General features: G+C 32.7%; 3 protein-coding genes across 4 annotated transcripts; 1 reads left to right on the top strand and 2 right to left on the bottom strand.

The window, feature by feature from the left end:
* Positions 1–19,246: 19,246 nt before the first annotated feature.
* LOC105249287 (solute carrier family 22 member 5) lies at positions 19,247–35,849 on the bottom strand. Its single transcript, XM_025414854.1, has 12 exons — positions 35,184–35,849; positions 33,055–33,142; positions 30,811–30,955; positions 30,476–30,695; positions 30,303–30,409; positions 28,516–28,670; positions 27,527–27,716; positions 27,054–27,186; positions 26,565–26,877; positions 23,936–24,120; positions 21,562–21,741; positions 19,247–21,285 (listed from the first exon to the last, which is right to left on the bottom strand). The coding sequence occupies exons 2-12, from the start codon at positions 33,113–33,115 to the stop codon at positions 21,262–21,264; spliced, it is 1,713 nt and encodes a 570-aa protein (XP_025270639.1). The 5' UTR covers positions 33,116–33,142; positions 35,184–35,849; the 3' UTR covers positions 19,247–21,261.
* An 8,820-nt stretch (positions 35,850–44,669) lies between these two features.
* On the top strand, positions 44,670–50,185 carry LOC105249290 (hypothetical protein). 2 transcript variants are annotated; one of them, XM_025414845.1, is made up of 8 exons: positions 44,670–45,236; positions 46,287–46,370; positions 46,446–46,494; positions 46,576–46,657; positions 46,733–46,870; positions 46,981–47,172; positions 47,267–47,433; positions 47,517–50,185. In XM_025414845.1, exons 1-8 carry the CDS (start codon positions 45,138–45,140, stop codon positions 49,706–49,708), a joined length of 3,003 nt encoding a protein of 1,000 aa, XP_025270630.1. In that variant the 5' UTR covers positions 44,670–45,137; the 3' UTR covers positions 49,709–50,185. The 2 variants fall into 2 exon arrangements, with proteins under 2 accessions (XP_025270630.1, XP_011252930.1); XM_011254628.3 differs by lacking the exon at positions 46,981–47,172.
* Positions 50,186–50,251: 66 nt separating this feature from the next.
* Positions 50,252–62,377, bottom strand: LOC105249289. Its single transcript, XM_020026934.2, has 3 exons — positions 57,728–62,377; positions 53,798–53,958; positions 50,252–51,733 (listed from the first exon to the last, which is right to left on the bottom strand). Exons 1-3 carry the CDS (start codon positions 58,704–58,706, stop codon positions 51,674–51,676), a joined length of 1,200 nt encoding a protein of 399 aa, XP_019882493.2. The 5' UTR covers positions 58,707–62,377; the 3' UTR covers positions 50,252–51,673.
* Between the last annotated feature and the right edge of the window lie 9,712 nt (positions 62,378–72,089).

The following is a 72,089-nucleotide window of genomic DNA, read 5'->3' as shown; positions in this document are numbered from 1 at the left end:
AACGCGATGTTACACTTGGCGATCGTTAAAACTTAACGAAATCTCGCCGCTCCCCTTCCGGAGGGGGAAGGGGGAAGGGAGGGGGGGCGGTGTGTTACACGGCGGGTGAGTTTCCCCGCATTTATACGCCTCCGGATCGACACGAGGGAGAGAACGCGGCGGTAATTGCGTTCTCACTTAACGCAACTGCCGCGCAGCTGGACGAGAGAATCGAAGCCCTCCTTCCCTCCCTGTTTTCCAATTTTTGCGCGAGCTATATAACGGGTAGCGAGCTTGACTGGCCACGTCAATCATTGGAAAGGTTGCGGGGAGGCTGCCCGAAATTATCGACGCGCCCCAACGAATGCGTTTCGCATTCATACGAGAATTCTGGTGTTGCGATTCGAGTATCTGGGGGCGGTTCCAATAATTTCAACTGACGCGTGGATGCTTTTCGAAAAGGCACTTCTGAATTAAACGCAATAGTAAAATCGTTGCGGTTAATAGGCCGCATTATCGAGAATTCAACGAGCATAAATAAAATAAATTCGTTTTATACAATTACGCGATATTATTTTATTTTATTAATTTTCATTTGTTATTATACATATAATTAATCAAATCATTTATATACACGGAAAAAAAATAAGTATCTAATCAAAACTTATATACTTAAATTAACGCGTTCGTTGTTTCATATATACGCAACAATTTATAATCTTCTTAGAAGAATTTAATAATTTTAAATTTCAACAATATTATAGTCTTATTTCAATATTATAATTGTCATCTCAAAAATATATAATAAATATATATAATAAAATATATAATTATTTAATTCTACTTCAAGAAAATTATAATAATAAATTATAATAATAAATTATAATAAATTATAATAATAAATTATAATAATAAATTATCTTTGATTTAAAAATGTTATTTTCTATTTAACATTGTTTCTTTTCTATTCAAGAAAATTATATCTTATATCGTAAGAATATATTTTTCTTGATTAAAATGGCTTCATTCAAGTAAGCAATTATTCAAGCAATTATATTTTTCTTTAATTAATGCAATATAATCTCATTTCAAGATTTCCATGTTAAAACTTTTTTTCTGTGTATGTGCATATTATTTATACACTGAAAAAAATTATTTTATTGCATCAACAAGACGATATATAAGATATATAATTGAAGGCATTTTGGTTAAATTAAACAAGAATTTCTAGTTATCATAATAAGACTCGATTTTTTATAATTAGAACGTTTAATAGATTTTACTATAAGGATTTGGTTAGTATTTTCTGGTTTTCTGGATCTATACAATTTCTTGTTACATTAATTTCTTTGCTTGCCGTTAGGTGAGCCACTCTTAACTTAACTCGTATTCAATATTTGTCATGAAATGTATATAAAAAACTAGTATTAACATTAAATCTAAAGTATATTTTTTTCCCTTACGAGCAGTAGTGCCAGAAAGAGGATGCTAGCTCTCTGATTGTGTGTGTTTGAGCTGCATCCTCTTTTTGCATCACTGTTTAGCAATTTAATTTCTAACAAAGTAAATTTAAAATAATTTATTCAATAATCTGGATTGAATTTATCCAATAATCTTGTTGGAATTCAAAATATTAAACAGACTTTTGAGATTAGGTGGAAAAATTTTAGACGACTTGGCGCTGGCGAGTTTAGTATTATTAACCAGAAAATTTGGTAAATTTAACAGAAAGAAATTAATCAGATTCTCTGGTAATTCCTACAAGAATTCTGGTTCGTCCATTTTCCAACAGACATACTGGTTGAATCTATCAGAATTTTAATTAATGCAACCAGATTTTTTTCTCAGTGTAATATTCAAAAAAGTTAGCATCATTGATGCTCATCATCTTTGACGCTTATGATAAGTTATTAAATGAAATTAAATTGTAACTCTCTTTCTCTCTCTCTTACTTTCATTAGCTCATATAGATTTAATAACAATTTTGATAAAGCTGTTTGTGATAAATTTGAAACTTGAAACTTAACTCAAACATTTGCTCGAGACAAACTATTATCATAATTAAATTCAAGTTGACCGAAATTTTGAAAAGACACACCTCAAGGTATACAATTTAAATTTCATCCAACTTTAGTCATAAAATTATTTCTGTAACTACCTCAATTATTTCTATGTTGAAAGTTCGTATTTTCTATCGTTTTCCAATTTTGTCGCTCTCCCGAAATGCACAAAGTCTTTCATTATTTTAATTGTAACATTCATGATTCGAAAGCCAGAAATTTTAAAATTTCGATTTGTCCGTCCATTATCTTTTCATTTCAAAAGATAGTTGAAAACAACCATTAAATTACGACGTTTCAAAGTTATTCGAATCGTGCCGAATTTTGCGGTGTGCAACGTAAATTTTACCAAGTGCACCCGCGCGTGCGAAGAGTATAATTTTTGTAATTTCGATGCAACACGTATGTGACATTCGCGTGACAAGCTACTACGCGAAAATCGCGACAGAATAGAAAAGTTCGGAGTTAAAGTCCCTGAAAAGTTTGTGGAAGAGACGAAGCTCCTTCGATGCGAAAAACGTCGAAGCAGAAATGCCGAAAATCCGGCGTAAAATTTGCTCGCTAGAAATGGACAGAATATTACATATACTGGAAGCGAACGAATCGATACCTATTGTCGAGGAAATTAACACACGTTCGTTGTATTGTGCAGTAACGATAGTAACAATCACGACCGGCCGGTCTACAATAGGCTCCCCTGGTGGTCCTCATAAATTAGTTCACGTAAAGTGCTGTGCATAATTAAGCGACGCGCATAAATGGCTAACGCGTTGCGATTGGACAAATTAGACGCATATAACAAAGTCATGCATGAATCATTACGAAATTCGTATCTTGATAGTCTGCGATTGAATTTCATTAAACTTCACGCTTCGACCGTCCGCAATTTTCGAACTGAAATGCTACTTTGTTCTACGTACATGTATTGTTACACGTATCGAAAAAAAATTGCGTTTATTTAGCACACTTAAATTACGTAATTTTAATTTTTCCGACATTTCATTGTATTTTTTTTTTGCGTTCTACCAACATAAGAATTAAGCTCGAAATTGAAAAATTCTGAACTTATTGTGAAAAGCTCGTGAATTAACTTTTACGTTGATAATCTACTTTTCTTGTACGTTCTCTTGTACCCCCCAGGGAAGTGCGCCCTACAGTTTGGGGGCCAATGACCTAAACCAGAGGCGGGTCTAGGGTCAATCAGGGTAATTGTGACTGGAGGGGAAAAGTGTCACAGGAATATTTTCATATGTGAAGTGTGACAAGATTAATAACAGTTATCAAATCATTAAAAGCGGTATCTTATTTAATAAATACATGACACTGTTATATATATAAGTTGTAATAATTCATCGATCGTGACTAATATAAACTACATCTGATTTATATAAAAAACATCTGATCTAATTCTCGAATTAGGAAAAAAGACTTTCTTACATTTTATAAAAATGTATATTTAACAAGAAAAGAAATAATCTTTTTTTGAAAATTATATATAATTATTTGCTTATAATTGTACACATCAAATTTTATATTCAAAAATCATTTTTTGAAATATAATATTAATCATGAGAATAATTAATTTATATTTTATATTTTTGTTATAGATCAACAGCTCCGACATAGCCTACTTCGCTATTGCCTATTATTCTGGTGAGTGACAAACTTTTATTTTATAGTAGAAGACGTCAAGTACATATAAATAATGTATATTTTTTTCTTTTTATTTTTTAAATTTTTTATTTGTTGCATACAAGTTTTGATATATTTTTATATACTTGATACGTATTTTTGATTTTTTAAAATTCTTTATATTACTTTGAGAAAAATAATCTGTTATCTCAAAATTAAAATTATTTGTGATGGATTTTTTTATCGAAAGAAATAAGATTTCACGACACAATTGAAAGGAATTTTAGATAAAATTTTGTTCAGAAATATATATATTAATTTTTCGAAATTATTTAAAAAGAAAAGAAACAATTTTTTTGAAATGTTTCTTATCTTATTATAAATAAAGCTTTTCTTTTTTTGACTGGAGCTTTTAAAAATTATCTCTTTCTCTCTTTCTTTCTCTCTCTCTCTCCTCTCTCTCTCTCTCTCTTTCTCTCTTTGACTCCGCAAAATAAATAGTTCTTTCTTACTTTTTTCCTCATCTTCTATTATGTTATTCATAATCCAATAATTTAATTGCGTTAATCTATATTCACACATATCGCATATATAATAGATCTTTCATCAATTATACAAATCCAATTAGTATATAAATTATAATTAATATATAACCATGCAATGATTATGATTATTTGAATATAAGATGATTATGCAACATTATTTACGCAACACGATTCAATAATAAGTAAGATTATACTATAAACCTGCGACGCATCAAAAAGTGACGCTAGAAGCTAAAAGTGGATCATTCCCGTTTAACGAGCAGAGTCAGAATGAGTAAGCGACAAGGCTAGATATTTTCCCTCTCGAAATAAAAAACGCAAGCGCGGAAATTCACGATGCAGCAACGATCCTTGTTTTTTTCACCGCGTCGGATATTCCGACGACAAAATTAATAACAGCCGAGCAAAGCGTAAAAACGTAAAAAGCGCGACGTTAAGACTACCATTTAATTATCCCTGACAGCGAGCGGGTACACGCGTCAGCATCCGCAAACGAAACGGAGACTCGTATAGTAAAAAGCCGCTATACGCACTGCATATTTACGCTCTATTCGCCAGGAGAGGAGCCCTGCGGAGGCTTGCGCCGACGGAGATTCATTCCATTTGAAGGTCCGTTACCGAGAGCGGGATGATACACAGGAAGCCGCGATAAATCCCATAATCCACCGTGTCGCATTAGGAATACGAATCTCTCATAGCGGCGTCACGAGAGAGCGAGGAAGCGGGACGAGCGCGCCGGGCGTGACGTAATGTCCGGGGAACAGAAAGATTGCATTTTTTTTATTAGTCGGAGGGGTCACGAGGGATGGCTAAGGACCCGGAGGAGAGAGAGAGTGAGAAGGAGACAGCTCCATCTCCATCTTCCACGCAACGTAACGCGGACAAATTACACATCCCGCGAGCTCCCCGAGCGTATATTCGTGTGCCTCAAACACACACTCGAGCCGTTTTCCTTTCCCGTGCGAGGGGGAGAGGGAAAGAAAGGGGGTTCTTTCCCGCCACGTGTAATACGCTCTTGTGTCGCGAGGGGATCGCGACCCCCATCCCCCCCTCCCCACGTCGGGGGTTGAGGGAGGGAAGGAAGCTCGTCGTTCCATCCCGCCGGACGATTCTGCCGATTTGATGCGCCTCGACCTTCGAAATCGTCGAATCGCTCCTTTGAAAACCAGCGGGATATCCTCTCTCCCTCTGCCCTCCCCCTCGACTCGCACGATCGACGGCTTCCTCGCGAGGATTCCTTTTCACGGTTAGGTTTGCAAAACCCGACGCGACGAGGAATTTACGACTGATTCAGGAGCGCTTTACCCCTGCGACCCTCGACGTACGATTCGACCAGGCGAATAAATCGCCAAAGCTCTTTTAAATACAAATCGATCCTTTTTTTCAGTCTCTTTACGTAACCTTTGGCGAAATATAATTTCGTTATAGCAACGCAAGACGCTCGAGAAAGGATTCTGAAATGATCCATCGTGTGTGTGTGTTGAAAGATTAAAATAAACAAATTTTTTTCATCAAAATTTCACTCAAATTTTAATTTTATATCCTTCTTTTTAAATTGTAATCTTATACAATAAACATAAAATTTAGTGGTTAATTAATCACAAATAATAAATGGTTAATAAATAATTAATAAATAAATTGGAACAAAATCTACTTTATTGAAGAAGAAAAAAAAATTCAATTACCTGATCCGCTATGTACACATTTTATTCATAACAATTTATTTTTCTTTATTTATAACGTTGTATAAACGAAAAATGTTTTAAAATGCTTTAAATCGATATCACAATAATTAAGTGCAAATTTTCTCCGGGAATTATACCCGTAACTTTTAAACGTAAACGCAATCATGTATTAATGTTTTCAATTTACAGCACTTTACAAAATATGTTTCGCTCTCGCGATGAATATACACGCAAATTTGTATTTGTATCGGATCTCGCACGATCAAATGAGCTCCGCCATGCAGATTATTTGACGGTAGAAAATCAGAGATACCGCTGTTCATTTATGCAAACTGCTCATTACTCGATTAGTGAAATTATCATATAGCCGATGCGACAGATAATGATACAATAGGGGGAAAAACGCAATAACACATGCGTAGACGACAATTTATATCAATATTTATTTAATATACCACCAAATATGTATGAGAAGTGGATGAAAAAATTCCTCCCCTCTTTCTCTTTTCATAGAGTCACATCTCGCTATTTATTCTTCTTTACAAAAGTTCAAATCAAGTATATTTATAAAATATAATATTAGGTATTATAAAATATTTCGATTAATCGTTCGGGCCAATTTTGAAAGATTGCTATGATTAAATATATATCTAAGAGCACAGGAGATATGAAAGAAAAATTACTATAATTTTATTCCGCGCTTATATTAAAAAAAATCATAAATTTATCAGATTGTTTATATTTATACGAGATGTCAGATAAAAATATTTTTGTATTTTGTATACTCTTAAAATTCTAATTTTATTACGGATTGATTAGAATCACATTCAGACTAGAAAAACTACAAAACACATCGGTACGCGAGGGAAATCCGGATCAATGTCTACTTAATAGGAGACTTGCGATTTTAACATAAAATGCAAGGATGATCCGACGATATCGTCCCGTCGACGATGACCCAATTACCGTAAAGTGTAACAGTGAAGGACGTGAACCACGTGAAAGCTCCGAGCGGAAACTCGAAAACTTTGTTCCCGTCGTCTTTCAACGTGTTAAGGAGGACATGCGCGATAGAAAGAGATAGAGAGAGAGAGAGAGCGAGCCAGTCTCTCTACTCCGGTATAGGATAATTACTTGAGCTCTTCTAATGCTTTGATACCTGAAATATCTATTAACGAAATAATCAAATTAAAACAGGTACACATAGTGTATGTCGTTGTAGTGTATGTCGAGGCGGAGGACGTAACGAGAGCGCTCGACTTCCGACAGTACATACTCGACGAGGGAAGGCGACGTGTTCTTCGCTAATTATTAGTCAGGCCGTCGATGACACAATTTCTATCGTTATCAAAGTACCAAAGTACCGTGATACCACGGTAAATGCATCTATCAGGATCGCCTATTTAGGCGTAAAAGAAGAAATATTCGAGAGTCTTTATGGCAGTTTAAAGAAACACATTGAAATCTCTAAAAATAACTATTGTAAAGTTTTTATTACGACGAATCGATAAAACTGGGTGCAATTTTTTGCAAAGAATCTCTAAAGATTTTTATATGCAGAACAAAAAACAATAAACTTTATATACAAATATTATCTTCAGCTTATTGTATAATTATATATTATTTAAAAGATCAGAAAATTATTTTATAAACATCCAGAGATCTTTAAATGAAATGAAAAAATAGTACTTTTTTATGAATATCAAATTTACTTTAAAATATTTTCTTTCTTTACTCTCTTTTATTTATATAAAATAAGGATTAAAATTATTATTTTCAAGTTTATGCAATAATAAAAAAACTAATTAATCTATAATTATTAATTTTATGTTCGAACACATCGAAGTATTGGAGCATGTTCTGAATTTTATTATTTATAATACGGCTCTTATATAAGAAGTTGATTATTTTTTAGCTAACTAGTCTTGTATATAACGCGATTATCTGCATTATTAAATCCATATTTTTTTCTACCGTATATAATTAATATTAAAAAAATCAAAATTCTACAATAACAAAATATCGCGAGCAATTCAGATCATTGCACCGTTCATAAAATAAGGATTAAAATTATTTTTTTCAAATTTATGAAACATTAAAAAAACTAATTAATCCATAATTATTAATTTTATGTTCGAGCACATCGAAGTATTGGAGCATGTTCTGAATTTTATTATTTATAATACGGCTCCTACATAAGAAGTTGATTATTTTTTAGCTAACTAGTCTTGTATATAACTCGATTATCTGCATTATTAAATCCATACTTTTTTATCGCACATAATTAACATTTAAGAAAAAATCAAAATTCTCTAACAAAATCTCGCGAATAGTTCACATCATTATATCGTTCGGCGGTCGTGCATTTTAAATAACGACATCTCGATACTGACACACTAACTCGGGCGTTTCAGCCGGCATCATTTTCAACGTCGCCATATTAATTAGGCAGCAAGTATCGCCGGGAATTCCGCGCGTCCGCGAAGGTGGAATTGCAATTGAATTAGTAATATCGATATCACGTTGAATAATGCATGAGGTGATATTTCCCCCGCCATAATGGCGACGCACGTTCGCTATACCGCTCTATATATATATATATGTACGACTTTAGTGGAGTTGCCGCGACCGATGTCGGTTTTAAATAAAACACCCCCCTTTATGCGTGCGTGTGCGTGCTCGCTATCCACCGACCGATCTCACCCTTTTTGACTCTCTCTTTCTCCCTCCCTCTTTGTGGCTTCTATAATCAAATTCGAATCGACGTATCGCCCCGCGATACGAAAGCGAGCCTCCACGCGAGCATCGGCCTGGATTACTTTCGGGAGAATTTATGTGTTACGTCTAATGTGGGCGGTCGGCGGTGACGATAAATGTTCTCCGGACGCACCAACTGCACCACCGCAGCCGGACTTGCTTTGTAAACAGGCTTACGCACCCGGGCTTTTTTTTTATTGCCTTGGTTCGAACGCCCCTTGAACGCTCAGCTAACCGCTAAGCTTGATAAACGACACCCCGAGACTACCCGCGTTATTAGGTTTCGTGCACCGCCGTCGGGTAGTTTTCTTAATATTAACATAGTTTCAGCGGTACTACTGCAAACTATCAGCATCGTACTGTGTTATCGTTCCGCAATTAAAACAAATTACTGCGGTAAGGGAAATATAACGTCGCGTTATGCGACGTGCCGCGCTATCTCAGCGTTTATTTCTTTATTTTTAGGTATTATAACTTTTTCAATATTTGAGGTAGCCTCCGCATAATGATTTCATCACTTAAATACGCATTACGTCACGGAGAGCATGAGATATTACATGAAAACGTTTCTCCCTCATGTTATGATAGCAAATATTGCTTCTCTACCTCACTTAATAAAGTTAATAGCGTAACCGTGTAAAAAAAGAGGATTTTCCATCGAAATCAATTTTCCGCGCGTTTTGGCAGAATAAGCAGTCGCGAAAAAAAAATTCAGTTGAACGATTTTTTTCACTAATATGTGTGTGTGTATAAATATTTTTTTCTCTTAAAAAGTGTACTATTAACCGTCTAGATTCTGAAACATGTCATATATCTTGTTAACTCGATTATCGTGTTGGGATCCTGCCTTGTTTGCCCATGAATACATAATACGGCGTAATATTCGTGCGAGAATCTCACGGAAAAGTGGAAGAGAGGAAAAATGAAGCGACGCCTGAATTAGACGACCTTAGACATGATTCTGAAATATAATACGGAGCATGTAAACGAACACTTATTATAACGTAATAGACGGATAATCATGTTATTAACAGAATCATCCAATTTTGCTGTCGCACTATATATCTTTTGCATAATTATGGAGAATTCGGTTACATCATCGAGTTTTAGTTTAAGAAAGACTGAAGTTACTAAATATATCGATTCCTAGATTTGTTTCATAAATCTTTTTTATCTATCATTTCGTACGATTATTATTTTTATTTGAAAAAAAGAAAAGAATTAGAATTTTTAAGTAACAAATCTTTAGAGACTTAAGGATGTTTTGTACCTATTTTCAAAATATTGAGAATTTAATGAAAATTGTACAGAATGTCCTTACATATCTTAAGTACAATTTTTAACACGTTATTGAGGGTATTTTTGGAAAAAATGTCCCTCAGGCCACACCACTTTTTTATTAATTTTCCTAAGAATGATGCATTTAGGACTATTATACAGTAAAATTACATTTTTTGTAAATTATTTATTTTTAAGTTATTCCCATTTCTTAATCTTGTCTTTCTAAAAGACAAAACTAGCGTGTATACTTTATCATGCACATGGCATTTAACGTGTTAAATCGTTCACAAGTTAAGGATTTTAATTTGCCCCGAATTAACATGTCTTCTTATGGGAAACGTATAATCACATCGATTCAAATGACAAAAACACATGGAAATAATATTCAGAATTTGTTTAAAATTTGCAAAAGTTTAGATACAGAGGAAATATTTGGTCAAATAATATTATACAAGTACTAACTGATTAAAAAGATATTTAATATAATTCAATGAAGTTAGCCATGTATCTGTCACAAGGCGAAATTCTCTGCCAAAAGTGAATCATTTCGATTAACAAAATTCGGAATATTTCAGTAAAAACGCAATAAATATTAAGAAATACATTTCTGCACTGTAGCTAAGATCAAATTGTATTCCACACAATTTCTTACTCAAGATACACCAAAAGTGGATATATTCGTCAATATTGATTTTCAGCTACTTTTTGCTGGGATTGTACATACAAAACATCCTTAAATAAAACACCCACTCTTGAGTAACAAAACTTTAGAGACTGTGCAAACAAAAAGACCTGCAGTGTCGATGGAATGTAATAAATCTTTATAAGGCTTTAGTTATATTTCAATCAAGATTAAACTTTCAGCCAGATGTGATATATGTGCATAAATAATTGAATATACTATTGACATAATTCGCGATGAGAGAACAAAATTCCTTGCTTGAAAATAAAGAGAAGTCTGAAAAAGATCACTCTTAATATTTAATCGGAATGTAAATTTGCTTAAAATAATTTAACATGATATTTCGCGTTAAAGTCCTGATTAGTTTTTGAATCGTGATTTCGCTAAAATTTCCATCGCGGCGCATATTTAATTGTTAATTCAATTAAAGCGAATTTGAAAGACGTCAAAGCGCACAAAATCGAAATCCCGAAATTCATTTTCGTCACAATTCCGATGCTTTATCATTTATTACAAATGAAATAGAGTACGATAAGCTGCTAAAAGCAATGCACATCGCGTAATGAAAAATTACAACGTGTTTTTCTATCGCCGCGGCAGCGGAAGTTACGTAATTAAGCGTCGCCGCACCGTTGCCTTATCCAATTTATCGATCCGTTGAGTATAGCCCGTGCCAATGTCTACTAATTGCAGCAGAACAGGCCACTAAATTATTTAGCTCGCACGTGCTGCAACGGAGAGAACACTGGGCGCGCGCGCGCGTGTGCATCTAATAGCGTCCGAGAAAAGAGAGTACATGAAACGGAAATAGATACTGATTGCACGCGAAAAGTCCAACGCAATCGCACACGACCTTGTCGACTACTAGTACGATTAACTATTTACAAATCGAATGAAAAAATAATTTATTGAATATAATGGAAAAATAATTTATTAAATATAAATTGAAAAAATAATTTATTAAATATAATGGCAGACATTCACTTATATAATATGCAGTTTTTTTTCTAATATTCTTATTATTATTATTTACGAGCCGATACTAGAAAATTGACGCAATTTTCTTGCTTCTTATCGAGATAATATTCGTTAATTATAGCTTTATTATGTGTAATTATATAAATTTTTATCACCTATAATTATGCTATAAATTACCTTACTGTAGAAAAATTTTGATATATTCCATCGGCTAAAATAATAGAGAATAAAACCATAATATAATTATAATGTGTTAATGAAGTAATATATATACACATATGTATTGAATAAGATAATCATGATTTTACGCAGATATATAATAGATATGTCCTTTTCCTTTTTCTTTCCATGCATTTTTCTAGCGAATATTACGCCAGATTCGCCCGAAGGCAAAATATCGATTAACAAAGGGGATAACAATGTACTCTAATACGCGAGAAATAAAAAGATGGTTCATTTATGAATTATTAACACGTTTGCACGTTACATTTATAATCATACGTTGACTATCGAGCTCATTTTATGTTAGATATAGTATGCTATTATTTCCAGATCAACTGCACTCTTGCATAGATTTATAGTTTTATCATTATTTAAAATTATCAATTGTTTGACAAACGTAAATATAACATTTATATAAAAATATTTCGATTCCTTCAACTGATTTGATTGATCAATACATATTTTTCTGCACGTTATTATTAGCGCCAACGCTATAAATAAATATTTTCTACATATTTGTACTTATTGCATTCTCGTGGAGAAAATAATTGTTTAAATAATATTTAAACGAAATTATTTAAACAATATTATTTGAATAAAATTTTTCATAATTTTTAGAACGTAAAAAATTTTTGAAATATTCTGCCACTGACTGAAAGATAACATTTACAAATAAAAATATTGCCCAACGTGATGGATATTTGACAAGACAAGTAGCGCGGGAAGATCCATGTTTTCCGCGAAACTCACAAAGTTCGGAATTAGCTTCTTTCGGCTGGCTTCCCTCCCAGACAAATGGCCGCGCCGCAAAAGTCGGACAGGCGTCCTAATATGGGCTCTCCGCTTCCAAGGGGAAGCGACACGACGGGGCGAGACTTGTCTAATGGAAACCGAGGATGCCTTAAATCCCAGCTCTGCCTAATTTATTTGTTGGCCCGTTCGTTGATTCGCGCTCGCTCGATCAAAGACGCCAAGTCGCTCTCGCGCTCTCTCCCGCCTGGAAAGCCGTAATTTCAGACACGATTCGCACCAGCGGCGAGCCACCCCCGTCGAGACCGTTTACCCCGGAGGTCACGGAAAAATCGATGATCCATTACCGCGGTTACGATTGGTCCCCCGCGGCCCGGTACGCCAATCATTTCGCTCCGTGCGCCCGGCGCCGTCATATCCATCCACATCCCGTTCTGACAGTACCTGATTTACTCGGGGCATACCCCAGAGAGCAACGTCGAGCACACCGCGTTGTCCCTTAGTACACGCGCTCCAACGGAATTCTTCCTCTCTAGAGGTAGGCGTGAGGTCTAACATTATCGCTGCGAAGCTGAATAATTATCTGGACACGTGCTAGAGAAGTTGTTCGTGGCGTGTCTTATGTCGAGTAATGCCACTTTACAAAGGCGAATTGTCTGAAGAGCGTCAATGCACAGTAAAAAATTTTGTGTAAATTTAACACATTTCACATGTCCCAATTTATCCGCTCTAATTTTAATGTTAATTTAACAGAAGGCAAGTATGTAAATAAATAACACAAGTAATATGTTTAAAAATTGACACTTAAACTTTATTTGGAAATAAAGTTTATGTTAAATTAACATATTTATAATGTTAAGTTTAATTAAAAGAAAATGTTATTCTTACATTTTTATGATAAATAACGGAAGAGATATGTCGATTTAACATATGGAAACTGTTATAGAGAGAAAAATAACACAACTTATCTGTTCATTTTAACATATAACATATTTCATCAAAAATTCGTGCATTTACATATTAATTGTGTTGTTTTAACTCTTAGAAACGGTGAATATTAACTCAACGCAGAAATGTCAAAATAACGCAACGATATGTTACATTAACATAAGAGTATGTTAAAAATTTAACACAAAAGTTTTTACACGAGAAAATTTTAACAGAAACACAAAATGTTTTTTACCGTGTACCTTTCATTATTTACAGTGGCACAGATTTTGTTGAAATCCTCGATCTGAGGAAGCATTTCGATTGATCTCCTTTTCGGTACCTCCTGCAAGTCCGCATCTTAGTCCGGAAAACCGATTAATCTCTCTTTCTTTTTCATTTGGAAATATTTATTCACGACTTGTAGCTCCAGTCGAGCGTGTTAACGATGTTATATAACGGCAAATGCGAGATTACTGATGTATTAGACTTTTTTTCTATATCTTTGATTGCGCCATTTCCGAGGAACGATAATCATGCGGACATTAATGCGAATTATCGTCGATTTTCAATAAAAATGCATCGATAGCTTTATACGATACGCGTGCAATGACAGCTTCAATTTCGACTCGACAGTTTTAATTCACTCCCGTGATTCGAGCGATAAATAGAGGTAAATGCATTCGCTCGAAATTCTTCTACGGCCCAATTTGCATTTCGCAATCTATTCTAAATGAGGCATCGGCTCATTTTTATCAGGTATCCTTCGGACAATGTGCGCTGTCATCTACATTGTTAGTCAAGTGCAAAAGACAAATTGCAGTATTGTTTGCGCAGCACTTCTTTCGCGATAGGCGACTATCGCTCGTGATTAAATATTCTTTTCTTTATTCGTTACTTTTATTTATCACTTATTAGTCACTTTCTGTAAACTTTTCGAGAAAGTTCCGCAAATATTTTCAAATAAGAATCGAAAATTATAATTTTGCACAATTGTATATCGACCTTTAATTAGAGTCAAATTGTCATGCTTAATAAATTGAATGCTAATTTAATTATGCGTACATATCGAATTGAATAGTTATTAATTATTATTAGTATTAATAGTTATCAAAATTAATTATGCCATATTCTAATTCACAAATTTAAATAAAAATGACAGAGGAAGCGGACGAATTTTTAACGCATTCGTGCTTTGTATTCCACGTAGTCCGAAACTTTAATGGGGCAATTGCGGTAATTTCTTTTCGTTAATACCGTCATATATCGTCTTTTACGTAATATCGATTCAATTGTTCGCACTCGCAGTGCGTGGCGTGTGTTTGACAGGTGACGGTGCAATTGTTTGTCGTTAAAGGTTCGGCGGAAAAAAATTCGGCGCCGTTTTCATTAAACGGCGGCTACCCGCCGAACAAAAATTGCGCTTTTCCGCCAGCTGGTCGCCTGATATTAACAACGTAACAATGCGCTCTCGTGAATCCCCTTTCCCCTTCTCGCTCGTTTCTCGGAAAAAAAAAAAAAAAAAAAAAAAAAAAAAAACCGGACTGGTAGCGCAAGCGATGCGAGCTGCAAAATTGTTTTCATTTCGTGTTGCGCGTGTTAACGCGCTCGCTTACGCTTTTGCTCTTTACGAGTTACGCGCGAATTATCCACGTAATCTAACCGAGCGAGAGAAGTGCGAGAGATAACGAGAACCGATTTACCGCAGCGGTGTCGCAAAATCTCTCTCGCGTAGGTTTTCGAGGGCCGTTAGATTACCCTTTTGCCGCCCCTAAAACAAAGGCATTGATTACACTTACACGCGTTTCATTCATAAATTAAGAGCGACCTGATTATCTCGGTCGCAATGCAAATGCTAACGATGAAAATGCATGAGGATGCAAAGTGACGGAGTTTGCTAATAACGTCATCAACTGACGGGAATTTGCCATGTTTAAGCGTGAGATATAATCGCTGACTGCGACGTGAGGATTTCAATTAGATATCGACATTGTTTTTTTCTTTCTCAAGAACGACACATTGAGAAGAATCGTTTGATTCTATCAACAAGACGTATCTAATAGAAGGCATTTTGGTTAAATCAAGCAGAATTTTTAGTTATCACGATAAGATTTCTTCTAACTAGAACGTTTAATAGACTTTACCACAAGGATTTGGTTAGTATTTTCTGATTAAATCTATAAAACTTCTTGTTGTATTAACTAAACATGAACACAGATGCCATTTTTGTTGTAAGTTTAATATTATTACCAAGAAATTCTGATAAATTTAACAGGAAAAAATTAATCATACTCATCTGGTAATTCGTAAGGAAATTCTGATTCGACCATTTTCCAACAGACACTGGTTGAATCTATCAGATTTCTAATTAATGCAACCAGATTTTTTTCTCAGTGCATTTTTTTACTTTCTCAAGAACGATACTCTGAGAAAAATCGTTTAATTGTATGAACAAGACATATCTGATAGAAGGCATTTTGATTAAACCAGCAGAATTTTTAGTTGTCACGATGAGACTCGATTTCTTCTAAGTAGAACGTTTAATAGACTTTATCACAAAGATTTAGTTAGTATTTTCTGGTTGAATCTATAAAATTTCTTATTGTATTAATTAAACATGGACACAGTGATGCCATTTTTGTTGTAAGTTTAGTATCATTGCTAAGAAAATTTGGTAAATTTAACAGAAAGAAATTAATCATACTCATCTGATAATTCTTAAAGGAATTTTGATTCGTCCATTTTCCAACAGAAACTGGTTGAACCTATCAGATTTCTAATTAATGCAACCAGATTTTTTTCTCAGTGCATTTTTTTCCTTTCTCAAGAACGATACACTGAGAAAAATCGTTTAATTGTATGAACAAGACATATCTGATAGAAGGCATTTTGATTAAACCAGCAGAATTTCTAGTTATCACGATAAGACTCGATTTCTTCTAACGTTTAATAGACTTTATACAAGATTTAATTAAATTTTGATAAAATTTTTGAGATTAGATGAAAAAATTTTAGACGACTTGGTGCTGGCGAGTTTAATATTATTAACCAGAAAATTTAGTAAATTTAACAGGAAAAAATTAATCATACTCATCTGATAATTCCTAAAGGAATTTTGATTCGCCCATTTTCCAACAGATATACTGATTCAATCTATCAGATTTCTAATTAATGCAACCAGATTTTTTTCTCAGTGCATTTTTTTCCTTTCTCAAGAACGACACACTGAAAAAAATCGTTTGATTGTATCTGATAGAAGGTTAAACCAAGCAGAATTTTTAGTTATCACGATAAGATTTCTTCTAACTAGAACGTTTAATAGACTTTACCACAAGGATTTGATTAGTATTTTCTTGTTGAATCTATAAAACTTCTTGTTGTATTAACTAAATATGAACACAATGATGCCATTTTTGTTGTAAGTTTAGTATCATTACCAAGAAAATTTGGTAAATTTAACAGAAAGAAATTAATCATACTCATCTGATAATTCCTAAAGGAATTTTGATTCGTCCATTTTCCAACAGATATACTGATTCAATCTATCAGATTTCTAATTAATGCAACCATATTTTTTCTCAGTGTAATATTCGAAAAAGTTAGCATCATTGATGCTCATCATCTTCGAGGCTTATGATAAGTTATTAAATGAAATTAAATTGTAATTCTCTTTCTCTCTCTTTCATTAGCTCATATAGATTTAATAAAAATTTTGATAAAATATTTTGAGATTAGATGGAAAAAATTTTAGACGACTTGGTGCTGGCGAGTTTAATATTATTAACCAGAAAATTTAGTAAATTTAACAGGAAAAAATTAATCATTCTCATCTGATAATTCCTAAAGGAATTTTGATTCGCCCATTTTCCAACAGATATACTGATTCAATCTATCAGATTTCTAATTAATGCAACCAGATTTTTTTCTCAGTGCATTTTTTTTTTTCTCAAAAACGACACACTGAAAAAAATCGTTTGATTGTATCTGATAGAAGGTTAAACCAAGCAGAATTTTTAGTTATCACGATAAGATTTCTTCTAACTAGAACGTTTAATAGACTTTACCACAAGGATTTGATTAGTATTTTCTTGTTGAATCTATAAAACTTCTTGTTGTATTAACTAAATATGAACACAATGATGCCATTTTTGTTGTAAGTTTAGTATCATTACCAAGAAAATTTGGTAAATTTAACAGAAAGAAATTAATCATACTCATCTGATAATTCCTAAAGGAATTTTGATTCGTCCATTTTCCAACAGATATACTGGTTCAATCTATCAGATTTCTAATTAATGCAACCATATTTTTTCTCAGTGTAATATTCGAAAAAGTTAGCATCATTGATGCTCATCAGCTTCGAGGCTTATGATAAGTTATTAAATAATGATAAGTAATTAAATTGTAACTCTCTTTTTCTCTCTTTCATTAGCTCATATAAATTTAATAAGAATTTTGATAAAATATTTTGAGATTAGATGGACAAAATTTTAGACGACTTGGTGCTGGCGAGTTTAATATTATTAACCAGAAAATTTGGAAAATTTAACAGGAAGAAATTAATCATACTCATCTGATAATTCCTAAAGGAATTTTGATTCGTCCATTTTCCAACAAATATACTGGTTCAATTTATCAGATTTCTAATTAACGCAACCATATTTTTTCTCAATGCATTATCGGTTTTACTACTTAGCCTCTAACGATGGTGCATGACGGACCTCTCTTTCATGGATAGGAAATACCGTAGCCTCGACAAGGTGCACATACCCGGAGGATCGTGACCGAGCCATGCAACGATGTAGTTAATCCAGGATAAAGCTTGTGCACATAAGCGCATATGCGTGATACGCGGCGCGCTAAAGATCCGTCTGATACACAGACGTATCCCTGGATTTATAGAGCACCGGGAGTTGAATCAAGTACTGGATCGAAGACCGAACAGCCGATTTCTCAAGCCGGCGGAATGCAAAGCGAACTGATCGGATCTCGGAGTAAGCGCGACGGCAAGCAAAGGTAAATCCGCTAATATCCCGTTGCTTTAATAGATCAGATCAATCGCGAAAAGTCATCTCTTAATATACGCCTTTAATGGAGAGGATGCGAGCGCTACTTGGCTCGTGTTCTCTCGTTGATATGGTAAAAATGCCCGGCAACGGGAACTCTAGGCGGACCGGAAGGCGAAACAGGAGTGTACTCCTCTAAGATTTGTGGCCCTCAGGACGAAATTTATTACGGTACGCGCGGATGTTATCCGTATACATAAAATAACAGCGCGTACATCGCGTGCGATGCCCTGTTGCATCGCGAGCCTCAATTTCGGTCCGACTGCGCGCGACGAAAATTCGTTCCGTCGAAATATTCCGCCCGTTCGTATTCCGTTTCGTTAAAAATTGAAGAGAAACGGCGCGCACAGTCTTCGCTCAGCGATAATATCTCTCCGGAAGAAAGTTATGCGCGCGTCGCACGCGGGTTTGCGACGTGAGCTACAAAAGTTGCCATTTTACGGGCAACGGTATAACGCAGACAAACGAAAAACATGCAAATTGTATTTTCATTTACTTGCTTTTGCACCAGGGAGGCTCGCCCGGGCGCGATAATCTGAAGCTGCGCATCCTTTTAGAGCAATACAGCCGAGATGCGCATCTTTATTTGACAATTAAAGTATGAAAATAAAAAAAAAACATGTTTTTTCGTGTAAAAAGAGGAATATTTCTGTATTTCTTTATGTGATGCTTGAGTACATTATTTGTTTGAATAATTTATTTCGTACAATTTATTGTTCTCCAACACTATTTTCAATATCATACAATAACGATCTATCATTTCGTACATGTTTGCGTTAAATAAAAAATACTGTATCGAGAAAAGAAATTGAAAACTCCAATTATCGTGCTACCTCTAATTAATAATACTTGAAATACTTTAGTTTCTTGAATGCATCGCGAATATATGCACAATCGAAATACGTACATAATATATATATATTAATGTCTTTCAGAATAATTAAGTTACAATAATAAAAATAAATTACGCTGTTAAATTATAAGATAAATAGAGAATTGAAGGTAATAAATAAACGCTTGTGTCGTATACTGAACAATCGCGTGACAACATTACATAATACCGGTACAACGCAAATATTCTCTTTCTTGACAGGTGCATGACTACTTGACAATTCATGGACGAGCAAATTATTGCTGCGTAGACAAATTTGAGGAAACAAATATGCAACATCTCTTTCTTCACATTTTCACTGCATTCATCTTAGGTGTCACGTCTCTGCGAAATAATAGGCTAGAGCAAAACGCAATGCGTATTTACTTTTAAAAATAGTGTATTAATACGGATGTACACTCTTCATTAATTCGTTCCTAGGCCTTCTTACACTGAGAAAAATTGTTTAATTGATATCAACAAGACATATCTGATAGAAGGCATTTTGATTAAATCAGCAGAATTTCTAGTTATCACGATAAGACTCGATTTCTTCTAACTAGAACGTTTAATAGACTTTACTACAAGGATTTGATTAGTATTTTCTGATTAAATCTATAAAACTTCTTGTTGTATTAACTAAACATGAACACAGATGCCATTTTTGTTGTAAGTTTAATATTATTACCAAGAAATTCTGATAAATTTAACAGGAAAAAATTAATCATACTCATCTGGTAATTCGTAAAGAAATTCTGATTCGACCATTTTCCAACAGACACTGGTTGAATCTATCAGATTTCTAATTAATGCAACCAGATTTTTTTCTCAGTGCATTTTTTTACTTTCTCAAGAACGATACTCTGAGAAAAATCGTTTAATTGTATGAACAAGACATATCTGATAGAAGGCATTTTGATTAAACCAGCAGAATTTCTAGTTATCACGATAAGACTCGATTTCTTCTAACGTTTAATAGACTTTATCACAAAGATTTAGTTAGTATTTCCTGGTTGAATCTATAAAACTCTTATTGTATTAACTAAACATGGACACAGATGCCATTTTTGTTGTAAGTTTAGTATTATTACCAAGAAAATCTGATAAATTTAACAGGAAAAAATTAATCATACTCATCTGTTAATTCCTAAAGAAATTCTGATTCGTCCATTTTCCAATAGACACTGATTAAATCTACCAGATTTCTAATTAATGCAATCAATTTTTTTTTTTCAATATAGGACAATCGATAATTAGGTCAATAAATCAACATCAATTGCCGCTGATATTGGCTACAATTCTATCGTTTCTCTTACAACGTGAAGAAGCCTAGGAACAAATTAATGAAGAGTAGTATGCAAATGCTCCAAGAATGCGCGTAACGAAGAGACGAGAAAACGTGATGTACGAATATTGTACAAATACGAGATCCGCGCGATTTATTTCCACCAGCACACGCCTTGTGAATTGCACGCACGTGAAGATTTTACGTCGGAAGATATTATAATCCTTCCTCCGTGCGCGGGAACTAAGACGAATGACGGGACGGTGGATGGTTTCGCGGAAGGTAAACAGTCACGTGGCCTAGAAAAATACATCGCGCTTATTCAAATCGCCGACAGATAAAATCTGCAGCGTGGCAGACTCTCTCGGTGCCAAATCTCGGTGCCTGTAATAAAAATTATATCCTTTTTTTACATATTTTTTTAGACATCGTAGATCTTGTAAAGATCCCTTATCGATATCTGGGGTGTCCGAAAGGAACGTGTTGCCGATAAAGTTTTAAAAATGATTGCTATCTCTCTCTCTCTCTCTCTTTCTCTCTCTCAGACTTGACGAGTCTTTGTGTCCTTCTTAAGATCCGAAAAATACATCGCGCTTATTCAAATCGCCGACAGATAAAATCTGCAGCGTGGCAGACTCTCTCGGTGCCAAATCTCGGTGCCTGTAATAAAAATTATATCCTTTATATATTTTTTTAGACATCGTAGATCTTGTAAAGATCCCTTATCGATATCTGGGGTGTCCGAAAGGAACGTGTTGCCGATAAAGTTTTAAAAATGATTGCTATCTCTCTCTCTCTCTCTCTCTCTTTCTGTCTCTCAGACTTGACGAGTCTTTGTGTCCTTCTTAAGATCCGGAATTTTGCGCGTCTCGTTTGACTTGAGTCTACCGATGTTTTCCGCTTCCCATATGGTGTCCGGAAGTTTCGTCCCCAAAGTTTCCGGGAAGATTAGAGACAGCATGCCCGCGATCATGCCCATGGACCCAAATAGGATGACCGGCAGCGAGGGCATTATTTGCGCCTGAATGTAAACGAGACATGACGCAATCAGAGAGAATTTTCGAACATCTCATAAAATAAACATGTTAGATAATTTTAGAAAGAACCCCATTTTTTAAGGATGTTTTGGGTGTACGATCCCGGCAAAAAGTAATTAAAAATATTGACGAATACTCCACGAATCCATTTTTAGTGTATTTTGAGAAATTTTAAGAAATTTTAAGAAATTGTGTGGAATATTACAATTTGAGCTTAGCTACAGTGCAGAGATGTATTTTTAATATTTATTGCGTTTTTACTGAAATATTCCGAATTTTGTTAATCGAAATGATTCACTTTTGGCAGAGAATTTCGCCTTGTGACAGATACATGGCTAACTTCATCGAATTATATTTAATATCTTATTAACCAGTTAGTACTTGTATAATATTATTTGATCAAATATTTCTTCTAAACTTTTGCAAATTCTAAACTTTTATATATAAATTTTTGCAAATTTTAAACAAATTCTGAATATGATTTCCATGTGTTTTTATGTGTTTTATATGTTTTTATTTGAATCAACATGGTTATACGTTTCCCATAAGAACACATGTTAATTCGGTGCAAATTAAAATCCTTATAACTTGTGAACGCTTTAGTGAATCGATTTAAAAATTGTACTCAAGATTCTAAACATATGTGAGGACATTCTGTACAATTTTCATTAAATTCTCAATATTTTGAAAATACATATACAAAACATCCTTAACAGACTCTTATACTAATCCTTCAAGAGTAATACTCATCGAAACTGTTAATTTTACTTCTATTTATTTCTACTTAATCAATCTCATCAATCTAATCTCAATCTAATCAATATAAATTAAAGACGTCCACTTAAGAAATTGTGTGGAATATTACAATTTGATCTTACAATTAGCTACAGTGCAGAGATGTATTTTTAATATTTATTGCGTTTTTACTGAAATATTCCGAATTTTGTTAATCGAAATGATTAACTTTTGGCAGAGAATTTTGCCTTGTGACAGATACATGGCTAACTCGATTGAATTATATTTAATATCTTATTAACCAGTTAGTACTTGTATAATATTATTTGATCAAATATTTCCTCTAAACTTTTGCAAATTCTAAACTTTTATATCTAAACTTTTGCAAATTTTAAACAAATTCTGAATATTATTTCCATGTGTTTTTGTCATTTGAATCGACGTTATACGTTTCCCATAAGACATGTTAATTCGGTGCAAATTAAAATCCTTATAACTTGTGAACGCTTTAGTGAATCGATTTAAAAATTGTACTCAAGATTCTAAACATATGTGAGGACATTCTGTACAATTTTCATTAAATTCTCAATATTTTGAAAATACATATACAAAACATCCTTAACAGACTCTTATACTAATCCTTCAAGAGTAATATTCATCGAAACTGTTAATTTTACTTCTATTTATTTCTACTTAATCAATCTCATCAATCTAATCTCAATCTAATCAATATAAATTAAAGACGTCCACTTAAGAAATTGTGTGGAATATTACAATTTGATCTTACAATTAGCTACAGTGCAGAGATGTATTTTTAATATTTATTGCGTTTTTACTGAAATATTCCGAATTTTGTTAATCGAAATGATTAACTTTTGGCAGAGAATTTTGCCTTGTGACAGATACATGGCTAACTTGATTGAATTATATTTAATATCTTTTTAACCAGTTAGTACTTGTATAATATTATTTGATCAAATATTTCCTCTGTATCTAAACTTTTGCAAATTTTCAACAAATTCTGAATATTATTTCCATGTGTTTTTGGCATTTGAATCGACGTGGTTATACGTTTCATAAGAATACATGTTAATTTGATGCAAATTAAAATCCTTATAATTTGTGAACGCTTTAGTGAATCGATTTAAAAATTGTACTGAAGATTCCAAACATATGTAAGGACATTCTGTACAATTTTCATTAAATTCTCAATATTTTGAAAATAGCTACAAAACATCCTTAAGAGACTCTTATACTAATCCTTCAAGAGTAATACTCGAAACTATTAGTTCTACTTCTATTTATTTCTACTCAATCTAATCAATTTCATCAATCTAATCTCAATCTAATCAATATAAATTAAAGACGTCCACTTAAGAATGTTTTTTCTTTTCTCATACGTATCGCAAGAGATGTTGGTTTAACCCGCGTTTGTTGACTCACCAGAAGAGGCGTCTGCGGTGCCAGGATTGAGCCAATGCGACCCACCATGCTGCAAAACCCTAGCAAGGAATGCCTGAGCGTCGTCGGGAACAACTCGGCGGTGTAGATGTAGGTGGTGGCGAACGCTATGGTGATGCACAATTTCCCGGCCATGTACAAAAGTAAAGGCGCGTAACTCCAGGTACCTGAAACACAGCTTGGCGATAAATCATCCAGGATCGCGATCCCCCTCATGCAGCTCACCGGGACATAATTACACGCGCGGTTGCGAACGCTAATCCGAACGAGATGCCGGTACGTTATTTCAACACGTTCTTTGCATTCGGACTCGGATTATGCAGTAATATATTGTACAATATTACGCGACAGCGTTATACATGTCACAGCTTATCGTATCTCCGCGCGATTATGCCTCGTTTACTCCCACACTCGATTAAATTTCGCGATTCTAATAAAAGTACGAGGATAATAACGAGGGAAAAAACAGGAAATTTTTATAATTCCTTAATAACAGGTATCATTACGTTTCTTAATAACTTAATAGCCACCATTATCGTACATGATGCTTAGATTTTTTAGAATCAAAAAGAAAAAGAAATAAGTAGAAGTATCTACAACCAAAGCTTTGTAAAATGAAAACAGCATTTATAATAATATTTTCATAATGATAAAAAGTAAAAGGATCAAAGTATTATCTTGAAAAGTATTTTTCTTGTTTCTTCTAATTATGTACCATTTCTTCGATTTTCTTAGAAACGATAAATATTATAAAAAAATTAAGAATGAACAGCGAAAAAAAATATATGGTTCAAAAATATATATAAAAAAATATAAGACAAAAAATAGAGAGTAATGATGCAAAAATTTCTTGGTAAAATCGAAGAGAAAAGGAAATAAATAAGAATATTTTCAATCTTTAGTTCTTTTAATTGTGCAATTAAATTTTCTTAGAAAGATCAGATAAAAAAATTAACAGAGCAAAGAGCTCATGATCTGAAAAAAATATAAAACGTAGGAAAAGAAACAGACAGTAATGATGCAAAAATTTCTTGGTAAAATTGAAGAGAAAAAGAAATGAATAAGAATATTTTTAATCTTTAATTTCCTTTAATTATGTGCAATTAAATTTTCTTAAAAAGATCAGACAAAAAAATTAACAGAATAAAGAGCTCATGATCTGAAAAAAGTGTAAAACGTAGGAAAAGAAACAGAGAGTAATGATGCAAAAATTTCTTGGTAAAATTGAAGAGAAAAAGAAATGAATAAGAATATTTTCAATCTTTAGTTCCTTTAATTGTGTGCAATTAAATTTTCTTAGAAAGATAAAAAAAAATTAACAGAGCAAAGAGCTCATGATCTAAAAAAAATATAAAACGTAGAAAAAGAAACAGAGTAATGATTCAAAAATTTCTTGATAAAATTGAAGAGAAAAAGAAATAAATAAGAATATTTTCAATCTTTAGTTCCTTTAATTATGTGCAATTAAATTTTCTTAAAAAGATCAGACAAAAAAATTAACAGAATAAAGAGCTCATGATCTGAAAAAAGTGTAAAACGTAGGAAAAGAAACAGAGAGTAATGATGCAAAAATTTCTTGGTAAAATTGAAGAGAAAAAGAAATGAATAAGAATATTTTCAATCTTTAGTTCCTTTAATTGTGTGCAATTAAATTTTCTTAGAAAGATAAAAAAAAATTAACAGAGCAAAGAGCTCATGATCTAAAAAAAATATAAAACGTAGAAAAAGAAACAGAGTAATGATTCAAAAATTTCTTGATAAAATTGAAGAGAAAAAGAAATAAATAAGAATATTTTCAATCTTTAGTTCCTTTAATTATGTGCAATTAAATTTTCTTAGAAAGATCAGACAAAAAAATTAACAGAATAAAGAGCTCATGATCTGAAAAAAATGTAAAACGTAGGAAAAGAAACAGAGAGTAATGATGCAAAAATTTCTTGATAAAATCGAAGAGAAAAATAAATGAATAAGAATATTTTCAATCTTTAATTTCCTTTAATTGTGTGCAATTAAATTTTCTTAGAAAGATCAGATAAAAAAATTAACAGAGCAAAGAGCTCATGATCTAAAAAGAATACAAAACGTAGGAAAAGAAACAGAGTAATGATTCAAAAATTTCTTGATAAAATCGAAGAGAAAAATAAATGAATAAGAATATTTTCAATCTTTAATTTTCTTTAATTGTGTGCAATTAAATTTTCTTAGAAAGATCAGATAAAAAAATTAACAGAGCAAAGAGTTCATGATCTAAAAAGAATATAAAACGTAGGAAAAGAAACAGAGTAATGATTCAAAAATTTCTTGATAAAATCGAAGAGAAAAATAAATGAATAAGAATATTTTCAATCTTTAATTTTCTTTAATTGTGTGCAATTAAATTTTCTTAGAAAGATCAGATAAAAAAATTAACAGAGCAAAGAGCTCATGATCTAAAAAGAATATAAAACGTAGGAAAAGAAACAGAGTAATGATTCAAAAATTTCTCGGCGAGATAAGCTTCTTCTTAATCGCAAATTCAGCTACTATTCATAAGCGACTCGCGACGATACGGGCAGAAAGAGATTCATCTCCGGCTGTGAAAAACGGTGTTTTTGTCTTAATTTTTTTTTACCTTTCGGAATGAACTGGATAGCGAGGCAGAATAGTCCGCTCAGCAGGAACGTGCTGGAGAGGGTTGGTTTACGGCCAATGCGATCGGTCAGCAGCCAGGCGAGACCGAAAGCCGGTATCTCGACCACGACGACGAGTATGAAATTGATGTACTTATCTCCGGCGAATGCCACGGAATTCAACGACAATCCATAAAAAACGAAGGTGTTTGTAATCCAGCAGAACGACCAGATGAACAAACGAATGAGTATCACCGGGCTATGGAAAACCTGCACGATCGGTTTCTTTTTGTCCAGCGTCGATAGCTCGCTTTTCTGAAAGATTATATCATCGATTTCGTAGTCGCGAATCGCAAATTATCATCTTACGTTAGCGTTTATAAACTGGAAAGACGAAAATTGGCAAGTATGATTTATCTTGTATAGTGTTTTATTTTATTGTTATCTTTAGTAATAGTGAAAGAGCGAGAGAAAATAAGAAATAAACATACCGTTTCGTTTGTAGCAACATTTAATTCCTTGAATATATTGATAGCCTCTTCCGTTTCTGGCAGGTTATTCATTCGCGCCATTTTGCGATATATTTTCTCCACTTTGTCAGTTTTACCCTTCGACAACAGCCATCTTGAACATAACATCGCGTGCGTCAAATTGTTTCATAAAATTTCACTTTATTAAAAAGATATAAAATATTTTATCTACATTATTCGTAAATGTAAATTCATTTGAGTGAGTTTTAAAAGTTGCTTTAAATCGTATATAAACGTTCCTAATTAATTTCTAATCTTTTAACGCGATTGATCGTAGCTTTCAATTTTGGAAAAACATCCAAAGGAAAAATCGATCTAGTATACAAACTGCAAAATGGAATCTCTTGCCGATTAAAATAGAATCTCTTGTCGAAATCTTGCGATCGAAGATGACGATACATTCTCGCGTGTTCGTTAAGATTAAGAGGGATTACCTGACCGATTCTGGAATGAGCAGGGGCAAGAAAATGGTCAATAGTCCCGGCGCGTACACCACCCTAAGAAGCATCCGCCAGGATCTTAGCCAGCTCGCGATCAATCCCAACAATATCTCGCCTGTAGTGAACATGCAGCATATGACGCTGCTCGCGAAAACTCTGTTCTTTACTTCTATCATCTCTACTCCTGCGAATGAAGTTACACGCATAAATATTGCTGTGTCTAAGCCGAGCGAAACATATAATTAATAGATACACTTTATAATTTTAATATAATTTAACTTTGCCTGATCTTACGTAAATTGATAATGATTACGTTAATGAAAAGACGAATGTAAAGGATGATCGATACAAAGTGCATTTGTGATTTCGAAGATTTTTTTGCGATAACATTGCTTGATATTATAAAATATAGCGAATCTCTTGAGATTATTTACAATCGATAAATCTAATATGAGATATCGAGATATTTAATAAGAAAAGTACGTGTCAATGATAAGAATCAATTATTGATTTAAAATAGGTATGTTTCTCGAAATTTTTAAATTATTCCACATTAAACATTTTTTTGATATTACACAAAATCTGTTTTCTTTTGCGCTTTTTCCAAAAGTAATCTCAAAATCTCTAACAAAAATGTATTATCTTGACACAATTTTTACATTTCCCGAGAAAATTTCTGCATCGTTACGAAAAGATTTTGTTGGATATCTTAATATATATCTTCTAATTCGTCAAGCTACAATTTTAGTAAATAATGAAATAAGCCGGTGATATGAAGCTCCGTCAAGAAAATAATGTTATACGTGTGTCGCGTATTTGTTTTTTAAAGATGAGTAAAGAGCATCGTATGCATCGTATTTAGAATATACTCCGTGCACACGTAAATGGGATGTGGAGCAAACATAACGCTTCACAGGTGTCGCATATTTTCCCTCCCCCCCCCTCTCAACCCTCAAGCTATTGTCTCCGAGTTATTAGCGTACCTAAAATAAATCCCGCGCTGTAAATTCCGGACGCCATGATGGCGTCGAGGAACTCGAATGCGAGAAACATCCAATAATTCACGGAGAAGGAATGTATCAGGCCGCTGACTCCGGCCAGAGACGTTGTCAGCGTCAAAAAGGTTCGCCTCCCATACCTGGAAATAGACGACGGGAAAGCGTATAAACGATGCGTTTCCTTTACGTGTTGTGTGTCCTCTTCTCTCGGTGTAAAGCTCCGCAAATGTGAAATTCCTGGCGACGCTACCTGGCCTTCTTATCGAGAATGCGTGAAATCGACGGAGCTACAGAAACTTTGTTCCGGTGTCCCGTGCTGCGTATTACGTAAAAATATATAGGAATCTCGTAACTGTACGATTTATCGCTGATTAGATTTAAAAAAACCTAACGGAAAAATATTCCGCGATACAGCTGCCTAGCCAAGCATATCCAACGATGCATGAAAAGAGTAAAGTAATGAATTTTCTGACCTTCTGAATAGAGTCAATAAGAATTAACTTGAATACATAAATGCAAGACGTCTTCTCTACAAGTCACATTGATTTACAGAAAAATATCCAATGATGAAAAGGAAACGCAAATTAATAAATCGAAAATTATTAAATCGATTTATTAATTAAATAAAAAAATAATTATATTTATTAAATCAATTATTAAATTAATTATTATTAAAGATATTATTATATTAAGGATGTTTTGTGTGTACGATCCCGGCAAAAAGTAATTGAAAATATTGACGAATACTCCACGAATACTCTACGAAAAAATAATATAAAATAATATAAAATAATGTACTCAAAAAATAATATGTTTCTATTATATAATAATATAATGAAAATAATACGTTTCTACTATAAAATAATATAATAAATATATAAGATAATAATATAATAATATAATAATAAAATCAAAGAATAGTTAATAATTAATAATTTTATAATTATTATGAAAAATTAATAATCCTTATATATGATATAATTCTCTATATTAATTATGCTATAAATAATTCTATAATCATTCTAATTATATTCTAATTATTTTAATAATAATTCTAATTTTTCTATAAATATTCTTTAATTTCGAAAATTTAAGAATGTTTTGTATGTACAATCAGCAAAAAGTAGCTGAAAATATTGACGAATATCCACTTTTGAATTTTAAATATGAGGAATTGTGTGGAATACTGAAATATTTCGAATTTTGTTAATCGAAATAATTAACTTTTGGCAGAGAATTTCGCCTTGTGACAGATACATGGCTAACTTCATTGAATTATATTTAATATTTTTTTAATCCAGTTAGTACTTGTATAATATTATTTGACCAAATATTTCCTCTGTATCTAAACTTTTGCAAATTTTAAACAAATTCTGAATATTACTTCCATGTGTTTTTGTCATTTGAATCGACGTGGTTATACGTTTCCCATGAGAACACATGTTAATTCGGTGCCTTAAATTAAAATCCTTATAACTTGTGAATCCTTATAACTTAGTGAATCAATTTAAAAATTGTACTGAAGATTCTAAACATATGTAAGGACATTCTGTACAATTTTCATTAAATTCTCAATATTTCGAAAATAACTACAAAACATCCATAAAAATAATTATGATTCAATTATCGCGTGTATTCTGAAATTTCGAATTACATCTTCTCTTTTTCGTCATAATGTAGAATAAAACGTGAGATGAAAACGCGATGACGTGTGAATATTTTATTCGGAATTAATTAATTAACGTCTATACGAGAGAAATATTGCATCTCACCTGTCAGATATATATCCAGCGAATATCAAACCGATGAACTGCCCGACGCTCTGTATCGTGCCTACTAGCGTGAGTTTCCATCGATTATCATCGCAGGTCAAATCCCACTGAGGATAAGGGAAAGAACGAGTTATAGAAAATGCGCGTCGATTCTCAACAATCCAACAAATTACCTCATCGAGTATCGTATGCTCGTACGGATCGTAAACCCAAGAACCGCATTCGCGAGTCACGTTGGTGAACGATGTCTTCGAGCATGTGCCAAAGTGATTGTCCCGCACCGCGTAACGTGTACATTCGGAGATCTTTCCGTTGATTTTCGGCGCGGAAATGTTGATCCACGGTGGCTCGAACGTCGTGTTTTCCGGATTCTCGCATTCCGGCACTAAACATCTGTGTATTTTGGACGATTGATTATCTTCTAATCTTTGAAAGATTAAATCTTGTGATATTTAGACAACATGTGCGAATACAAATCTAAATAATTGATACATTTTCATATTCGTACCTGTATTTAATTTCGCTTGCAGTAAATACGTAAGAAAGCGTGAACATTCCCGGTAAAATTAATGGTATGCATATAAATACCAACATGACCGTCTGATAAAGTCCGAATTTTTCTATATCACTTCGAATAGAATCTTTCATAATTCCTAGAAAAGACAATAAATAAAATGACACACAAATAAAAAGACTCTCAGAAAACATTCTAGTAAAAAAATCTATTGCTGTATCGACTTGTATTAAAAAGATTTGTAAAATTAACTAGAATTATAAAAACGTTTTACACATAAATTTTTAATAATTACAATGCATAATTTTATTCGGAAAGAGAGAAGATACAACACCAATTCGATATTATATAATCTTTTATTTTTTAATTTAAAAAATTATAATAAAAAGAAAAAAAATATACTTATCTCACGGTATATATTAAATTATTATTTAAAAGCATTAAATCAGATAAAATAAATTTATATTATCTTACATATATAGTTTACATTAAATTCATAATGGAAAGATAATATTACTATCAATTTATAATATTTCTTATTGCGTACATATTTATATGTTTATAAACAATAAATCATATATTATACGATGCACGTATTCAAGTTGAAAAATAGCTGCGCGAGTTATGTAATATTGAATAATCAAATACAGTCCACGCGCAATTGCACAGCACGATGTCTAGGATCTACTTAACAAGCTCGTGTTCATCGTACATGTATACTTAGTGATTTAATACCACGTTAAGCAGTGATACTTAAACAACGCTCTCTAACTGGAAGAATAATCCGGCTGGAAGTATAAGCCCACCTTGATCCTCCTCTTCAAACGGTTGACTATGCACATAAGACTTTGTACAATTTGCCTCTGTTATACAACGTACAACTAGGCAACATTTATCACAAGTTTGTGCAAATACTCTTCCGAATATGAATAATAAGAATTAACGTATTTTTTTTCGCATTAAGATGATTCGACGGAATATCATGTGAAAAGAAGCAATTTTAAAATTCTGCTTCAAAAACAGCGCAAATTTGGAAGTCTTAGAAATAAGGTTCTGTGTTATACAATATAATAAAAAATCTAAACAAAATCTACAGAACAAATCTAAGCAAAATGTTTTCTTACAACTTTAAATCTAGTATAGTTTTGGAAAAAATACAACTAAAAAAAACGCACACAAAATGAATTAAATTACATTAAGAATGTTTTGTATGTACAATCCCAGCAAAAAGTAGCTGAAAATTAATATTGACGAATATATCCACTTTTGGTGTATCTTGAGTAAGAAATTGTATGGAATATTACAAGTGAAACATATGCATATGTCCCGTGCTCGTTTAAATTATCGCAAACAATTAAAACTTACGCATTATCATCCGCGGTGGCTCTTATTCGCTAGTTTCTTGTCGTGTTGTTTAAATACATATAGAGCCTAATTCCTTTCAATTTATTCCGAATTTTGTTAATCGAAATGATTAACTTTGGTAGAGAATTTCGCCTTGTGACAGACATGGCTAACTTCATTGAATTATATTTAATATCTTTTTAACTAGTTAGTACTCGTATAATATTATTTGACCAAATATTTCCTCTGTATCTAAACTTTTGCAAATTTTAAACAAATTCTGAATATTATTTCCATGTGTTTTTGTCATTTGAATCGATGTGATTATACGTTTCCCATAAGAACACATGTTAATTCGGTGCAAATTAAAATCCTTATAACTTGTGAACGCTTTAGTGAATCGATTTAAAAATTGTACTGAAGATTCTAAACATATGTAAGGACATTCTGTACAATTTTCATTAAATTCTCAATATTTTGGAAATATTTACAAAATATTGAGAATTTAATGAAAATTGTGCAGAATGTCCTTACATATGTTTAGAATCTTCAGTGCAATTTTTAAATCAAAATTAAATAATTCAGTGCAATTTTTAAATCAAAATTAAATAATTTTTCTCAATATTTTGAAAATAGGTACAAAACATTCTTAATATTTCCTCGACAATTATAAATTGGAAATGCAAAGTAGACCTTTCGCTCTTTATATTTTCCATAATTTATTAATATACATATACAATTTATCACAATCCCGTATTTCTTCGTTGTATTTCCCTACTGTATAGAATTTTTCTCTCCGCTTATCCGAATATATACATATTTTTTCGGCGCGGAAGAGTTATTTTTCATGCACTTCCAGTTTACAATTTACATCGATGCGAATATCATCCGTACCATTTTCGTGTCCCGGTTGCAACGAGCGAGCCTCGTCTCTCTCCGAGCAGCACAGCCCCATGCTCTGTCGTCCTTTATATCCCGTAAACTGCAATCATATGCGAAGTTTATAGCGCTCGTCGTGAATCGCCGCCGCGCCGACCTGGCCGATCGAAAGTTCAACCTGGCGCTTTATGTTTCAAGTTTCTTAAGGAACATCGCGAATGAAAAATGATGCCAGTCGCGCGTCGGACTTGGGCGCGGGTGTTACATAAAGAAACGGGATCAGTTCCCTGGCAAGGCGGCTACAGAAAGCTTTTTCCCATAAAAAGTGCCGCAGAGGAGAGAGGAACTATCCTCGGAAACGGCTTCACCGAGAGCAGCCGGCTATCCCGGCGGTGCATAAACAACGTATGCATGTAACGAGATGCCGGGCGTGTTTGGATAGCGAATAATAGGTGGAAAAGTATAGTGCTCCAGAGAAATAGAGCGATCAGAGAGCGTGAATAATTATTCGGAAAGACTCGAAAAATAAAGAATACGATGTAAGATCGCGCGCAGGATTCCAAAAGAGTTTAACGCGCGCGCAAGCGATTAATCGAGATACACGGATGACATAAACGGCTTGCAATCAGTTAGAATTTAGCAATTTATCCTTGACTTCCTTTTGAAAAAAAAAAGAATATATGCGTGTAAAAGTTACGCTGTGAATTTGCGTGGATCGCTTCTGCACGAATGTTGAATATGCAAAGGATCCCTTTCGCAAAACATCTTCTCTACTGTCAGGTAATTTGAATACATATTTTAATGAGGGAATGAGAATTTTTCTAAAGCGATTTCCTTGTTTCTTTTTAGCTTTTCCTTTTTCCCTTTTCCCCTTTGCACAAAACCGCACTTTTCTTCACGAGAGACGGAATCCCTCTATTGTTGAAATAAATAAACAGGCAATTATGAAATGTTTGTAGAATATATATATGGCGAGAGAAAAATTCTGCATCTCCCGATGGCTGCGTGCTGACCTCTCTCAAGCACAGGGTCAACTTCTACATGCTACATGTTATTGATTTCCCAACGGGATGCGGGAAAAAGCCACGTCCCTACGAAAGAGAGACCAGAAAGAATCTCGGGACCCTGAACCAAATGAAGTAATCTTCCAATTGTGCCAAATCGCTGGTCAATTGCGCAATTTATCCCGTTGTGTCACAAGATATTATTTTGGCCGTGTCGGATAGTAAACTGTAAATAGGACAAGCATCGCAAATAGAATAAGTATTTTCGCTTCTATTCAATTTACGATTCTATTTTGATATCGATTATTAATGTATGCGAACTCTGAACGTTTCGCAAAGTCGTCAAGTTTATCCGTTTTCGCGTTTTATCAACCAGGCAATGTTAATAATAATCGAGCGTATCTTGATATATTTATTTGATTTAAAATTATTTTGACTTAAGATAAGACGATTCTCGAGAAAATTTCCAAATGATTCACGTTGATCTAAAGGATATTCGAGGTTTACAAAGATTTCTTTAACTTTAGAAAGGCATAGATGAGATAACAGAACGGATTATTAATTTTACGCGGTTTTTTCTCTTGATTTTCTTTTTTTTTAATTAAAAAGATTTCTCGCGGAATTCGAGCGCTTGCACGAAGTGAATTATAAATATGAAAAAAGCGGATATTCTTGATAACTCGAATAATAGAGAGAAGACAGAGTTCTCTCTGCAGATTTAAACAGAAATATTACATCTTTTTCAGTCATTCCGATAATTAAATAACGTTACTGAAAATTCTCCGATAGCCATCGATTTTTCAGACATCAATCACTAATGATTTATAACTGATTGTAAGTCTTTAAACAATACTTCATCAGTAAAAGAAACACATAGACTATCAGTCGATTGCGTCTCTATTTATTAATTTAATGTTTCAGATTAAACTTAAATGATTAAGATTATTTTATCTGAGAAATTACTTGCTTATCATGATCACTGATAACTTTCATAAGAAATTAATTCGTTGATAATTATTTAATTATAAACTTATTATGCTCCGTCATTTTGCTATCTGTATGCAAGTTTCGAGACACTACGCATCTGTCGTAACATCCCCAGCATCCCCCGACGTATGTTTACATATGAGAAATACGTACCTTGATATTTTGCGGCGATTATAGGGTAAAACGTCTTTTCCCGCGAATCGTGTGCACTCGCGTTTCAGAAAATACAGCGCGTTTATAGAGGTGACATTTACGATGGTCTCACTTTTGTCGTATTTGAACGAAAACGTTTTCCGCGTGGGCGCGTTATCTTCTTTCGTCGCGCACAAATCTACATATTCTATTACCTTAACACGTATTCGAGATGCCTATCGGAAGAGTATACAGACGTTTTTTTAAGTAGACGATCGTCGATAAGCGAATTAATAAATTGCCTCCATCAAACATTACGCACACCTGCTTGCTTCTGTCTCGGAAAGACAGCAAGTACTGTCTTTAAAAGTAAACGTATTCATGGTAGTGGTTACTATTTGAATGAGTGGAGGGAGGCAAAACGGAAGAAAGGTAGGGAGGCTAATGATTCATCATTTTAAAAAAACGAACGTTAAAATTTAGCCTCGTTATGAATGTATTTTTGATTGACAGCCGGAAAATATACATTATATTTTTGAAATGCGCGAGTATACAGCAATCTTGCAGCAAGTAGAATCACATCGAAGCAGATTGTATCGTGTATCGATTAAATATCAAGATATTCATTCGAAAAATATGAAGAGACTTTCTAAATAGCAAATTTTTACAAGACATTTTTAATTATGATGTTTAAGGCGAGAAATATTCCATATTGACAGATGTACATAATAATAAAAATCATTAACAAAATTAACTAGTATATTAAAATATCAAAAATATAATAATAATGTTAAATAATTTTGTTTTCATATTGTCAAGATTTGCATCGCACATCAATGCCTGTGGTTATCTGCCTTGTTTTTGTAATTTTTTCTTACATACTTTCAAACCACTTTAATTTAATTAATTTTTCTTTAATAAAAATTCATCATTTTATGCACCAATTTGATTTGCCGTAATAATATCTTTCTCTTGTGGAGAGTATATTTTCACGTTTAAGTGCGATGTAAATTAACAGTTCATTATCAATATGCATTTCAAATACTATGATCGTTTATTATGACTATGATTTTATCCCACGTTTGATCGGCAATTTGCTTGCCCATATATCAACATATATCGCGTTGATAGACAGTTCAATATATGCGTAATTTTACATGAAATACAAATGTTCACGTGTATGTGAAATATATTCTCGCATTTGATACATAATTCGTGCCGCAGTCAATTTGGATAGAGAAGCTTTGATAGACACGCTCTTTGATTCCATAATCGTGTCCAACTCCCGCGCATAATTTGACATTAACTTAGAGAGAGAATAGAAACGCGTATCGATATTAAAATTGTGCGTATATGAATATTAATATTTTCGCGCATTCGAAAAATCTGAAGAAATATCGTAATATCGCAATTGGTTTCAACCAGTCGATTCCGGCTCACGTCACTTTTCTACGTCGCACGAACATAATATTGTCACTATTACGCAAAGATATCATCTAATAGCGAATTAAAAAAAATCAAAATCCATCAGCAAGTATAATCTACGACCAATTTACATGAGCTTGTCGCAATTTAATTCCCGAACGTCTATCTTCATATCTTTCAACGTCGTTATTTTAACGATCAGATGATGTATGCTGTATGCACATGTAAAATTAATGTAAATTTCCACATTCTATGTTGAATCGAAGTGAATTAATTTATATAAAACGATAAAAGTATATTGAAGCTAAAATGAACGGTACATTTACGTGTTAATGGTATGCATGATCCGTATATATATATATATATATATGTAATCCTATTTAGATAATGTTATTTTATCACAATATACATTCGATAACGGCGCTTTCTGTAATAAAGTCAAGTTGAGAATTTAATATGTCAGAAAGATTTGTACAGATTTTATAAAAATGATAAGAGAGACAATTTTTAGCGATATTAATTAATCGCAAATATCTTTTTATTTTTACTCGTTCTATAAAAAATCATTTTTTTTCTCAAATTACTGTCTTTATTACGATATTATCATGTAAGCAAAAAATCAATAAATAGATATCTATATATCTAATCTGTTAATATCAAGGTAAATTAAACTGGAAAAAGAAAATTATAAATTAAACTATGCAAGAGAAATTCAGCCAAACATAAAAATAAATTTATATAAAATATTTCTAATTATTTATTGTTTTATGAGAAAAAATCTTTGATTATGTAAACAAAAGATTGAAGAAGCGAATTTATATACATATATAGAATTTTTTTCTATATATATATATATATATATATATACATATTTTACTTATATTATGTATTACATATTATTTATATTATACAAAAAATATGTATGCAAAATGTATATAAATATATTTTATTTGAATTTTGAAATATAACAATGGCACAGAAGCACACAAAATTCAATATATTTACCTACGCAAATATAGGAAATAGATATAAGGTGCATACACATACACTTTTCACTTATCACACATCTATCAGTGACGTTACAAAAATGACTACTAATAACCACTATTATACATAAATATAATATTTTTTAAGACTTAACACACTAAAGCGAATAAGAAATTTCTTTGCGCTAAATTGCGATAAAATAATCAAACAAATGCAAATCGTATCGTTGCATTATTAATAGTAAACAATTCTTAATTTATTTAAGATTGTAAAAATTATTATTCCAAAAAAATTATAACTTTTCATTAATTATTATATTCATTAACTTTATATGTAATATTATTTATTATATTATATATATAATATTATTTTTTATAGCGGCATATTTTTGGAGTACGTTATTTAAAATTAGGTCGCTATCGCCAGCAAATTCCGATTGTATGCCGAAATCGAATCATTATTTATAAGCGTGATTTTTCATCTGTGTCATTTTTGGCATATTCGCATCTATGTCTTTGTATTATACATTTAAATCCCCTTTTGTGCAAAACTGTTTTGAATAATCGAAATTTGTATACAACGAATTAGTCACTTATACATATGTAACACCGTCGACGACACGAAATAGTAACGTTTGTGAGTTTTATCATAGCTATACATATCCATATACACACACGTGAAAATTTATTTTCTAATATTTACAGATTTTTGTTTGAATAACAGTGCAAAATCGCGAGTGTGATATTGACGATAAAAGCGATCGACTACGTATCTGAAAACTGTGCGTCGATTACCAGTGACGAACAACAAGACTCTTTTACTGAGGGACTCGTCTCGTATTGCACGTTTGCGAAAATGTCGCCGCGGCTGCAAAAATATTACGGCGCACGTTTATAAACATACATAAAAAGGAGATGAAATTAAAAAAGGCCACACGAGAGAAATATAAGTGTATAATGATGATTCATGAACATTAAACATTAAAAAGACTTTTTTTCACGTTACATACTTTCATAATTAAGCTACCTTATTCTATTTCCTTTCTTTAAAATAATATAATTAAGTAGCAGTAATCTTACCAGCTAAAATTTAATTGTCGATTAATATCATATTAATAAATTACTCGATTATTGTGATTAAAATGCGATTACATGACGAAAATTAATCGCAAATTCTCCAAAATGGGGATTGGTGTGAATAAAGCAGTGGATATATAAGAAAAACATCATTTATCATGATAAAATTAAAACAAAATAGAATCAATAACAACTGAGCAAAATAGAGATATATTTATCGAATTTTTATGTAATATTGTATTTTATTATTTATATTTTATTTACTAATCCGAGTAAGTTATTACTTATTTGTCTTCCATGTTTTCGTCTTCCAATCGTCTGATGAGTCCATTGTCCAAGTAGTCGATCATAAATCTTTTCCTCTAGTGTGAATTCGTGAAAAATGAAAAGTTTGCGACGACGAATTCAATATTCGTTAATAAAATTTTTCATTTTTTACGAATTCACACTAAAGGAAAAGATTCATGAACGACTTCCTGCGAGCATTTATTTTTTATTAATTATTCGTCGCATGTCTTATTTTTCGACTAATTTTTATTTTTTGACGACTGATAGGCTGCATTCATGACAAAATTCATTAGTAATACCGCTAGCATGTCGTTATCTTATTGCATGTCTAACATTCGATAAATAACAAGATGACATAATGACAATAATAATATTGGCAATAAACGGAACGCAACCTCAGTCGAAGAGCCTTTTGCCTCCTTTTGTTTCTCTCACTCGAGTTTCTAACTTTTTTAAAATCTCTTTTTGTCCAGAAATAATCTTTTTACAAGTTATCTAATAATTAATTGGATAACTAGTATTTAGACGTGAACAAAGCATTCAGTACTTTCGATTCGCTTTATCTTCCATTATTAATTTATTCCATTTTTATTTTTATAATTTATTATATAATTTTTTTATATAATTTATTCCATTTTTATTTTATCGTATTTTTTTGTTCTACGTGCACAGCGGAAGTAAAATCTTAAAATAAAAATTTTAAAATAATTCTGAAGTAAAAATTTTCTCAATTTTACGTACATAAATCATATGTTTTAATTTAAAATATGTTTTTGCATAAATTTAAGTTGCTTTTCCACCTCGTGTCACGAAAGAACAATAGAATTTATGCACAATCATAAATATTATCTGTGACTTATTGTCATATATATTGACATTGAAACGTATGATTACACACGTGCAATGGCAATAAGAAAATGAAATTTCAAAGTAATAATCCCCATTGTCCATGTTAGATCAATCAATATTTTCTTTACAATTACTTGATAGTTATTGAGTTTTAATCGTCAATACCGTAGCAATAATTTACGAGAAAAATACATGTGAGTAATAAAAAGGCAAATCAAAGTATGGAAGCAAAATTCATATGAAAATACCAAATATACTAGATTATGGTTAAAAAATCGTGTGCATTAAATAATTTAATTCAATAATTATATCAAATTTTATGATAAAGATAAAATGTTTTTCGACAGGATTTTTAAGGAAAAAGTCATTGTTAAATTTTAAATTTGCAAAGTTACATATTTTTAAAGAATTCTTTAAAAAAAATATATTGCAATTTTAGTAAATTTTTTGACATGAAAAATAAATTTTATCTGTTTTCTCTATATTTTTGTATGCTTTAATTTGTGGATGATTTATTGCAATTCAAAAAAATTAATGTTTCGATATTTTAGAGGAAGCATCGTTCCCAATTTAGTCAAGAAATTTTGTCAAATAAAGTTTCATACAACAGTGCCAGATTGCGTAATATATCGATTTGTATACATATGTTGTATAGCGATTTGCATACATACGTAAGTACTAACCTAGATATTATCTTAACGATACACGACTCGGCAACTTTCGAACGTATTTGCCGTTTCACATTTGAATATTTAATTTATATTTTATTAATACATTTAACATTGATATTTATATATCTATTGAGTTTATATACACTTTTGATTATTGATAATTAAGTAATATCCATCGCTTTGTATACACAAAGGAGCAAATTTCAAATTATAATTATCTTATCGTCTTTTTATAATGCATTAGTGTAACATTAATGTAATATGAGCAGACACTAATAGTTTTTCACATACAGTTAAATATGGCATTTGCTATTTTTAATTTTATAAAATTATATCGAAAAATAATCTCACATTTAAAAAAATATAATGTCGATATAATAAAATCAATGTATAATCGGTCAGTCTAATAATATATTCATTCGTTTATGTTCTGGTGCACAATGTATATATGTTTCCTTCGATATTTTTATATAGAAATATTCTGTTCTGCATCGTATCGTCATATAAAGTTACAATCTCGTTAAATTTAGAAATCGACAAAGTCTTATATGCATATATACATATTATGTTAAAGAAATATTTACATTTAGAAGAAGTATTTAACATTTGAATTTAATTTATGTAACACATTAATAAAAGTCTCAATCAATATATTCATATAAATTCATAAAAAAAATCATTCTTATGTCTCGATATAATTTTATAAATTATGTAAATTATATTTATATAATTATATTTAATTATATTTAATTATATTTATATAAATATGTAATTATGATTGTTGTCAGTAATTAATTTACTCTAGAAAGTTATTTCATTAAATAAAATTGCGTTATATAATTATTAATGCTAACATATGTTTGTTACATTTTGCTGTAGAAAGCTGACATCAGTTAATAATAATACTATAGATATACTAAAAACATATTTAACTTTTATTGTCAACTGAAAGTTAGTTTATCATTAACATAAATTAAAATAAGAAGGAAATAAAGCGAAATTATAACATCTAAAGTAAAATGCAATAGAATTAACATATATAGTTAATTGAATATTTAGACTGATACACACACAAGTCTCACAAATTCTCTATTCTAAATTAAATGTATTTTCTAAAAATAATTTTTCTCTCTCTCTTTCTTTTTTAATAAATCCAAAGTCTAATTTACGACGCTTTATAACGTATAAAGCATGTAAGACACGTACACAAGAATTATGCGTAGAGGACATTCACCTTCTAAAAACTTTACAGAAAATTTCTTTCGACTTAATCATATAATGTAAACAGAAGAATCAGATGTTAAGATTTTTGATGACAATTGCGATGACGGAACGAAATTTGAGAAACATGATTCAGTCGATGCGAAATGACATTTTTCCCCACCATCTCTTCTCTTCTGATTCTCATTATATGGAAGTTGAATTAATAAAGCACGCACATATACGTGATACAATCATGCTGTCGTTGCATCGGACTGATTAATCGGCTTGATTAATGTTATTCTCGCTCATCGAAGATAGGCGAGCGCCTGCATCGTCCGTATCAAATCAAATGTATCTAATAATAGAATGTATCTACGTCCGCACAAAGTGACTGCTCGCGTGGCATTTTTACAGCAATCGCCGTACTCGTGACAAACGAATTACCAATGCATGACACTTGTGCTGATTTCCTTAATTTAAAAATTCACTCCAGGCAAATAAGATAGTATGTTCACATAAAGAAATGGTTATTATTTTACGTATATAGATGGTTATTTCGAAATAAAATATGTAATTTGCAATTAACAATTACATACTTTTTCTTAAAAATTTCTATGTGTTTTCTTTACACCAATTGATTCCTCTCATTATTTTGTACATAAAAGTATTAAGGAAAGATAATCGAAAAATGAATGTTTTACTAGATATTTTATGGTTTATGTAAAATGAAGAAATTATTTGAAGCCTCCTAATTCGAAAAGTACTAATGAAAAAATATCCATTTAAGAAATTGAAGGTAACCTTAACAACAACTTGAAATACTCTTCAAGATCATACTGATGTTGCTATGTAATGCAACTTACTTGAAACCCTACAACTTTTGTTTGAAACATTTGTTTCTAAAATGCATAGTTTCCGAAAAATTTAGAGGTTTCTATATTTTTTCCTCACTTTATATATACAATTTTTAAAATCTTGTTTAATTCAGTTAATTTTTAATAAATATATTATCAGAAAGCTGTGTACATTAATTGAAAAGATATGATTTTAAACATTTAAAACTTTTGATTTTATGTCGAAATTAAAAATGAAATCAAGGCAAGATTTTTAGTTATCAAAATCAATTGTAAGATTGTCAAGATTATTGATCTTGTCAAGATCATTGATTTTTAAAGAAAAGCTAAAATATGTGTATTTGTAAATTAAATGAACAAAAAATCGCACACACTATATTATATACAAATTTAAAAAACTTTGTTTAATAAATAAAAACATTTAAATTAATAAATTTAGAAGTAATTAATACAATAAGCATAATAAATAATATAAAATACTACACAATTATTAAACTAAACAAAATTTTACGTACAACATATGTATGCGATTCTCTACTCTTATATGCATGTGAGCCACGTCTACGGTTTAGCATCATTATATGCAACTGCTTATACATATATATTTTCGTAAAGCAACATACACACACACACACACACACACACACACACACACATGTAACATATATATGTTATACTGTGTTTTAAAAAATAAACGCGAATGACATAAACAAGATATAATAATCTTTTTCCCATCTTAATTTAAATTATATTATAAAAATTATATTAAATATTTTAAATTATTTTAAATAATCATTCAATATAAGAGAAAAATTAATAAAATCAAAATAATACAATATAAAACAAGATTTTTGCTACAAAGATTCGCTCAAGACTAAGACAAAATTAAAATTTTTGAAAATTTTCAATATCAATACAATATTTTTATGAATATTATATTGATTATCTTGAAATTTTAATTTCGGAAAAACAGAATAATTATTATAGTATACAATATCTACGCATACATCTATATTTATTAATTCTTTATTAATTCTCTCACTAATTGATTTTGTTGAAAAGCCAATTTCTCAAAATAAACAATCATAGATGCATAAAATAATAGTAATACTTAAAAATGGAGGATGTTTTTTTATTTTTCACTTAAATTTATATTACATCTATCATTTGTATTCTTATATCACAATTTTAACATGACAGCAGTTTTTACAATTTATTTTCATTAATAAAATATAAAAAATATATCTTTTATGTGTGTAAAATATAATTAATTATAATTAAATGAAGTTAATTTTGAATTTTTTCTTTAGAAGTACATAAATATTCTCCTGCTGTTTTTTTATTGATATAAGTAATGGAAGAGGATGATATTGTCAATAATATTAATATCAATATACGTTATTAAATTAATATATTCTTTTCATTTATGCTGTGCGCTTTTACACATTTTTATCTTAAGTATTGCGACTTATTTGCGTTCAAATAGTTTAACCTCAATTCATTCGCTAATTAAATTAATTATACATGTAGTGTAGAATTAATATGTGCTATAAAATTCTTTAAAAAAACGATGTTGCTTGATTATGTGCAAGTTTAACTCACATGTCTATGCTATAAATTATAGCTATAACATTATTTATTAATACGTACTTTCTTCTCTCCTTTTTTATAATTTATTATAAAATGCTATTAAATATCTTACCATTTTCAAATTAAAAAATATAGATTATCGAGCACATGAGAACGACATTTATCGCATATAATTAAAAAATCGTGTATATAATTATCCAAATGTAAATTATGCTTTTTCCCATCATAAATCGATACACACGTTTTAATAAATTGCAATGAAATAATTTTATATCTCATAATAGATAACAAAAGAAATTAAACTTAAAATAATTTTATAAAATGCAAATGATGTAAAAATAATTATAAATAATTATAAATAAATATAAATATAATTTTTTCACAGTTTTTTTAACAGTTTCAACTTACATGAAAGAAGTTACAACAGAGATTATTATTATTATTATAAGACAATAATTTATTTTAAATATATATAGATAACTTGACGTAAACAGGAAATGAACGTATGTTATAATTGACGTACTCATTATAAAATAATATATTTTTTATCTTTTTTTCCGCGCGAAATATTAACATACAAATATCAGAGAATGCTCATCACGAATTATCCGCTGTATGTGCGATTAATTGTCCTTTTTATACGTTCATCACGTGAATGAAAATATTTTCTCCCAAAAAAACAGGTATCCGGTCGTCGCGCTTTTCATCTCTGGCCACTGCTTCACCTTTCAAAGACGAAACTTTCGAAGGTTTACGACGAAATAATAACATCCCCCTCTGCGCGACTTTTTCCGTGACGTCATTGGACGAAGAAAAACCAGAAGAAAAACTTGGAATTCCATAGCACGACTAGTACGTCTTGGGGCTCTTTGTACTATTCTAGAAGCGAAAATATCTACGAAGGCGGTCGTCAGTCGTCGTCGAGGCAGCGTTCGCGTTTGTTACCGCAAATTCTCCAACTATCCGTGACGCGCAACGCGATGTAAGTCGTACGTAAATTCCGGAGCCTGCACCGAGATAAGGCGTAGGATCATGCCGAGGGCCACCGATCGGGAGATGCCGAAACGGAAACGATGCAAAAGGGACGTCGACAGGATACATTCCAAGATCTTAAAGGCCAAGAAGAAATTGGTACGTTTCCTTGTCTTTTCGCGTCCTCTCGAGTATCCTCGCGATATTGTCCCCTCGCGATCCCGCTCCAGGATCCGCGAAATCGATTTTTATATTATTCTATATCATTTTTATATTATTCGACAATTTGTTCATCGTGAAAATAATTGATCCGCGTGACAAGTTTTAAGAGGGGAAACAAATCCGGTGTGTGTGAGTGTCTCGATACTCGATAGAGAAAACTCGCGGTACTGAAAGATATTCATTACACGTGCACGTTCATTCATATTGATCGTTGTGTCAGTCTCCCCCTCCCTCCCCCCTCCCGCCCCGCTCCCTTCCCTCGCGTAGTAACGCGTAGTGCGTAGTAGATCCGCGAAAAGCGCTAGCACGTGTCACGTATGCGGGCACGTGAGGCCGTAGTACGTGTAATTGTTGCGATTCTTCGTGGCTCGCGTGAGATAATTGGATTCGCAGAGATACGCGTAATCAACAATAGCGTATTGTCATTAATTTAGCACCGGATCGACATCGTGATATAAATACGCGATTACTCTCCTCGCAGCAATATTAGGTTAGGGTCGAAAGATTGTCGGAGCATCGCTTCAATTGGCAATTGGTATTGAAAAATTTATGTCAAAACGCGCAAAAAATGTTTGATATTGTTTCTATTAATTGTTATAAATAATATATTTGATAAAGAATGAATTATGTGTAAGAATATACGTTATATATTACTAGAGAGGTTTACCTAAAAAACTGTATTTATAGAAAAATCTAATGGAAAAGAAAAAAGAAATAAAATCAAATAAATAACAAAATCAAACAAAAATGTAATCAAAAAGAAAAATAACTAGTAAATTTACATAATTTTGCAAAAGATAAGAAAGACTTAACATATAAAATGTAGCAAAACTTTATATAAATTAATAATAAATAATTAAAGCCTTATATAAATTAATAATAATTAATTAATGTATAAAAGGAAATGAAATATAATTCATCTTGAAAGATTATTTTTTAAAATAATATCTTTGTGCATAATAATACATATATAGGAATTTCTTACAGGATAACGATGGGAAAAATGGTGAGAAAGACAAACAAAGAAAGCAAGGGCAAGCAAAGATTTGTACTAGGCTTCTGCCAAGATCTGTATGTAACTTTAATAGTTTTGATATTAATCTACATTCATTGTAGATAGATAAAGATTTTATGATTTTTTTTCAGGCTTTTGGGATCTATAGGAATGGTACAAAGGGCAAAAACATCTACAAAGGTATTTATATTAAAATTTGTATGTTGCGACAATTAAATAATAAAAGAATAAAAATTTAATAATTTTAATGTTCTATAATAGAAACATCGGAAAGTACATTTGATAGAGCTCGGCTAAAAGCAGATGCATTAAAATTATTTAATGGCGACACTCCAGAAGTCAAGTAAGCGCATTACCAAATTTGAAATCTAAAGCAATGAATTGTAAATAGAAATTAAAAACATATTTTGTTTTACAGATATACAGAAGGACCTTCAACCTATAATGAAACTACTGAACAATTGGAATCGAATAAAGACTTTGTAAAAAATAGTTTAAAATTCTGGACACCAAACAGTATCCTGGAGCAAAGTCCCGTTTTGAAAAGGAAACAAAGGTACATTTATTGATTCAGTAATATTTATTTTAATGTTAACATGTGTCATTATTCTAAATAGATGTAGAAAAGATATTTTATAAAAATTATATCATATATCAATATTGCAGTAAAAATCAGAAGTTGCATCTTGCTAAAAAGAAAAATGAAGAAAATTTTTGTAAAAACTTAGATTCTGATAAAATGGAAAAACAGAATGTTAATAATGAATCAAAATATATTGATAAAAAAAAAAATATGTATAAGCAAAAATTATTTCAAAATGATAAGGAACAATCAAAATCTACTACCACTCAGACAGAGTAAAGCCATAAATTATATTGTTATTGATTTAATTATTAGATCCAATAAAAAAAGAACAGAATGTATTTATAAAATAAAATATTTATTTCACAGAATGTTTGATAATTTTGTGGAAGAAAATGGAGTAAATGAGGACAAAATACAACAAACACATAGGGATGATAAAAATATATCTAAGGCATTGAATCATTATAAAGACCTATGTAAAATGATCTCTGATGTAAATTTTGGAGGAGACTTTTTACAAAATTATCAATCAGGTATGTTACATATATAGAAAGAATATAATTATTATAAAACTCGATTATACATCATCAAAATTTATATCATTAAATGATTTTAGATCCTCTTACAACAACAATTAAAAAACTGAAATGTACTTATTCTAATTCTTTACGTCAACGATATTTACGTGAAAAAAATAAATTAGAAACCGTAAAATCATCTGCATTGTCTGTAGAAAACCAAGCTTGTACGTATTCAGATGCTTCGCAAATGTCACCAGCCATCGAATATGAAGTTCCTAAATGTAGCGAAAATCGCACGATCTCACCTTTTTTACTGGAAGATATACCTGAGCAAGATGACAAAATCCATTCGATGCAAAGTGATAATGTAGAGCCTTATGATTCTATATCCTGTTTATCGCAGACTTTGGAAACATATGATATAAATGACTGTATTATAAGAAATCGCAAGAATGATGATAATCAGTATTCAAAACAATCAGCACATATTTATCAATCTCCGAGAACAGTAAATTCTGTGAATGAAAAAGATTCTATCCAGAAGCATTATATTAATCATCCTTCGAAAAATAAACGACATAACAAAAATAATCTTTATGTCGATTTTTCTGATCATGAAAATTTACAATGTATTGATAACAGGAAACACGCAGAAATTTTGACTTTTTCAAACGATTTGTTACTCGCCGAGAAATATTTATCAAGAGATACTTGTGAAAAATCGCCAATTAATTTCTCCAACAGAGTAATAAATAAGTGCAATGCAAAGAATGTTAAACGACCTGTCATTCATAGATATAATCATGTCACTGCTATGAAGGATAATCACTCTGCCCAGAAAAATGATGATTTATTTTATAAAATGAACTATGCAGAAAAATTATACAAGCAATTTGGAATCAATATAAATAATAAAAGAGATAATGAGAGACATGCTTATGTTGATTCTTTTCATCAACAAAAGAATAAACAAGAATTGGAAACTGTGAAATTACCTGATTTGTCTATGAAATATCAGGCTTGTTCAGATGTTTCACAAGTATCATCGACTTCATTCTTTAAAATCGATAGTGAAATTCCTAAATATAGAGAAAATCACACAATCGCATTTCCTTTAATAAAAGACACATCTCAGAAGGAAAATAAATTCCATTGGATGCAAAAAAGGATAACTCCTTACAACGATATTACAAAAGAATCTTATGAAGCACAATTTCCAAATGGAGCTAAAAATTTTCCTACACCTAGTATAATAAATTCACAATTTTTTCATGATGGAACGAAAATGTTTAAACCTCGGATTGAATCAATGAACATGGAAGATTCACAGGAATCACTAATGAATATAAAAGAGTCACAAGAATCACTAATAGAAAAATTTGATTTAAATATGCATTCCAATAAATTGACTGGAAGAAACAGAGTATGTCGATTCGATGACTCTTTGCAGACTTTCGAAACTTTATATAATACAAATGCATATACCGAACGAACTCGAGGACGAGAACAAGTTTTGTCGAAGGTAAAAAACCAACTTTTTCATTCACATAATTATCATGCAATTAACTTGCGAGACGCAAATTCTTGTAATTTCAATATAAAATCAACGAAATTACCAGCTCAACAAGCCAAATTACATATATGTGAAAACAACGATGCCAAGCAAGAACTTTTGGAAAAAAGTCTGCATAATCGGAACAAAAATATTCTCTTCAACGCAAAAGCGATTCCGTCCTCGACATTAAATTTCTCTCAGATTATTCAACCTGACCAAAGATTTAGAGAATCTACATGTAAAGAAATATTTAACAAAGCAGACGTAGAATGCGCTAAGAATCAAATTGACTTAAATCATTGTAATGAACAGTATATTTATTTGGATTCTACCAGATGTCAACATAATGCCTCGCAAGAGCATCATTTTCATAAGGGAGCTGTGCAGACGATAGTGCAGCCCAGAATTTTACACGAAGATCGCGATAACAAGATGGATAATTGCATTAATTTATCCACTGATGTGTCATTATTGTTAGTGGAGCCAAAAAAAAATTCTGCATATACGTACCCGAAAATGATCGACGATCAGCATCACTCTGTGCAAAATATCACTCAGCCTATAAAATATGTAGCTGTAAACAACAATTCAGATATCCAACGAATTCCCATATATATAAGTGATAATAGTATTAGAGAAAATGTTCCACTAGAAATAATAACTCTAGTAAAACCAAATGCTCAAACAGAAGAACTGTATTTCCACAAGAAATATCATTTATGCAAGCAGTAGTATCGCAAACTGAATAATTTGTAATTTTGCTAGTCTTGTAACATGTAAGGATAGTAATCAATCTTTTGTAAAACATTTAAACATTTGTAAACATTTTTTTCTGTCATAGTTTACTTTAACTCGCAATCTATTATTTAGAACTTTTTCAAAATTCTAATAAGAATAAGTGTGCAATCATCATAATGTGATTTATCATAAAGTACAAAGCAATGCAAGCATTAATTATTTTTGAAGAAACAGATTGCAAAGTACAAGTGCTTGTTAAGATTAAAGTTATATTTAGAAAGGCAAGAAATCTATACGCTTATAAAATTAGTTATTCTATTTTGTGAAAACGTAAGAAAAGAGCCTGAATAGAAGCAATATATTTTTGTAAATACCTTGTAGAAAGGATGTGTTTGAGATGAAGCTTAATATAATTTATATAAAAATTCTCCCTTATTCATCTGTCTATGCATACGAGCTAATATCAGATATTTTCTTAACGAATAATTCATATATTTGATTTGTGTGGTATGGAAAATGAAAATACAAAACTACCTGTAATAGTTGGAACATATATGTATTATTATGTTACCGTTAAGTCATAATTCTTGGACATCAAATATTTAACATAGGAGAAATTCATTTTCGTTCAATTTCACAGCAATATCGATACATATATTTGTGAATTTCTGAGAATACGTGTGATAATAGCTTGTAAATAAATATCTCGCAGAACGCAAAGTGTATACACGGCAGCAAATGGCTTTCTAATAAATTCCTAAATATTTCCTAACTCGGTACTCTCCTCGGAGCTGGTTTTGGTGAAGCGCAATTAGCAATTAATCATAGGGTCTCTTTTTTTTTCTCTTTTTTTTTTCTTTTTTTTTCAGATGAAAGCATTTACCTTGTCTTTATTCGCGGACATCTTTTTCGTAAATTCGAAATAAATGAAGTATTTAGAGATATATTCGATGACGAAAAAACATGGAGCGTGCACACAAGGCGAAGGAGACGTCTCTTCGTGTCGGTAGGCGATACCAGAAGACCGGATCGACATTGAGTTTCATTTAATTATGCATTACGTTTGTTTTATATGCGCGTCAACGTCGTGATTGCGGAGTGATTTGATTAAAAACATGAGTACATTTCTTTTACAATCTCTTAGGAAGTACTCTAGGAGGAAATCTCTAGGTACACGTGCCCGTTCCTTGCCAAACGGTACGATCGTTCGTTCCTATCGGTTCGGCGCGAGGCCGCGTGTTTACTCTGGGAATGAAGTAAATAGTTCTCAGTCTTCAAAATTACTTTATTGTATACCAAAATAAAGTCGTTAAAGAGTTAGTACGATCTCGCGGAAATCGCTCAATATATGAAATCGTAATACATCATCTGTGTGGTATATATTAACTGGTATAGATATGCTTAGAACTGAAATTATTTCAAGTCGGATATTTCTCGTGCGCCATACACAGCGGCGTTAAAATGCCATAACTCTCTTACGAACTTTATTTATAACATCCTAAAAGTTCGGACACCTTAATTTGTACTTTATGTGAGGATATTTTGGTTACGAGATAGACCTTGCTAACCGATTTTTTTTTTTTTTAGTGTAATTAGAACCATGCCGTGTCCTCTCGGAAATTAAATCGAGCGGCCGTATTCATTTCTGGGAAAGAGAAAGGGATAGAAAGAGATGGAGATGGAAAAGATAGAGGAAGAGAGAGAGAGAGAGAAGTACAGAGCGAGAAATAGATAGATAGATAGAGAAAGAGAGAGAGAGAGAGACGGTTCATCTTAACTTTCCCCTGAGTTTGATTTCAATATGAACGTCTCTATGCGCCAAACATAGAGAGAAAACAGTTTCCGGAAAATAGATTAATGTAGGAGAAAAAGATATCGATGAATATATATAAAGAAGTAGACGTATCAGACTTGTGATTTTATGTACAGATTGGAGATTCATCATCAACAAAGAGGGAATTAGCGTCCCCTCGCCCATCGTAGTATAGCGTCCGCTAATACGTCCAGATGCGCTTTCGTCTGAAACATATCGGAATGCGATTATATTATCGTTTACTAGGACATATTGTTAAGCTAGGAAAAGAAATCGAAGGCTACGGATGACTATCCATAATGGTTCATTCTTCCTCCTACACGTTGTTTGTGTATCACATTCAACTGTAATTAATTTATAATTAATAATTGAGACCTTTTTTTTTTATATAACATCTCTCCACAATTTTTGTCCTCAATCAAACTCTATCGAGTTTAATATTCAATATTAGTATCAATAATTGAATAATACTTTTGTTATTTAGCCACTTGATTCTACAATTTATCCTTAAAATGATTTTGATTAAAATCAAGCATTACATATTTAACTGTAATTAATGATTTTGATTAAAATCAAGCATTACATATTTAACTGTAATTAATTTATAATTAATAATTGAGATCTTTTTATATCTTCACAATTTTTATCTTTAATCAAAATCTATCAAATTCAATATTAGTATCAAATTCAATATTAGTATCAATAATACAATCAAATTCAATATTAGTATCAATAATTCAATATTAGTATCAATAATACTTTTGTTATTTAACTACTTGATTCTACAATTTATCCTTAAAAAGACCTTGATTAAATTCAAGCGTTATATTTAACTGTAATTAATTTATAATTAATAATTGAGATTTTTTTATATCTCCACAATTTTTATCTTTAATCAAATTCTATCAAATTCAATATTAGTGTATAGTATCAATAATTGACTAATACTTTTGTTATTTAGCCTTTTGTCATTCTTAATTTAAATTCAAGTATTATATATTTAAAAATAAAAAGTTTTTATATTTTTTGTCGTATCGTATATGTATATTTCTGGAAAGATGTCAAGTATATATATTAATTTATTAGGATCTCTGCCCCCACTCCCTTCCTATATCATTGATAGACAATTCCTTGACATTTCCTTGACATGGATAACAATTCCTTGACTATAAAAAAATATAAAATTTATCGATATTTCCAAATAGATAATAAATTATCAAAAAGATTGCGTTCCATCTCGTTTTCAAAACTACGGAAAATGCTATTGGTGAGTTAGAACACTGATTCTTGTTAGTACACTCACGATTAGCGCAAATACATGTCTCCACTTTCGTTTGAACTTTGTAAGGAAAATCACTTGAAAAGTTCAGCAAAGATTTACATAGATTATACAATGCACAAAGTTATCTATTTGATCAAGCAACGTGTGAAAATTAAAATGGCATTTTCAAAAGTACAGAAATTCTTTCTCCACATTTGTCTGGATGTTATTGGAAGAAACATAGCAGAGATTTAAACTTAAATTATATTATCTACTTAAATATTTTCCTATTTATTTCGTTTATTACTTTGCTACTTTATTAACTTATTTGATGAAAGTTTTCTTACTATAATTTTTCTAATATATATTCTTTTTTAATACATAATCTCCATCACTGCCTTTTTAATAGAATTCCACATTTTTATACTTACATTTTTTTTCTTAAGATATAAATAAATAAATGTAAAATGTATATTTATTTCAAATGACAAAATATATAAGAGAAAAATGAAAATCAAGTTTGTGGAAAAATATACTTTATATTATAATAACAATCGAGTTTTGTTAATTATAAATGTAAAATAGTACAAAATTAGGTAGCGATTTTTAGAGTTTTATTTATAAAAGAATAAATGAAAGAGAGAATCATAAAATCTAATATTAAATGGATATTAAAAAAAGATATATCATGTAATCCAATAATATATATCAATTTTTATAGACTTGCTCACGATATTTTTTAGATTTTCATCTGAGAATTTATATACATTTCCAAAATATATTTTAAACATAGACAAATATAGGCGATAAAATATATATATATATATATATATATATATATATATATATATATACGATATATTATCAAATTTAAAAAAAAAGAAGTGCAAGTCATACCTTGGTCAAATTTTTCTTTTATAAAAATAATTAAAAATCAGTAATTGAAATTCGCTTTTATATATCTAGAAGAAGAAATGTAAAGCAAATAAAAATGATCAATTGTACTCACGGTTTTATAAAACATGCAAGCTTGTCTATCCTCATCCTCGCCTGTAGGACAATCTATAAAACCGTCGCACAGGACGTGATCGTCGATGCAATGATATCTACCCATTCTATCCGCAGTCGGACAAGCGAATCTTTCCATTCCGTCTTCGGAGACTGGACATTCTATAAATAAAAATCGCCAAGAATTCTCCTTGAATCCGTTCTAGAATTATATTGAACATAGAAAAATAAAAAATATGAAAAAATATATAATTGTAAATAGTGTAAGTAAATAATAAAAATTACGTAATAAAAATAATATTATATTTATTATATATAAGTATATAATAAAAAGTATAAGTAAAAGTATATATAAATATTACATGGATAAATGTTATTCAATATTCTCCTCTCTTCTCTTGATCAAAAATTGAAATATTGTAAAGAATTAGAAAATCGAAAGATGTAGGAAAATGAGAGAGAGAATCGTCGTGACATGAAATTCCTTTAATTGTGACGATTTAAATCAATGCAAATTTGATCGGCTTTAATTATGACAACTATACAGAATATTCAGTAATGTAGTTATTAATATCTAAGCATATATACATTTTAATCTGAACATATACAAGCTCGTATTTTCACGGTGTGTTTAGTATTAAATCCAATTGACGAATCCTCTGTATTATTTACCTATGCATGATAATGCATCTCAAAAGCCTGTATGCGAAACATATTCGGAGTTAAATGTAGTTACACCTAATTTTCTCTCTCTGTTGCTTTGCTTAATAAGAAAATTTCTCTCGAAGCGTAGGACGAGCAATAATACCTTGAGCAGTAAATATAATGCCAAATGCATGTATCTAAGGGAGAATATGTGGGTCAACGCGTGTAATTTTCAACACTAATTGTAAGCTGATTGAGATTAGTTTAGCAAAATGGACGCTTAACATTTAATACATCTGACCTATCTCTTTATATATCGTGACCTAACAAGATCGGTATGAGATAAAACAACGTTCCAACATACTTTATTTTACGTTTTTATAACATTTCCCTCCTTTCAAAGCGAATCTGCCCATGGTTATTCTAAGAGTTTCTTAAAAAAAAAAAAAGTTTCTCTGCATATTGCACGCTTCTCAACGACTCTCTAGATTCTAGCGAATACCGTTTTATAGAAAAGGATATGCCCTCCTCTTCTTGTCGCGAGATTCGCCGTCGGCCTTCCGTTGGATCAATAAATTTGGGAGGGACACGGCGTGTCGTGCTATAGCGTTTCATCACTTTTTCTTTATTTGCAGAAACGCTTTGTCTATATTTTTGCACGCGGACATTTTTCATTTGGATTTATAGACCATTTTGGCCATATAACTCATGTGTCGTGCGTATTCATAACACGCATACACTCTTGTTCAGTTCATATTTCACTCGAAATTAAAGTATCTTTTCCACAAACGTAGATTTACGGGGATTTTATGAGATTAATTTGAAATGTTCGCATGGAATTTCGATAATAAGCTCTTGACACTTCAATAAATATCATGATTATATTTATTTTTGGAAACAAATGGCTGCATTTTTCCTAAATCATTGAGTTCTTTATTTAAATTATTTAAAAATGGATGAATTAAAGAGGAAACTAGTAGAAATTTCTTTTATTATCTCTCGTAAATTTCTAGTATTTGGAATAAAAAATTTGCGTTATTCTTCGAAATCCCGAATTTCTTTCTGGTTTTATTCATTCGATTTAATTCTAATATGTAACAAACAATTAAGAATCAAAGAAGAGAGCTTTCTTTATTTATTGTTAGAATTAAAATGCGTTAAAATAAATTTCTTCCTATTCGATGCTTTTCAACTATCTATTCGGCGTTTAATTAAATCAAGAAGCTATTGCGATGTTAAAAATTGTGAAAGAAAAAGAAGAAAAATAATAATTCATTTTTTTAGATAATCCTTCTATTTTACAAATTATCACATTATCCAATTTCACATAAATCAAACTTTTTCAGCTCCTTTTAATCTAATCATTCTTTTACGCGTGAACAACAAGAAGAACATTTTTTTTATCAAAGTTGAAATGTGTTCATGTATGAAAAAGAAAAGTTCACGCTTATTATCAGAGAATTATTTAAAAATATTATGGTATTTGAAGCAGATTAATGAACTGACATTCTCTTAAACGGAATTATAAGCGTTTAGGCTGTTTAATTTATGATTTTTCGCAGATAGTGCAATCAATCTTTCATTCATGTAACTGTTTACGAAATTGGATTACAATGCAATGTTTTAAAAATTCTATAAAATTATTACACGATAGAAAGAAAGAAAAAAAAATAGACATAAAAAGGTAAAATTTGTATAAATTATATCAGTACAAAAAAGAATAAAAATTATACACACACAAAATGATATAAAATAATATAAAATAATGTACTCAAAAAATAATATGTTTCTATTATATAATAATATAATGAAAATAATACGTTTCTACTATAAAATAATATAATAAATATATAAGATAATAATATAATAATATAATAATAAAATCAAAGAATAGTTAATAATTAATAATTTTATAATTATTATGAAAAATTAATAATTCTTATATATGATATATAAGAATTCTCTATATTAATTATGTTATAAATAATTCTATAATCATTCTAATTATATTCTAATTATTTTAATAATAATTTTAATTTTTCTATAAATATTCTTTAGTTTCGAAAATTTAAGAATGTTTTGTATGTACAATCCCAGCAAAAAGTAGCTGAAAATCAATATTGACGAATATATCCACTTTTAGTGTATCTTGAGTAAGAAATTGTGTGAATATTACAATTTGATCTTAGCTACGGTGCAGAGATGTATTTTTTAATATTTATTGCGTTTACTGAAATATTTCGAATTTTGTTAATCGAAATGATTAACTTTTGGCAGAGAATTTCGTCTTGTGACACATACATGGCTAACTTGATTGAATTATATTTAATATCTTTTTAACCAGTTAGTACTCGTATAATATTATTTGACCAAATATTTCCTCTGTATCTAAACTTTTGCAAATTTTAAACAAATTCTGAATATTATTTCCATGTGTTTTTGTCATTTGAATCGACGTTATACGTTTCCCATAAGAACACATGTTAATTCGGTGCAAATTAAAATTCTTATAACTTGTGAACGATTTAGTGAGTCGATTTAAAAATTGTATCGAAAATTCTAAACAAATGTAAGGACGTTCTGTACAATTTTCATTAAATTATCAATATTTTGAAAATAGGTAAAAAACATCCTTAAGGATTTTTTGTATGTACAATCCCATCAAAAAGTAGCTGAAGATCAATATTGACGAATATATATCCACTTTTTGGTGTATTTTGAGCATGAGAAATTGTGTGGAATATTACAATTTGATCTTAGCTACGGTGCAGAGATGTATTTTTTAATATTTATTGCGTTTTTAATGAAATATTTCGAATTTTATTAATCGAAATGATTAACTTTTGGCAGAGAATTTCGCCTTGTGACAGATACATGGCTAACTCGATTGAATTATATTTAATATCTTTTTAACCAGTTAGTACTCGTATAATATTATTTGACCAAATATTTCCTCTGTATCTAAACTTTTGCAAATTTTCAACAAATTCTGAATATTATTTCCATGTGCTTTTGTCATTTGAATCGACGTGGTTATACGTTTCCCATAAGAACACATGTTAATATTCGGTGCGAATTAAAATCCTTATAACTTGTAAACGCTTTAATGAATCGATTAAAAAATTGTACAGAAGATTCTAAACACATGTAAGGACATTCTGTACAATTTTCCTTAAATTCTCAATATTTGAAAAATTGCTACAAAACATCCTTAAATTTCGCGTCGTTGCACATATTTTTTTCCCAGAGCTGTTCGCGAATATACAAGTGAGACGACACAACTTACCGATTTGCGGCACGTCGTATTGTATACTTCCCCGGATGGACCTCAGCATGAGCTGCGAGGCGATGCTCGCTCCGGCCGAGGACACCGAGGACGCTTGAGCCTGGTGTCCCGGGGACTCCCGTTGTGCGTCGATCGAACGCCGTCCGACCGTGATCTGATTCCGCTTGCTACCGGGTAATTTGCCAGTCTCGTAGGCGAAGGCCCTGTTCGGGACGAAGCCGCCGTTCGTGGGTAAATTAAGGGTGGTGCCGGCCTCGGCGCGCGCGGGATCAGTCTTCGTACTCGTCGCAGTGTTAAATCTCTGCTCCGCGTAGAGATCGTCTTGTTTGGATTGTCTGGGTTCCTGAAGGACGTTGGCGGCGGCGGCGGCGGCGGTCGCCGGGCCGGTGGTCTTTCTACCGGCCTCGTCGCACACCAGGATCGGCGGCAGGACGCTGAGGGGACCTCGCGGATGTCGGCAGCCTATGCGCCGTTTCTTCGCCCGCTGTCGGCCGCCGCCGATCAGCTGATGATTGCTGCTACCCTCGTCGTGGGGAAAGTAGGGCTCGGTCGCGGCGATCCCCTGGGACGATTGCGACGACGTCACGTACTCGGAATAGAGGACGTTGAGGACGGCGGGCGACAGGGCGAAGAAGACGTTCTGGAGCTCGCGCGGCTCTTTCACCATGTCGTCGATCAGCATCCCAGCGGGCGACCACGACGTTATCCGTGGCTCGTCGTTGAATACCAGCCAGTTGGACAGATCGTCCCGCATGTGGGGACTGCCGTCCGTAGGGTATATTCTGAGGTGCAACAAGTTGCTGCCTACCGAGCTCAGCTCGCTCTTCTTTCTGATACCGCTACCGCTTCCGTGACGATAGTCGAGCCCTTGTGTGCCCTGCACCTGTATGATCACCGGTCGATTGCCCACCGCCAGATCCAGTCCCTGTCCCACGTAGGTGAGAAGCCAGAACATGCAAACCGCCATTTTACAAATCATCAACGTTCTTAAGTAATGTCCCGTTTTATTCCTCTATTTCTCTCTCTCTCTCTCTCTTTCCTTTTTTTTCTAGCTTCCTCTATCTCTCTATATATATGTATCTACGTATATATATATATATATCTCCCCCTTTCTTTCTTCTCCTTTTTGTATACACCACTTTTTTATCGCACTCGATATATGCAGTCGAACGTGGTGTTATAATTGACCTACGTGAACAGCAATGATATGCTTTGTTTATATTTTTTTTATTTTCTTATATTTTCCTTCTCTTTAGCTGTCTACTACTCACTGCCAGTCTAAAGGCACGTCTGTAGCGATTCTGAGTTAGGCCGACTTTTCGTTTGAACTCGCGGTACACTGGGAAGCTGAGGATGGAACGCGTAGGTGTATATGTGTATTGTATTCGAGTACTTGTATATATGCGTATGTAAGTGTGTGTGCGTGTGTACGTGTACGTGTACGCGTTTGTGTGTGTGTATGTGTCTGTGTGTGTGAGTATGTGTGTGAAGGGGGGGGGGTACAAGGTGGATGGGAGATTGATATCGAGGGGGCGAAGAATAGAAGATCGAGGATAAACTTGATAAAAAATCACGAACGGCGATGTATTTTGACACAGCCGACGGCTATTGCATAAAAAATGCAACGGTGTTACGCGTGCAACTGCGTCGAGAGAGCGATCTCTCTCCCTCTCTCTCTCTTCCTAGCATGTCCCAGACTCTGGGACCCGCGATTCCGTCAAGCCTCGGAAAAAGAGCAGGCCCCTCTCTCTCTCTCTCTCTTTCTTATTTTCTTTCGTCTCTCTCTCTCTCTCTCTATCGGAGATAAATCGCCGACTCGAGCGTACGGTGTATCACGTTTGACATTTGATTGCGTTATGCTCGCTCCTCTAATCGATACGCTTCACTTTCGGTAGTCCATGATAGTAGCCGCGACCTTGGCTTTCCCTTCGTGATAAAGCGCACACCTGTCCTGAAATCAGGTCGTTAATAGAGAACAATGTGCGATATTCTACGACCACAGGTGCCAGGAACACAAAAAGATTCGTGGTGGTATTTTTCTTTTTTTTTTTTTTTTGTTGGTTTTTGTTTTCTCAGGATATATATTCAACAGAGAGTGCTGCGACGTGTGGAGGTGGTATCGGAGGTGCTCATCGTGCGTGCTCATAGATATGCGTATATATAAAGGTGCTCGAGAGTGTTAAACAACATTTAGACCAAACGTCGACCAAACGTGCCACCCAACGCTCGCGTTTTGCCGATAAAGCTACACCGTCTCCCCGAAAAGAGAGAGAACCCTCTTCCTCGGAGCGCGTTGTTTCCTTATCCGCTTACCTTGCCACTCTTTGCCGCTCTCCTTCACCATCCGCTCTTTCTCGCTCCACCCAACCCCTCTTTTACACTCGTCCTCTCTCTCTCTCTCTGTCTCACGTACCTATCTCCCTTTCCTCTCACGTACATCGAATATGCCCGAGCGTATGTTCCCTTGCACAAAACGAGGACCCGAGCTACGTCGCCAGCGGCGTGATTGCGATCGAAATTACAATAGATGATCATCGCGTTTTGCTTGCAAATAATCGGCCCAAGTTTCACCTCGCGATCGTAATAAGGCGCAACTTGGCTAAGTCATTTTAGCGGAACGTGTCCGTTTATCCGAGAATTGCGAAATTTTCTGTAATCTTGTAAAATTTAAACTTTATTCGTACGCTATATTATTTGTTAAAACTGGATTTACATCTGTGCGCCAAGTTCCGGACGAGTAATCGCGGAATATCGACATCATCAGTTATCCACGTCGGAAAGGTCCGCCCCAGATATGTGCGAGAATTGAGTTTGAATTTGTAAATATTTTAAATTTATTTAATGCGAGAAGGATTTTCAATCACGACGATGCTCCTTTAAATATTTGACAACGCATGTCTAGGATTTTTCAATAATTTGATAGAAATTTTTGCGACAATTAAATATTGGTCGAACGCAAAACGACTGATGAACACTCGAGCAAAGGAACAATTTCCTCTCCCATCCACGATTCAGATCGCGCAAGATCCAATTCGGGTCCGATTCGGAAAACTACGACGTGCAAAATATTTGTAAAAATTTTAAATTTATTTAATGCGAGAAGGATTTTCAATCACGACGATGCTCCTTTAAATATGTGACAACGCGTGTCTAGGATTTTCCAATAATTTGATAGAAATTTTTGTGGCAATTAAATATTGGTCGAACGCAAAACGACTGATGGACACTCGAGCAAAGGGATAATTTCCTCTCCTATCCATGATTCAGATCGCGCAAGATCCAATTCGGGTCCGATTCGGGAAACTACGACGTGCAAAATATTTATAAAAATTTTAAATTTATTTAATGCGAGAAGGATTTTCAATCACGACGATGCTCCTTTAAATATGTGACAACGCGTGTCTAGGATTTTCCAATAATTTGATAGAAATTTTTGCGGCAATTAAATATTGGTCGAACGCAAAACGACTGATAGACACTCGAGCAAAGGAACAATTTCCTCTCCTATCCACGATTCAGATCGCGCAAGATCCAATTCGGGTCCGATTCGGAAAACTACGACGTGCAAAATATTTGTAAATATTTTAAATTTATTTAACACGAGAAGGATTTTCAATCACGACGATGCTCCTTTAAATATTTGACAACGCGTGTCTAGGATTTTTCAATAATTTGATAGAAATTTTTGCGACAATTAAATATTGGTCGAACGCAAAACGACTGATGGACACTCGAGCAAAGGAACAATTTCCTCTCCTATCCATGATTCAGATCGCGCAAGATCCAATTCGGGTCCAATTCGGGAAACTACGACGTGCAAAATATTTGTAAAAATTTTAAATTTATTTAATGCGAGAAGGATTTTCAATCACGACGATGCTCCTTTAAATATGTGACAACGCGTGTCTAGGATTTTTCAATAATTTGATGGAAATTTTCGCGACAATTAAATACTAGTCGAACGCAAAACGACTGATGGACACTCGAGCAAAGGGATAATTTCCTCTCCTATCCACGATTCAGATCGCGCAAGATCCAATTCGGGTCCGATTCGGAAAACTACGACGTGCAAAATATTTGTAAATATTTTAAATTTATTTAATACGAGAAGAATTTTCAATCACGACGATGCTCCTTTAAATATGTGACAACGCGTGTCTAGGATGTTTTAATAAAATTTGATAAAAATTTTCGCGACAATTAAATACTGGTCGAACGCAAAACGACTGATGGACACTCGAGCAAAGGGATAATTTCCTCTCTCATCCACGATTCAAATCACGCAAGATCCAATTCGGGTCCGATTCGGGAAACTACGACGCGCAAAATATTTGCTTTCGCGCGAGCGGAAAAGACATCCCGGACCAACCTCGGAGATACCGATGCCCGCGATGACCGATCGGCCGCACAACAATGACGGGAGTGACAGAGCATAAATGTGGACAGCAGCTAGTGTGTTATGTAGGTCGGTCGTATCAACAGGTGCCCCGAAAAACGTTCAAAAAGCAAAGGCTTGCCGTGGCAGAGAGCGGTGCGCGTTTGTTGTCGGTGCGAGACGCGGGAACAGGTGTTTACACGCAACAAAGGTGTTCAGAACAAAGGCACAGAAGAAAAAGGTACACCGAGATATATATATATATACACACACACACACATATATGTATATATATATATATATATATATATATGTATATGTATATATATATATAAGCATGTATATAGTAGTGAGAGTAGAGATATGTCAGGGGCGCGAGATGGCCCCGCGTGAAGTAGAGATAGAGATTTGATGCGCGCGCGGGAGGTTCATCGAGATACATGGGAGGTGCAGTGTTTGAATGCACGGGGCATTTTGACTGTGATAATACTTGCTTCTTGATCTCTGTCTGTCTGTCTCTCTCTCTTTCTGTCTGTTTCAGTCGCCGCCGCGTGTCTCGTCTGCCGTGTGCCTGCCGTGTGCGCTTTCTCCTCCTTCCGCGTGAGAGCTTTCCCACCGATCTCGACCTTTCCTCCCTCCGCGTCGCGCCGTCCCGTGATGATTCTTCCGACCCTGTCACCCTCTCTCTCGCCCTCTCTCACTCTCTCTCACTCTCTCTCTTTCTCTCTTTCCTTCTCTCTATCCTTCTCCGCACTTATCCTCTTCTTTCTCTCCGCCTTCGCCGATCTGTCACCTTTGGCGCACCTTTTGCGGCTCGTCGCAGGAAGGAAGGAAGGAAGGAAGGAAGGATGTGTCCTTTGATGTCCTTCGCCCTCCGCTCTTTTTTTTCCCTCCTCGACCGTTCCGCCCTTCTCTTAGCGGACACCCGAGTTTCTGGCTGACGTCCGGCGACGTTCGTGCATCACGCTCGGTCCTCCTCTCCCTCGTCAATCGACGCGCGCCACGAAAAGAGCTATGTCTGTCCCGACGACGTAGCAACACCCCGTGCAATCATACCACGTACGACGTCGTCCGCTCACACACGACAGGGCGCGATTCATTCACTGACATTTTCGCCGCTCTCTCTCGCACCCTCCGCTTCCGTATGGTTCATATGGGCGTGTGATGCCGTGCGCGCGCGCGCGGGTCGAGTATGCGTGTCCGTCGACAGTTGTTGCCTTCTCTCTCGCTCTGTCTGTCTCCGCGAGGCTGGATGCGTACACCGAGCGTCGAAAGCGCGATTGGAGTCGATCGGAGAGGACACTTGCTTCGGGTCGTCGCGACGATTCCGCTCCTCGATTGGGGGGGTTTTACGCTCCCTCCGTCGTTACCGTCGCTCTCTTTCTCGCTCTCTGCTCTCCCCCCGCCCTCCTCTCGCCTCTAGCTCCAGTCTTGCACGATGCAAAGTCGGAGATCCGCGGTTCCCCGACTATAATCGCCGCGCGCGCGGCGATATTTCAAAGGTTAAAGGCTGTTTCCCGCGGTTGCCCGACTTGCCGTGCTGACGTCGCCGATCTCGACCGGCCGCGCCGGTGTTCCATTGAGCGACGAGGAACCTTCCCTCTCTCTCTCTCTTGCCTTCTCCCTCGCTCCGTCTCCCACGATGCGTACTCTCTCTCGACCTAGGTTTGTCGCGCGACAGCACCCCTTCTCGCTACTGCACCCTCGCTGCAAACGCCGCCGCTGTCGTCGTCGTCGTCGTCGTTGTCGTCGTCGTCGTCGTCGTCGTCGTCGTCGTCGTCGTCGTCGTCGTCGTTGTCGTCGTCGACGCGGAGATACACGATACTCGCGAGCCGTTGCCTTCTCTCACGCGGGAGGGACTTTTTCGGACTGACGGGATGCGACGACGGACACGAATGACGGTGAGGAGAGGTTTGCGGCCGTGGATGTGGTTGCTTTGTTGGTCGAAGGTCGAGGGATGTGGAGGATCGAAGGGTTGGGACGGTGGGTTAGCTTCGGTGAGTGAGCTGCCTGGCGCCCTCACCAGAACTAACTCCCACGCTGCGCGACGAGGGCCGGCGCTTTTAATACAACGCGCATTCTCTCCCCGGTGCTCGTTTTCACCCCTCTTCCGCGGACTCCGGTAGCGACGGAGTAGTAGCCTCCGTCTCTCTCTCTCGATCTCGAGCCGTCTCTCCCTTTCTCGGCTTTCGTTCTCTCGCCACCACCCCGGCTGACGCGCCCATGAACGGATTAAAGCTGCTGCGGAGCCCTAAGCAATCCCGGACATCATCCACGCTTGGCGACATTACATGACGTTTCACGGCGATACGGTCAAAGGTGATGTGGCACCGCCGACGAGTGCCACCATCCTGTCGTTAGCCGACGATTCACGTGCGATACGTTACGTTAGGTTCTACGTGACTTTTAGCCGTTCGAGAGACTACCCCTAGCTCGACGAGGGAGACGCGAAGCACGTATATGGCATAAAGAAGGAGTCTGCTTCGACGACGATGCGATATTTCGGCGGATCGCTCGGCTTCGTCAACTAAGCGCGGAGATCGCGAAGTTAGGGTCTAGGATCCCGGCGCGACCTTCGCATTATTAACCTGGTGAAATCCATCCCTACCCTACGTTTTCAACCCGCCGCGGCTGATGCCGTGCGCACCTAATCCACCGTATCCGCCCTATTTCTATCTCTTCCTTTTACGTAGCCATCACCTGACGCACGTTCTTTCGATCACTATTCGGCCACGCATGTCGTAGGGTCCCCGATGCGGCTGCGGCACTTCGTGGGAGTATTTGCGGATGACGTTAGTCTGCCTCAACATTCCCCGAAAGGCACATGTGTAATTGGCCACTGTTTAAATTGTTCTCGGGTACTACGGTAGTTCCGGCGCTTCGGCGTTTTCATTAATTAGTTGTCAGTTTTATTCATCTAATGTCCCTCTTGCTTTGTTAGCTAATGGATTCACCCGCACAGCAGGTGTTAGCTACCGTAAATCAACGTTCGTGACATAAAGTTGCGCGATCATACGTTCATTTTGGAGGATGTTTTGTACCTATTTTCAAAATATTGAGAATTTAATGAAAATTGTACAGAATGTCCTTACATATGTTTAGAATCTTTGGTACAATTTTTAAATCGATTCACTAAAGCGTTTACAAATTTTAAGGATTTTAATTCGCACCGAATTAACATGTGTTCTTATGGGAAACGTATAACCACGTCGATTCAAATGACAGAAACACATGGAAATAATATTCAGAATTTGTTTAAAATTTGCAAAAGTTTAGATACGGAGAAAATATTTGGTCAAATAATATTGTACGAGTACTAACTGGTTATAAAGATATTAAATATAATTCAATGAAGTTAGCCATGTATCTGTCACAAGGCGAAATTCTCTGCAAAAAGTTAATCATTTCGATTAACAAAATTTGAAATATTTTAGTAAAAACGCAATAAATATTAAAAAATACATCTCTGCACTGTAGTTAAGATCAAATTGTAATATTCCACACAATTTCTCATGCTCAAAATACACCAAAAAGTGGATATATATTCGTCAATATTGATCTTCAGCTACTTTTTGATGGGATTGTACATACAAAAAATCCTTAAGGATGTTTTTTACCTATTTTCAAAATATTGATAATTTAATGAAAATTGTACAGAATGTCCTTACATATGTTTAGAATCTTCGGTACAATTTTTAAATCGATTCACTAAAGCGTTCACAAGTCTTAAGGATTTTAATTCGCACCGAATTAACATGTGTTCTTATGGGAAACGTATAATCACGTCGATTCAAATGACAGAAACACATGGAAATAATATTCAGAATTTGTTTAAAATTTGCAAAAGTTTAGATACGGAGAAAATATTTGGTCAAATAATATTGTACGAGTACTAACTGGTTATAAAGATATTAAATATAATTCAATGAAGTTAGCCATGTATCTGTCACAAGGCGAAATTCTCTGCAAAAAGTTAATCATTTCGATTAACAAAATTTGAAATATTTTAGTAAAAACGCAATAAATATTAAAAAATACATCTCTGCACTGTAGTTAAGATCAAATTGTAATATTCCACACAATTTCTCATGCTCAAAATACACCAAAAAGTGGATATATATTCGTCAATATTGATCTTCAGCTACTTTTTGATGGGATTGTACATACAAAAAATCCTTAAGGATGTTTTTTACCTATTTTCAAAATATTGATAATTTAATGAAAATTGTACAGAATGTCCTTACATATGTTTAGAATCTTCGGTACAATTTTTAAATCGATTCACTAAAGCGTTCACAAGTTTTAAGGATTTTAATTCGCACCGAATTAACATGTGTTCTTATGGGAAACGTATAATCACGTCGATTCAAATGACAGAAACACATGGAAATAATATTCAGAATTTGTTTAAAATTTGCAAAAGTTTAGATACGGAGAAAATATTTGGTCAAATAATATTGTACGAGTACTAACTGGTTATAAAGATATTAAATATAATTCAATGAAGTTAGCCATGTATCTGTCACAAGGCGAAATTCTCTGCAAAAAGTTAATCATTTCGATTAACAAAATTTGAAATATTTTAGTAAAAACGCAATAAATATTAAAAAATACATCTCTGCACTGTAGCTAAGCTCAAATTGTAATATTCCACACAATTTCTCATGCTCAAAATACACCAAAAAGTGGATATATATTCGTCAATATTGATCTTCAGCTACTTTTTGATGGGATTGTACATACAAAAAATCCTTAAGGATGTTTTTTACCTATTTTCAAAATATTGATAATTTAATGAAAATTGTACAGAATGTCCTTACATATGTTTAGAATCTTCGGTACAATTTTTAAATCGATTCACTAAAGCGTTCACAAGTCTTAAGGATTTTAATTCGCACCGAATTAACATGTGTTCTTATGGGAAACGTATAATCATGTCGATTCAAATGACAAAAACACATGGAAATAATATTCAGAATTTGTTGAAAATTTGCAAAAGTTTAGATACAGAGAAAATATTTGGTCAAATAATATTGTACAAGTACTAACTGGTTAAAAAGATATTAAATATAATTCAATGTTATGGGAAATACCAAACATCCTTAAACTTGGAATTCTCGAAAATCATACATGGCGATTATTTTAATTTCGTCATTAAAATGTATGATTTCACTCGATTAAATGTAATATACCTTATGATGACTAAATTTTTAATTGAGACTTGAAATATACATTTTTAATTGAGATATAAAATATATTGGATAATATATGTAATTGAAATATAAAATATATTGAGATAAATTAAATTTAAATTGCGTAATAATATTTTATCGTGATTCTAACGACTTGAAGAGCCGAAAGTGAAAAGAGTTCATTTAATTTTCAATTAGCCTGTTAAAAACTATCGATGTATAAACAACCGCTGCTCTTTCTCTCTTAACATGTACTCTTAGCAAGAGATATTTATAATTTAAAACGATAGCGGTAGTTCTCCCTAGTGCTCTCTATGTATGAAAAATGCAGAAACGAAATTTTTAGCACCTGCCGGACAACGTCGACTTCTTATTTACATATCTCTCTTTATTCCCGTCGTATCGATTCAAAGTTCATTTATTTATAACTGATTTCGCATGTTAACGAATGGTTCGTCGTACGTTGAAATAAGTAATTATAGCGATTTACGTCCGTTGATCGAAAATAGACCAAGTCCAACTGAAAATGTAATAATTCCTTCCTCAAATTGCATCGAACGAATCACCCTGCAATTGTCATCTTTCTTCAAGAAGGATATAAAGATTACGTTATTATCGTTCTAAATACGAGTTGGATTAAATGTACGAAGGCTGGAGAAGCGAAGATGGAGAAAAATGACTATTATTTACACATGCGCATATAATGAGTTTGCATCGCTAATGATATGAACCTTACACTCGATTCTTTACGACACGGTCTTTTAATTGCATTAGCCAAGTTGATATGTTCTCGATAACTTTTAATGAGATACACTCGCCTACCGAATCTCTCCGGGGACTCAAATGCCGCAAATAGTAAAACTCGAATATAAGCGCAATATTCCACGAATGAAATACACATATACAGGGTGATTCATTCTAATTTTATTAACAGGCAAATATTTTGAAAAATATACGAAAAAATGTTTCAGACAAAAGTTATATGGTTTTAAAGGAGACATAAGATGGTGTCATTAATTTGACCTTAAATAGTTACTTGAAAGTCACGTGAAAGTTACCCTAAATTTTTTAAACGGAATATTTTTTATTATATATTCTTATAGCTTATCTCGAGAGTTTTTCAAAACACTATAATTAAGTTAGTTTTCATTAAGTACTTTCTGTGTTATAAGACTTGAAATCATTTCTTAATTTTACATGAACTGTAAAATATCTTGTAAAATATTCATTTTTCGATTATCTTACCGTAATACTTTTATGTATAAAATAATGAGAGGAATTAATTGGTGTAAGGAAAACACATAGTTGTTTCGAAAAAAAATATGTAATTTGCAATTAACAATTACATATTTTTTCTTTAAAATGAATCACCCTGTATACACAATGCACACACTTTTGTTTCAAATGAATATTTTTCGCGAACGCATACGTGTGCGTCTAAAATTAAATTTAAGAGAAGTTTAAGCAAAAATTGCTTTGGGACGCGCAATTGTTGATGTACGACGAAACATACGTTGTTTATCCGACAAAAAGGTACAACAATAGTAGAATCATTGGCACAATACAATAGTCTGGTATTCTTTTTTTCGCGTATATGAGTGCGACTATCGAGATGGCGGTAAAACGCTGAATAACAATTAATCATCGTTCTTTCGGATGCATGTTTACAGCAAACAAATGCTGGTGCATCAAACTTTGGTGCTACTGTTCAATTTCTTTTTTTGCTTTTAGTATAATAAGTGATATGAAATGCGTTCTTGCGGCGAGAAAAATATGAAGTCTAGTTAAACTCGAGAGATTACTAATATAATGAATGCGTAACACATTAAACATATTCCCTGCAGATATGCGGTAATATAATTATTTCAAATGCGGTAATATAATTATATAATTATTTCAAAAGATAATGATACGTTGATGAGAATTTTAATTATTATTTGTTAATAAATCAGAAACGTTTTACACTGAAGCTGAATGATTATTAATATCTTGTAAAGATTTATATAAAAGAGATATGTAGTTACTTTAACATTTTTCTTTCATTGCTATTAATACACTTATCTCATAAATCAATAGCAAAGTATAAATTCTTGATTGATAAATATTTAATGAATCGAGCAACAGAAAAAAAATAATATGTACATTTTTATTTAACAAGACGATCATATTATTTGTTATTCGATATTTCTTGTATTTATTTGAGTAAATTGAAGGTTTGAAAAAACATTGCGTGTGCTGGTAAAAGTTTTTGAGCAAACTCGTTGAAAACCAACGATCAAAGTCAAACTTTCCTATCAAAGTTCTACCGCTAGCTTTTCGCTCGTTCCTGATCACGTATTCGCCATTCGAGCATACAAGTGCATACATGGTTGCGTACCAATAGAGCATAAACTTTGCTCGAGAACAATGATAGAAGCGGTAGATTACATCGTGCTCGTTGGCCCGATAGTTCCAGCATTGATACCTAAAGTTCACGTAATCAAAATGCCTGTATTCCATCAGTGAAATCTGTGCTTTTTACGTTTTATCGCTTTAAAAAAAATTAATAATGATTCAAAGCTATCTAGTTTCTGTGCAATCTTAAAATATAAAAATATATAAAAAATTTCATAATATGACATAATATTTCATAATATGGAGTTTAAATTACACTAATTACGATGTTTATTAAAATATGTTATTGAATGTAACACAATCTCTCTTTAGAAAAAAATATATGCTAAATATAATTAATTTTTTTCGACTTAATCTCAAAAAATCGAAATTAAACAGAGTTTAACAGAGATTAATAGAGTTCATTGTCGGAGAGATAAAGCTTTCCTTATCTACAGACTCGAAAGCCGATATACATATAAAATAGCATAGAAGCTTTACTAAAATATATATTTCGTTTTCAGCATTAAATTTACATACATCATTTTTTGTATTTATTATTTTTGTTATATTATTATGTTTTAATTCTATATTTTATACGTAGTTTTTCTAAGTTACACGTGTTAAAAAATTATGATATACTACACGTGCTTTTCATTTACAAGTGGATGAAAAAAAAATATAATTCAAATTGCTAGTAAAATATAATTATTCGTATAAAATATATCTTCACGTGTGCGAATTATATAAAAGTTATGAATTAATTACTTTGATTTGATGTCGCATATATAATGTACCAGGATTATAAAATATGGCAAGCTATATAAATTGAATATTGTAATAATAAAATTAATATTGACTTTTAATTAACAATAATTTTATCAAAGGTCATATTATTTGACGCGAAATTTTCAGTTATTAAAAATAAATAGTTTAGAAATTAAATTTCCGCTTTAAGATAAAATTATATTAAAATTAATTGAAAGACAAAGTTTCGTTATGTATCTCGAGGTACTAAAAATGTCAAACTTTTAGATAGCGTTAAACTTTCGTAATCGCTAATATGTCATAGAACCAAAACATCCTGCTCAGAATTCGAACTGTCTTAGCTTTACTTACTATTTTAATCTGTATCTCTCTCTTTCGTATATTGCTGTCTTTTTTCTTGATTCATGTGTGATATTATAGACTAAACAGCTATCTTTTAAGAGTATTCAAATGTGTGTGCAGAATTGATATTTTGAATTGATTTTTGTCATTTTAGACGATTTTTAAAAAGTCTATATATTTTTAAATTTATAAAGTATATATTTTAATTGTCATTGTAAAATATTGTAAAGTAATTTTTTAAATTTCAAACATTTTTCAAGATTTAAAAGATAAGAAAAAGAGCACGTAAGCGATTTGAATTTTCATCGCGTTCTTCATTATCGTGTATGTAAAATTTTTATTTGCTTTTCTAGCATCATTTACGATAACGTAAGCAAATTATATGATATAATTCTTAGTTCTTCTCATTTCTGTGAAATAGATGTTTGTTTCATTATCTTATCTTATCTCTATCTAGTAGCTATAGAAAAATTTCACCATTTTTTAAAAGTGCTTTTTCATTAGATATTTGTATCATAGTACATATTTGCATCATGTATAATAAAAAATGGTAACAGTTTTCTGTGGCTGCTAAGCAATAATCAATATTTATTATTTTTAGTCATCATCGAAGCGACCGAGTGACTTACATATTTTGATCTGCGAAAAGTATAAGGAACAAAAATGTAATTTTTGAAATTGTTTCGAATATTAGAAAATATTTTTGAATTATAAAAATATTTAAAAGTCATATGCACTCTATACTAGGTGTTTTCATCAAATAATTTAATCGAAATGAAAATATCTCATGTATGTGAAAAAAACAAATGTCATAAATCTAATGCTGCGGAAACAACTAGAAGTGATTTCCGTTTCATGATAAAGTCAAGCTAACTGACATCCAAGATAAACAACGTTGGAAATTTTTCCGGATCCGTCCACAAAATTTTATAACATCCACATGCGATATTTAAATTTTTCCAAGTATCTGAAGAAAACATAATTCGATGTTATTTAAGCTTTGTATAAAAATGTTTCATATAAAGCTTTGCAAATTATTTAAAATAATTATTTAAATTATTTAAAATAACGATACAATTTTTGTTGCATATATTTTAAGATTTTTCTATTTTAAGATTATTGAAGTTTTTTTTATATGTAACATGTACATAATGAAACATTACTATTGAACTCTCGAAAAGGATAAAAAAGAATCTTTATTCTTTTTTAAATGAAACCATACGAATTTATAATATATCGATTATCCTAGTTACCCTGCATATAAAAATATTTAAGTAAAATTAAAACTAATTATTGAAAAATCAATAGTTTA

Source organism: Camponotus floridanus, unplaced genomic scaffold (assembly GCF_003227725.1).
Source record: "Camponotus floridanus strain SB8 unplaced genomic scaffold, Cflo_v7.5 scaffold113, whole genome shotgun sequence".
In the NCBI taxonomy this organism is placed as follows: Eukaryota; Metazoa; Arthropoda; class Insecta; order Hymenoptera; family Formicidae; genus Camponotus; species Camponotus floridanus.
Note: the sequence above shows the minus strand (reverse complement) of the source record. Positions and strands in the feature narration are given on the sequence as shown.

What these genes read in the sequence shown, in the direction of transcription:
- LOC105249290 (XM_025414845.1), top strand. Translation starts at nt 45,138, where the DNA reads ATGCCGAGGGCCACCGATCGGGAGATGCCGAAACGGAAACGATGCAAA. An exon ending in GTTTTGAAAAGGAAACAAAG is followed by an intron (nt 46,871 to 46,980) that starts GTACATTTATTG and finishes TCAATATTGCAG; the next exon opens with TAAAAATCAGAAGTTGCATC. An exon ending in TTTACAAAATTATCAATCAG is followed by an intron (nt 47,434 to 47,516) that starts GTATGTTACATA and finishes AAATGATTTTAG; the next exon opens with ATCCTCTTACAACAACAATT.
- LOC105249287 (XM_025414854.1), bottom strand. Translation starts at nt 33,115, where the DNA reads ATGGGGCTGTGCTGCTCGGAGAGAGACGAGGCTCGCTCGTTGCAACCG. An exon ending in CTCATTCCAGAATCGGTCAG is followed by an intron (nt 27,187 to 27,526) that starts GTAATCCCTCTT and finishes GTTATGTTCAAG; the next exon opens with ATGGCTGTTGTCGAAGGGTA. An exon ending in ATGTTGCTACAAACGAAACG is followed by an intron (nt 26,878 to 27,053) that starts GTATGTTTATTT and finishes ATAATCTTTCAG; the next exon opens with AAAAGCGAGCTATCGACGCT.
- LOC105249289 (XM_020026934.2), bottom strand. Translation starts at nt 58,706, where the DNA reads ATGATTTGTAAAATGGCGGTTTGCATGTTCTGGCTTCTCACCTACGTG. An exon ending in ATACGACGTGCCGCAAATCG is followed by an intron (nt 53,959 to 57,727) that starts GTAAGTTGTGTC and finishes TTTTATTTATAG; the next exon opens with AATGTCCAGTCTCCGAAGAC. An exon ending in CTTGCATGTTTTATAAAACC is followed by an intron (nt 51,734 to 53,797) that starts GTGAGTACAATT and finishes GATATGTTTCAG; the next exon opens with ACGAAAGCGCATCTGGACGT.